Below are 66,811 nucleotides of genomic sequence, written 5' to 3' on the forward strand. Positions count from 1 at the left end.
GAATACACAGGTTTCCAATTAAAGACAATAAATATCGCGTACGGATTACACACAACTTATTGCCTGTTCTCGGTTTTTAAAGTTTTCAAATTACTCTGTTGCTTCTAGCGCAATACTTCTTGACACTTTATTAATTTGATACCCTACATAAAATAATCGTAAGAATTAAATAAATATTTTTATGAAATAATAGTGTCTCTGTAAATTGTTGAAAATATGGACCAATAAACTCTTTAACTTTATCATAATAGTCATGTTAAACTTCGCGATTGCAAAATAACCCGTAACATTTCAGGCTTTGAAAGAGACAACACGAGCTGTCTGAACTTTTTCCGATAAGTCTGCTAGAGGGCGTGGACGGTAGCATGCATTTCCACTACCGTCCATGAACGGGCTCAATCAAACCGAGCCTGCAACATTTTCGTTTTTGCCGTGTTGAGCGACCTGTGACTTTTGACTATTGACTTTTGAATGATGCCACTGTGATAACAAATCCTTCAATTCTGCGATCTGTTTGGCTTATCATTTTGCATTACAAATAGGCTTCATTAAATGTATAGAATACAAACCTTCCAAGCTGAAACCGGATCCTCTTTTAATGCCAGATTACAGATAAGCATGTTCGAGGAAACGAGCAGCTTCTTTTTGTGCATACAGTAATTCAAACAAAAGGTTGGACTTCAATACGTGTAACTCGTTGGATGGCTATTCCCCTTCAGGCTGAAATGTGAATAAAATCGCATAGATTGAGAATTGTTAATCGTTCAAGCGTTATTTTTTTACATTTTCTCAAACGGTTTTAAGTTTATCCAATGAAGTTATTTTAAGAATTTCCTCATTGGGATTCAGACAAGGCTTGCTGTTTAGTATATGAAGCAGTCCGTCTTCTATAGCAATGACTGCTTTGTAGTATAAGTTTGATTTTGTTTGCTGAGCTAGATGTTGGAAACTTAAATTTACCGCCTGTTAAATTGTTATTCATATCAGTTTTGTTGGGAACCATTGGTATGTTCTTTTGATTAACGGTAAAGATATTTCAGTGTTCATACCTGTTATCTGACTGACAACATCGACTCGAAAAGTTTTAAATATGCGTACTAAACTATTGACATATGTCATATCTGTTAGACGCGGTCATGTATTTTTTAAAACAAAATATTTAAATGCATTTTTGTCTTTAAAAACAAAACGGCGTCGTGTTGATTTCATGGATCTTATCACCAATATTCGATAACACTAGGCATAAGAGATCATGGTTATTTAGTGGATGCATCATATGTAAGAGGGTAGCCTGAATAAATCCGAATTTTGTCATGAAGTATCGGTCTCATTTAATTATGTAACCATGTAATAAACAGAAACTTTGTGATCTTCCCAAATTAGCATAAAATAAAAGAATTTGTTGTTAATCTAAATACATTTTCTCTGATAAGGGAGACAAATCTAATATTTTCACTCAGGCTCCGCCTTCGGGAAATATTGAATTGCCTCCGTTATCGGTGAAGATGTATTTCGATATTATACTATCCTCTATGTGCTGAACATTACTTTGAAATAAGCTGAAGCTATATAATTTTTAAAATGAGTTCTAAGTATTGGAAATGATCAAATCTAGATACATGCCAATAATTAAATGAATTCTGGTTACGTAAGTTCACATATAAAATCACAGTTCGGTTTTTCAGGAATTTTATTTATTTGTTTCTCTGTTCAACGTCTTTAGATATATAATATATTGGTGAAATACTAATCACAAAGTATTTTATTCTAGTTTCCAAGCATTTTAGTGTCGCTTTTAGATGCAATGTACAAATTAAGCTTGGACAGTGATTCGGATAACACAATTTCGCGAACCCCTATACGTTGAATGGACTCCACCATCCAAAAAATACTAGAAAGTATAACAAAACTGAGCTACCATAAAAATTTGCAGGGAAAAAATTAATGAAACATACAAACAAAGTTAGAAGCAATCAGTGTACGAGTAGAAGAGAGTATATTTATAATTGTTTACGTATTTCAACATATTAACCGATAAACAGTTGAAAATACAAATTTATTTGTTTCGAAATTCCACTACCTGCAACTATTTCTTCCATCTTAACGCCTCAGGAAATCGCTTATGCGTCTGATCTCGCGCAGGACCTAACTCAAAGTAGACGAACACGAGAAAAAATTGATCTCAGTGCTACTGATTTAAACAATCAATATTTAAAGGTAAGTAACCAGACTGATCAGCAGTAATATTAAATAAAACATTGAAAATGTATGTTGATACGAATAATATATTCAAAAAGGACACAAAATAGCTATTCTTCACAAAAAATCATTCGGTATCTGTAAATTCATATAATCGTACAATTACTATGAAAAGCTTTGTTTTAATATGTGGCTGCCGCAATGTTTTTGCTACGGACAAAAATATGTCTGTTTCTTTTTAAATCCTATTTTAGACAATTAATTTCTCAAATATTTACAAAGGGTTTGCATACTTATTAATAATCTTAACAGAAATTATTATTCAATCCATTATTCACGATTACCTCCCTTTTGGCGTTAATCGATGCCTTCATGTGAAACATTAAAAGTAGTGCTTTACTAACAAAGAAGTTATGCATAACATTTAAACGGACATCTGCTTATTATGCCCCCCTTCGAAGAAGGATGGGTATATTGTTTTGCAGATGTCGGCCGGTCGGTCTGTCGGTCGGTCGGAATGTAGACCAATCCGTTTCCGTATGATAACTCAAGAACGCTTGGGCCTAGGATCATGAAAGTTAATAGGGAGGTTGGTCATCATCAGCAGATGACCCCTATTGATTTTGAGGTCTGTATGTCAAAATTCAAGGTCACAGTGACCCTGAATAGTAAAATGGTTTCCGGATGATAATTCAAGAACACTTGGGCCTAGGATCATGAAAGTTGATAGGGAGGTTGGTCATTACCAGCAGATGACTCCTATTGATTTTGAGGTCTGTATGTCAAAGGTCAAGGTCACAGTGTCCCTGAATAGTAAAACGGTTTCCGGATGATAACTCAAGAACACTTGAGCCTAGGATCATGAAAGTTAAAAGGGAGGTTGATCATTACCAGCAGATGATCCCTATTGATTTTGAGGTCAGTATGTTAAAGGTCAAGGTCACAGTGACCCTGAACAGTAAAATGGTTTCCAGGCAAAAACTCAAGACCGTTTGGACTTAGTGTCAGGAAAATTGACAGTTAAGTTGGCCATGACCAGCAGATGACCCCTATTGATTTTGAGGTCATTAGGTCAAAGGTCAAGGTCACATTGGCCAGGAACAGTTAAACGGTTTCTGATCTTCTTGTCCAAAACCATAGGGCCTAGGGCTTTGATATTTGGCATGTAGCAAAATCTAGTGGTCCTCTACCAAGATTGTTCAGATTATTTCCCTGGGGTCAAATATGGCCCCACCCCGGGGGTCACATGGTTTATATAGACTTATGTAGGAAAAAACTTTGAAAAACGTCTTTTCCAAAACCACAGGGCCTAGGGCTTTGATATTTTGTGTATGACATCATCTAGTTGTCCTCTACTAAGATTCTTCAAACTATTACCCTAGGGTCACATGGTTTACATAGACGTATATAGGGAAAAACTTTGAAAATCTTCTTGTCCAAACCACAAAGACTATGGCTTTGATATTTTGTAATGTAGCACCATTTAGTGATTCTCTACCAAGTTTGTTCAAATTATCCCTCTAGGGTCAAATATGGCCCCACCCCAGGGGCTATATGGTTCATATAGACTTATATTATTATATGATCTGGTATTTCGTCACAAATGTTAGAGCCTTGCTCAGCGGGGATCAATTTTATTTACACTATATTGTCTGACTTGTTGACATTAGGGTAAGTGCGAGGTTGGCATGCCCTAAACGCGTTTAAGTTTCATTTTTACAGGTTACTTACCGTTCCAAGGCGGTGCCCCTATTTCCAACTTGATTTCCGTCCGTCTCGTACTTTGTGTTATGTATACTGTCTTGTTTGTTGTTTGCGTTTCTTTCCTCTTTCTCCTCATTACCCTTATTACCCCCATCGCCCCATCCCATCCCTTTCCCTTGCATTTACGCTTCCTTGCATTTGCTGTCTGTCTCCTTTTACCATGAGTTAGTTATCGTGCCCACTTTAAATTTTGTCCACCGGCCGTCCTTAGGCAGTGCCCGGCTGTTTTTTTCCCTGCTTATGTGTGTGTGTTTTTTTTTATCTGCTTGTGTATATGTGTATGTGTACCTGTGCGTGTTTGTCATGTGCGGTGCCCCAGAGTGCTGTTTTTTCTTACTTGTCTGTTTATATGTGTATGTAAGTTGTGTGTGTGTGCGTGCGTGCGTGCGCGTTTGCGTGCGCGCGCGCGTGTGTGTATGTGTGAGTGCGTGCGTGCGTGCGTGCGTGCATATGTGCGTTTGTATGTGTGTCTTGGGCAGTGCTGTTTTATCTTACTTGTCTGTTTGTTTATCTGTATGTTGGTTTTACGTGGGCGTCTGCATTGCTGTGGTTTACGTTGTAGGGATGCGTTTAAGGAATGTGGCTTTCCCTTTCGAATATTCCTTGCTTCACTTTCCCCCAACACCCGACACCTTTTTTCTACCCCTTCCCCGCTTTTTCCTGTATTTTGCATATAATTAAAATGTACTTGTTGGGTTTTTGAAGCAACCCGTCTACAATATTTTTTCCGTTACAGCTTCTTTTGGTGGGGGGCCTACTTTGCGATGCATGACTCTATGGCTCTGTGCTTCCGGGAAATCTACCATTACCTTATATTTCCGATTAGAGTGCCGATATTTGGAGTGGGTAGGAAAGAGAACAGCAATAGGGTATATCCCTCTTTTGCCGACCGTACTGTTTCAAGACCGATCTTGATGCAGTTGAACTATTCATCAGCTTTTTGGAGCGGCATGCAGACTGCAGCCCAGAATTGTAGAAGTTTTACAGTTGATGTTGAGAGGTTATAGATATATTATGAGTTAATGATCGGGTACAGGGCTCGGGTCAGCCATCTTGGAGTTTCAAAAACGAATCATGTACTGCTTTGTTTAAACCACTGGAAATGATGAAGACCTGTGATCAGAAAATAAAATTAAATTTCTTGTGAATTAAGACTGCCTATTAAATACAACTTATAAGACTTTTTTATTTCGTCACTTGACAGATTCATAATCTGCATTATTGCAGCGTCTGGGTTTATTCACCCTATAGTTGGCGTAATCGACTAACATTTCCCTGAAACCGAGTTTATAAATGCATCAAGTATTATACGCATACAGTTAAGTAGTGATTTGTGTCTATCAAATATGATCAGATTGGTTTGTCCTTCAGCAATATTAACGCATTTAATGAAGTGGTTTTGAAAAGTGACCATCCAGTCTCACTCATTTCACCATCTGCACCTGTGCATGTGTTCTTCAGCATGTCATCACATGGTAGAATTTATGAGCCAGCTGCATTTCCAGGACAAATAAGTGTAACATTCTGCCTCTTTGTAATGTGACTGATTGAGTTGTAGATCCTTTTGGATACAAAACCTTTGGTGTAGAATGCTCCGTCAAAATACCAGATTCACCTGCATTACAAATTCTTTCTGGATGTTGTTCAAGCTCAAGACGCTTGCATATATCAGCTAAAATGTTTGTTAAGGGACTCCTGTGATGTTGTATTGGCTCTTACAATTGCTAGTTTCTCAGGTTTTAGCGAGATGAATATCAGGTTACCTTTCCTTGAATCCTTGAAACCAAGAATCCTTCAAAGTAGGGTCATCTGCAGATTTCTTCTCTTAGACTAGAATAATTGCATATACAAAAGCCATGTCCAAGAATGCTTGTCTTGGATACTCATAACCAATGTTAAACGTGCATTCATATGGTCTATCAAGCTTTCCTCCTCTTCCCTTGTAAAAAGGGGGTCAGGTCCATGACTGGGAAGGGTTTACGCAGGTTGCAAATATGAACAAAAACCCTAGCTGCTTTATATACAGACATGCCATCTTCCTTTACTGCTTTAAATGCAAGACCAGTTTGAGATGGATAATATTTTCCCCTTTTTCGGAAGATGACAATTGTTGGAAACTGAAAAGAAACAAAAGAAAAACATGTTTCTGGATCTTTTATGACTAGAAAATAGTAACCATGAAAATGTTTGCAAATGACAAATTTGAAGGGGTGATTTTTACCGTAGCACCGTTATTTTACGCAGCGTTGCAGAATTATGGTTGAGGTAATATCCAGTTGGAAATTATTGTTTACCGGAATGATAAAGATAGCCTACAATAATGAAAAGGTCATACCTTGAAAAGCTCCTGTTGTTACTTTTGATAGATTTTGAAAACTTCTTTTATACAAATGACAAGATGTTATAGATATTTTGATATGTTGGATTACGCCGGTGTATGGTATACTTTGGAAATAGGGTCACAGAGCATAGCTAAATTACATGTTTTATATTCCAGAAGACCTTGAACAATCAAGATTTAAGCACTTTCTATTACCTTTCTTGAAAAGACACAGTAAAACCGAGTCTGCCATTATTTTGCTTGGTTGCATTCTATGCCTCCAAGGGATCTTTTTTACAGATTTTTATTCACAATCACAACAGCAATCATTAAGTGCCGCATGGCGGCCATGAAAAGTCTACTCTTACTTGGATTCAGTATTGTTATATTTTCTGGTCCGTTGGGATCATGGAGTCCATTCAATATCTATGTAATAGAATTCCGCTTAAGTCGGTGCTAGAGGGAACGAGAGGGGTTGCACTTCAATACCTCACATGAACAGACTCAGTCAAACCGAGTCTGCTATTATTTTGATCGTTTGCTTTCTATGCTTGTAAAGGATATTTTTATAGATTTTATTTGTATGTAGTTGAGATATGTCAATAATCCTAGTATGTATACAATTATTAATTGATTCTAAATTGATGATACAATGTCTTCATACACACCATCGCTTTTTTAATATTAAGATAAAATTTCAAACTTTATACTTTTTAGATTTTGTACAGCACATATTATAACTGTATTTTATGATTTGGATCTATAACTTGTTTACCAAATACGCCATATAGAAAGTCATTTAGGGTGAATGTTTTTACAGCCAATAGACTTTTGAAAACCCTGAGTAATAATGTGGGGGAAATGACGACGTGCACGGAACAATGGCTGACACTTTCTCTTGCTTCAACAGGAAAATCAAGATATTTTGTATTGATAAACATTGCGTGAAATACTGTTACATACACTATCACATGCATCTTACCTTCCGATTTATCTGGAAACCCGTATTGTGCGCCATGTGTTGATAGTTTAATAGAACACCCTGGAAGTTTAAAAGCATTTGTTATTTTTTGAAGACGCTCTCCACGGACCGACTATATTTTTGAAAGAAAATGCATTTTTGGAACAAGAGGGCCAAGATGGCCCTAGGTCGCTCACCTGAGTAACACACCATAATAGTGTAAACATGTTTGACCTAGTGACCCAGTTTTTGACACCACATGACACAGTTTCAAACTATTCCGAGAATTCAAGGAGATAAACATTCTGACCAAGTTTTATAAAGATTGGAGCAAAAATGTGGACTCTAGAGTGTAAACAATATTTTTCTTCGATTTTGCCTAGTGACCTAGTATTTAAACCAACCTGACCTTTTTTTTTACACTTTTCTGAGAGTTCATGGAGACAAATATTCTGACCAATTTTCATTAAGGGTGGACCAAAAATGTGGCTTTTTGAGTGTAAACAAGCATTATATTTTATTTGGCCTAGTTTTTGACCTTACATGTCCCAAATTAAAAACTGTCCAAGATGTTATAGAGACAAACATCCTGATTAAGTTTTGTGAAGATTGAAGGCCACTTTAAAAAAGTGGCCTCTAGTGTGTAAACAAGCTTTTCCTTTTATTTGACCTAGTGACCTAGTTTTTGACCCCCGGTAACCCAGATTCGAAATCCTATAAGACTTTGTAATAACAAACATTCTGACTAAGATTTATGAAGAGTGAATAAAACATGTGGCTCCTAGTGTGTAAACAAGCGTTTTCTTTGATTTGACCTGGTTACCTTGTTTTTTACCCCACATGACCTAAATATAAATTCTTCCGAGATTTCATGAAGATAAACATTCTAACCAAGTCTCATGCACGTCAGATGAAAAATGCAGCCCCTAATGCATACACAAAGTTTTTCTTTGATTTGACAGAGTGACCCAGTTTTTGACCCCAGATGTCCTATATTCAAAAAATTATTTAATTTAACCCCTATTGCATACATAATGTTTTTCTTTGATTTGACCTGGTTACACCGCTTTTTACCCTACCCCAGATGACCCATATTCAAACTTGATTTAGATTTAATCAAAGGGGGTGGGGGTCCCAATTAGGTGTCTGTGCAAAATGTTTTTTGATTTTCTTTATACTTTATGACAATATACCTACACGTATAAAGTTTCATTCACAAGTGTTACTATTATCAGTTTTGACTTACTTTTATAGAAATTCACATTTAAAGTGGGTGGGGTAATTTGACATGTAACCAGGCAGGAACACAATCTCCGCCGCGTTTTTAAAAATGGTTCAAACTTTTTACCTGGAACTTTCGTGATAAAATAACTATGCAATGGACATTTACACAACATGTTGCGTTTTAAATTGTCTTGAATACTTTTTTCAACACAGAGCCACAAATTGGCCTAATCAAATTTACTGATTTTCAATGGACGAACTTCACCAAAAATCTAAAACATTTTTTATTAGTTGAGATATTCAGGTGTTATTTCCAGCAGATATTATAAGCTAAATAAACATTAAAATGACAATATATCAGTACACTCTGATCAATATTGGAAGAGTGGTACACTCTCAAACTATGGAAAAGTGTGTGGGGTAAATAAACATTCGAAGCTAAACATTCGAAGCAACACAACTATAGGAATAATAATTTTGCAGTTCAAGAAATGGCCTCAGATTATCTACTACTATCTTAATTATGCCCCTATGAGTGGTAGGGGCATATAGATTTGGTCTTTTCCGTGCATCCGTGCGTCTGAGCGTCCGTCCGTCGCACGAAGTTCTTGACGCACCTAGCGCAAAAAGTATTTGATATAAATTGATGAAACCTTGCATGAATCATAAGTGATATGAACTTGAGCAACTCTTATTTTTCGCCTGACTCCGACCCCTATTTCTAGAGTTATGGCCCCTGAAATAGTCAAAAATGCACATTTTCACCTTTTTGTGCGCCTAGCTCGGAAAGTATTCATATAAATTGATGAAACCATGCATGAGTCTTTATCATGATATGAACTTGTGCACCTCCTATTTGACGTCTGGTTCTGTCCCCTATTTCCAGAGTTATGGCCCCTGAAATGTTTCGAAATGCACATTTTCACCTAATGACGTGCCAAGCTCAGAAAATTTGATGTAAATCCATGAAGCACTGCATGAGTCTTGATTATGATGTGACCTTGCACACTTGGCATTCTTCTTGAGAACCTTAGCGCTTATTGCAGAGTTATGGCCCTTAAAATAGCCAAAATAGTGGATGTTTTGTTTGTGATGCTCATAGTTCAAGAAATATATGGCCTAGAATAATGAATCCTTTGTATAAAATGTTTGTTGAGGCTATATCCCCTTAAAACTGCAAACATGAATCATTGAATTATTGCCCCTTATTTGTGACAAATGTACCAGTGAAGGCACACCATGTGTCCTACAGATACAGATAGTTTTATTAAATACAGCCTTGGGTGATACACTTTCTGGAACTTATAGTGGCTTATTGAGTGCAACTGGTATATGTCCCTACCTGGAACTAACACTACCTAGATTGCTGTATGTTCCTGCTTTGGAACAAGTGTAGATAATGTGTTTGTTCCTTCCTTGAACTTACTTGATAGGTTCCTTCTTAAAGCTAACAGTGTCAAAGTACATTTAATGCAATAACATATATAAGTATTTGTTCCTTCGTATAACATAAGTACTTGAAGCTTGGTGCAGATTTATGTTTCTGTCTAGAAACTAACGATCAATGTGTTATGTACATTCAGGTAAATGACCACTGACAGCAGTGCCTGTACTGTATATTATATGCTGCTATTGACAAACCAGATAGAATATTAAAACTACCAGCACTAAGGCTACCTAATAGAGACTGTCAAAGCTACCAGTTAGAAGACCTATATTCATGTTTATTCTAAACTACATTGAAATTACAAAATTAATGCAGAAAAAATTAAATCTCAACTTCAACAATACCATTCCTAATAATATACTGTCTCAGGCAAAACTTTTTGTTAAATATCTTGAGCTTTCAGGGTTAATTTTGTTTGTGTACATTTCATGTTCAAGGTCTATGCTTTTTTCCATGACACACATGTATATAGTGGACAAATTTGTGTTTAAGTTTATCACCCATGGCTGTATTTAATACAATTAAGAGGGTAGTAGACAATCTGAGGTCATTTCTTAACAACTGCAGAATTTTTGTTCCAATAATAGTGTTGTTTCGAATGTTTATTTACCCCACACACTTTTTCCCTGTTTGAGAATGTACCACTCTTTCAGTATTAATAAGAGTGTACTGATATATTGTCATTTTAATGTTTATTTAGCTTATAATATCTGCTGAAAATAACACATGAATATCTCAACTAATAAAAAATGTTTTAGATTTTTGGTGAAGTTTGTCCATTGAAAATCAGTAAATTTGATTAGGCCACTTTGTGGCTCTGTGTTGAAAAAAGGTATTCAAGACAATTTAAAACGCAACATGTTGTGTAAATGTCCATTGCATAGTTATTTTATTATGAAAGTTCCAGGTTAAAAGTTTGAACGATTTTTTAAAAAAAACGACGGAAATTGTGTTCCTTGCTGGTTACATGTCAAATTACCCCACCCACTTTAAATGTGAATTTCGATAAAAGTAGGTCAAAACTGATAACAGTAACACTTGTGAATGAGACTAAATACATGTAGGTATATTGTCATAAAATATAGAGAAAATCAAAAGACATTTTGCGCAGACACCTAACTGGGACCCCTCCTTTCATGAAGTTCCAGTGTAAAATGCAGCCCCTATTGCATACACAAGGTTTTCTTTTGAGTTTTGATCGGGTGACCTAGTTTTTGACTCCATATGACCCAGTTTCAAACTTGGCATAATGATCATCAAGATAAACATTCTGACCAAGTTTAATGAAGATAGGGTCATAAATGTGGCCTCTATGATGTTAACTAGTGATGTTCCGATTGCCGCCGACAATCGATTGTCGATCATTTAATGAGCCAAAGTCGCCGACATCGATTATGAACTTGCATAATCGATTATTTGACGCTAAAGCGAGTTTAAAGCCTATTCGGGAGTTACGCGTGTTTTTGGTGGTACAGAAAAGTCAGGAAAGTACCCAGAATCACATGTTGCAACTAAGTGTTTATCGAAGGTCGTATAGGACGACTTCCAACTTTATATTATGTCATATATACGAAATTCTCTCCTGTGCATTATTTTGGGCATGTGCGAACTGGGTTAATTCATTCTATGATATTTTGAATTCATTTTAGATCGTTAATTCATCTATGGATATCACAAGTTAATTTAATGATATCATAAGTTTTATATCATTACATTTTTCAATCTTATTTGTATTTTTTGAGTGACAACGTCCGTTCCTTTGTTTGTAATTATGAGAAACGAAAAGGACGTTATGAAGTGAACGTCTGCGAAGACATGCATTGTCACACACTCTGCGGATATAGCTCCCCTGCGAGCTATATTCAGAGCACGTTTTCGTATATAGCTCCTTGCTATAGAGGAGCTGTATACAAATGCAAACGTGTGCAAATCCGAATGTGGCTCCCTAAACATAGATTAAAATGCTATAACAGTAACTATAGTTTTAGAAACATACAATAATAACTGCCTTACACTGTAGAAACAAAGTGTGGTGTAAACTCGTTTTAATACATCAAGTACTTGCATACTTATACATTAATTACAAATTATATTTAGACATTAAACACATTGTCTTGGCCTTATATATGTCACTGTCAATTTGTAACTCGGCATAAAACACCAAAATAATTGTGGTTCTACCGATGATTATTCTTGAGCGTTGTTGAAGCCATTCAAACTGTACCCAGTGTTCGTGCTATTTTTTTGTGGTTTGTTATGATATATAAAAAGTGTCTTCAGTCAATATATACGATTTTGCTACTTTGTATACCACTTTACCACATAATTTAATAAATGAAAAACTAACTGCCCTAATTCAAAAGACTTTGGTCAGGGAAAATCCGGTTTTTGCTCAGTTGGTTGATACTATTTATCCCCGGGAGCTCCAGTTAAATAAAATTAACAATTTGGATACTACTCTTCATTTCTAGATTTACATCTCTATATTTACGACAATTTTATACATACCAAAAGTTATGTTAAGAAGGATGACTTTAATTTTAGTATTGTAAATTTCCACCATTTGGATGGGGATGTACCCAGGCAACATCTTATGAGAAATATATTTCTCAATTAATTCGTTTGGCAAGAGCGTGTAATCATGTTGAAGATTTCAATGAACGTAATCAATATATTATAAATAAGCTACCGTTATTATAAATTGCTTTGCTATATTTTACTATCGTCATTCAGATTTGGTTTTAAAATATAACAGTAATTTATAGACACATCTGCGAGAAGATATATCAAAGATAAAAGGTAAGCAGAGATTTTTGTGGGGTTGTGGTTTACAAACTTCCTAAGATTTTGGGTCATGGCAATTTTCCAATTGTATTTAGTAAATTTATTAAACGTTTCGTCAAAAGAGGTTATGACCCAACTGATTTAAGACACATCGCGTGTTTGGTGTTCAGCTTTTTACAGTTGGACGTTACGCTTTCCTATTTGATTGTGTCTGACGGAACAGGTGGAGTACTCTATGATAGGTAGTTCTTAAATCCGACAGGGACTATTTGATTTCTGTCTTCAGGCCTGTTTCATCGGGCCCTTACGGGTGTTTCCCTTGTTCCTCTGCCTTCTACAAAGGTATTGAGTACACGCGTTTGAGGTTCTTAAGTTGCCATTGCATATGTTAGGGTTTCACCTGGCGGGGATAACTTTTATTTATACTATCCTATAACTATGGAATATGGTGGGGGTAAGAGTGAGGTTACCTACCTACCTATTTCTGTTATCCCGTGGAGGGGCATAGGGCCTCCACAACAGTCCTCCATCTGTCCCTATTTTGGGCTGATCTCTTTGCCTCTCCCCATGTTATTTGACACGACCTGAACTCAGCATCTAGAGTTCGTTTCCATGTGGTTGTCGGCCGCCCCCTGTTCCTCTTTTCCAGTCCACTGCTTGTTTTGTGATGTTTTTAGATGGTCGTCGTAGGATGTACCCAATCCACCACCATTTTCGCTTCTTGATGGTGTCAGCTATTGCAGTCTGGCCAGTACACTCCCATAGTTCTATGTTTCAGACTTTTTCTGGCTATGTGATATAAATAATCTGACGTAGGCATTTGTTAAGGAAGACCTGTAGATCGTGTTCTGTTTTCTTTGTCTGTTTCCAGGTCTCTGATCCATAAAGAAGGACTGATTTTACATTAGTTTCAAATATTCTTAGTTTGGTTTTGAGGCTGATTTTTCTACTCCTCCAGATAGGTCTAAGAGTCACAAAAACATGTCGTGCCTTCCCTAATCTCGCCTTGATATCCTCATCAGCGCCCCCGCTCTTAGAGACAATACTACCCAAGTAGGTGAAGCTACTGACAACTTCGATGGATTTGCCATCAAGGATTATGTCAGAGTTATTCTGTGCATTGAGTCTGAGTGATTTGGTTTTTGCTGGTGTTGATTTCAAGGCCAGCTGATTTTGCTGTCTCGTGCAAGGCTACCGTTTTCTGTTGTATGTGCTGGAATTGGTGTGATAGTAAGCTCACATCATCTGCAAAGTCAATGTCTCCTAGCTTGGCAGAGAGTGTCCACTGAATACCTCTAGGTGGTGTCATTGAGGTTTTCATAATCCAGTCAATAAATACCGAGAAAATTAATGGCGACAGTAGACAACCTCGACGCACCCCTGTTTGCACACTGAAAGATGGTGAAAGTGCAGAGTTGTGGATGACCTGGCATTTGGTGATCTTGTAGAGCCCTTGTATGACCCTCACTATCTTGTCAGGAATACCATAGTGTCGAAGAACTTTCCAAAGTGTCTGTCTATCAGCCATATCAAATGCTTTCTTAAAATCGACAAAGTTTATGTAAAAAGGTGACTGCCATCCTTTATTGACTGCTCAGTGATAATCCGCAGAGTAGCTATCTGATCTGTGCATGATCGGCCACATCGGAATCCTGCTGGCTCATCTCTGAGGCTTGCATCAATTGCTCCTCTAATTCGTTCCAGGATGATTCATGCTAGGACTTTGCGTGGCAAGGAGAGTAGTTGGATTCCACTCCAGTTCTGACAATTACTCAAGTCCCCCTTCTTTGGAAGTTTAATAATGTGTCCTAAGGTCCATTCTTCTGGTATCTCCACTAATTCCCAGATTTTTTCCAGCAGATCTTGTATAATATCAGCTGTGAGTTGCTGGTTAATCTTCAAAACCTCTGGAGGAATGTGGTCTGGTCCTGGAGGTTTTCCATTTCTGATTTTGTGCAAAGCTTTTATGATCTCATTTTTGTGATAGGGCCAGTTTCAACATCAAGGTGAGGTTAGGTGCACTATAAACCGGTTTAAGCTCACAAATGGTGGTTTTACCACTGACCGTCCGAAGGCGGTGCCCCACTGTGTTTCTTTATTTGTTCTTTTTGTCCTTGTTTGCAGTGTGTGTTGTTCGTGTGTGCGTCCGCGTGCTGGGTTAACGTTTGGGGAGGCTGTGTTTTCAGAACGTGTCTTTCCCTGTTGGGTATTTATCCTTGGTTTTTTTTGGCGGAGAATGCTCCATCAAAGTACTAAATTATCTACATTCTTTCTTATGTTGTTCAGATGAAGACGCTTGCATGTATCAGCCAGGACCTTAAAATGTTTGTTTAGAGACTCGTGTAATGTTGCCATGGTTCTTAAAATTGCTAGTTTATCAGGTTTTGCCAGTTCAATATCAGGCCACCCTTTCTTGAATTCTTGGAACAAAGAACCTTTGAAAGTAGGATCACCTGCAGATTTCTTCCCTAGAATAACTGCATGTTCAAAAACCATGTTCAAGAATGCTTGTCTCGAATATTCATAATCAATGTTGGACATGCATGTCATATAGTCTATCAAGCTTTTCTCTTCTTCCCTTTTGAATAGGGGATCAGGTCCATGACTGTGAAGTTTCAACAGGTTGCAAATATAAATATCTGTCTCTTAGAGTACTTTCTGGTACACCACAAAACCTAGCTGCTTTATATACAGACATGCCATCTTCCTTTACTGCCTTAAATGCTAAACCAATTTGAGGTGGATCTTAATTTCTTCACTATTTTCTGAAGATGACCATTTTACTGAAGATGACCAGTTGTTGGAAGCTGAAAAGAAACGAAAGATAAACATGTTTCATGAAAAAAGTAACCATGAAACTGTTTTCATAGGACCAATATGACAGGGTGACTTATTATAACACCATTATTTTATGCAGCGTTGCAAAAGACTTGACATTTTTTAGAGAATTTTAGATAAAATGAGATAATTTTCAGTTGGAAATGATTTATTCTGGAACTTTTAATTATAAAGATGGCCTGCAATAATGAGAAGGTCAAATCTTAAAAAGCTCGTTGTTGTCACTTATGAAAGATTTGACAGGTTGCGGGAAATTTTGACAGCGCACAATGAAAACTTCCGGTACACAAATGTCAAGACGTAATAGATATTTGGATTTGTCGGTTATTGACATCCACTGGTAATAGAGCATAACAAAATTAAATGTATAATATTGCAGAAGACCTTATGCAGCATTCTTAAATCAAGATTTCAGTTTTAAACTGGATTTTAGTTGTGAGATATATCAACAATCACGGTATGTATTAGAAATTATTTTATGATTCGAAATTGTTGATACAATATCTTCATTAACACTATCGCTTTTTAACCTTAAGTATGTGTATTTATTTTAGGACTTCTCAAGGCAATAACTAACAACAGCATACAAGCAATAGCACTTTATTCCAGGCCAACACTTCAACATACAAACAAGTTACACCAAAGGGTATCGAACAAAATTGTATATCAATAGTATACATAAGTAGCAGAAAAGGCCGCATGATATCAGGGCCACTGACTGACGAGCAAGCAAGAGCATGTTTTCATCAATAAATTGACTAAAATAGTAACTGCAAACTGCGGACTTGTGAAACTAGGAATTACGCTACGTAGTAATGGGCAAAACCTAGTTCACGCTGTAAATGGACCCACCGTTAACCGAAATAGCGGTAACACACTGAAAACTGACCTAGCTGTTAACAGACGACCTAGCGGTTAACAGACTTTAAATCGACATAGCGGTTAACACACTATAACCGACTTAGCAGTTAACATACTTTAACCGACCTAGCGGTTAACACACTTTAACCGACCTAGCGGTTAACACACTTTAACCGACCTAGTTGTTAACACACTTTAAACCGACCTAGCGGTTAACACACTTTAACCGACCTAGTGGTTAACACAATTTAACTGACCTAGCGGTTAACACACTAAAGTGTTGACAGAGCTAGCTGTTAGCATCACTTTAACATCAGACAAGCAACCAATAGTTCGATATACTGTCAACAGACCTAGCGGAATGCATCACTATAACAACAACATACAACCATCGAAAGATTGTAACATTAAATCTGACTTATATAATACAAGAACATGCGCCTGCCTGCTCGCCCAGTCATAGAATTTTCCGCCACAATAAATTTGAAAGATTTATTCCCCCAAAATTCTAATGACTACTACTACAAGCCTAATTTAAGTTGTCTTAGAAACTTGCAGTCCTTGACGACTTATCCTCATGACTTACTAATATACAGTTTATTTCATACCACGATGACTATAACATCTTAATTTTATCTTGCATTATCAGGTTCTTGCCTTCAGGGCAAAGTCAGCTATGTTGCCCATTTGCTTGAACCTGTACTAACTGTATTTGTACTCATACCTTTTTTTTAATGATACTTATGGATGGACTGACATAATGACAAGATATAAATTGTCTACGGCAAAAATGAGACCTTGAATGACATTTATTGCGCTCTATTTCAGTTGTAATGTTTTGTTACTGCTTCTTTTTCATGCAAACGGTTAAAATTAAAGTAAAGCAATGATTCAATAATTTTTGTTAATTAAAGCCCTTTAATCACATCCATTTTATATATTTACAATTGATGGTGAAACAGTTTGTGTTAAAATTGCAAAACCATAGCGCGGGCTTCAAGATCTGACCTGTCACTACTATATATGCTATATTACAATCATTGCCCTATTTATTTTATTTTTGAACACAACTGAAGCATGGAAGATCTGTTGTTTTTTTGTTGTTGTTTTTTTAATTATAAAAATTATGGACTCAAAGAATAAAAGACAAATTGAAAATATCAAAAACATAAACAGAATTTGTCATGCAAATTCACATGATTGCCACACTTTAAACATTCACATTTCGAGCCTTACTCTTAGCATAATACTTTTGTTTAGTTACTAACATATATTATTATTTCTACACTAGAATATTTGTTATTGCCGACCTAAATATGTATATTAAATGCTAAAATTGGTTTGCCAAACTATAATGTTTCGGGACTATTTGCCCCTGTCAAGAATATGATTTTAATCATAGTTCGAATATTTAAATTGGTAAACTGACTGACATTTTATATGTTTGCAACGCCTTAAAGCTTACCTTTTTTCAAAAATTATATATTATTTAAGCTGCGAGCAGTTCTTTGCGCAATCAACCCCATTAAATGTGAATCAAGCTTAAAATGTTTGCACATGAAAGGCACTTAAAACTGATTTTGCAAGTTATAGTACCCATCTTCCGATATATAACTTTGATGTTGGTACCATGTTAAATACAGTTGTAATACCTTAGTAGTTGAGCATCTTTGCACTGTAATAAAAATTGAACCGACTTATTCCCATATAAGGTTTATTACCTTAATGCAACTGTTTTGAAGCTAAGCATAGTTTGTCAATTTTACATGCATTTCTGAACGAAAACTTTTAAAACTATTTCAGCTGAAATATATGCAACCATAATAAATGTTATCCTACTTTTCCATCCAATCAAGTGCAACCCATTTCCATTGTTTTAAGATATGCGGTCATGCAGAGTGTATTTCCTTAATAAGCAAATTTGTCAATGTTCAATTATCCTGTTTATATAAAGTGCAGATAAATTAAGCTAATTTGTAACATGACAAACAATAGGAAATAAAATCTGAAAAGTAGATCCCTCGAGAGCACCGAGAACAAGGCCTTCCCAAACTCCACTGTGAAAAATATTTCGGCTTCTTCCTGCTTTTATCTATTAATATAAAAACTGAACTGGGCGACTGCTTTATCAAACCATGCCATCCAACTTGGCAGTCATAATATTATATGCTCTGTAGCTCTAAAAATATCTACAAAGAAACATTAGCACCAAGTGATCATGATAAATATTTAAGAGAATTGGCTTAATAACTGCTGACAAAATTAGTGCCTGTACGCAGTTACAATGCCTTCTTCCTTAAAACCAATTGCAACGACTGAAGTGTACAAATACTGACCTCAAATAAAATTTATCTATAATTATATTCAATTAATATACACAAAAATTAAATTATTCAACCATAAAATACATTGAATTACTTTCAAGGCAGGTACTTATCTGCCAGATTATTGTAGAAGATAAATTAAATCATGTCTGAATGCTATTCTCATTTATAACAAAGTAAGTTGTTGTGTAATTGATAATAATGTTGTTATATGATATAGTATTTGTAACTTTCCCGTGTGAAATTGTATTTGTATAAGCCGCCAAATTCTCACTATCACATTGATTTTGCTAAAGGCCTAGGACATGCAGGATGTCTATTAAATTAAAATGAAAGACAGTAAATTAAAAACTTCAATGTTGACATTTACATCATTATACTATCATTTAATGAAAAGTTGGTTCCATATAAAGACGAAACGGTTCCATATATTGCATTTTCCAATTTATATAATGAGCGAATGAACCTATATATTGCAGACGAGATTAAATCAACCGTCACGCGTCGCAATTTTTGTGTATAAAGGGTCGACTTTCTTCTATTAAGGTAACGTTTACGGCGCAAAACGACTGTAAACTGTATGTACGTCTTCGTAGACGTTCACTTTATAACGTCCTTTTCGCTTTTCATATTACAAACAAAGGAAAGGACAATGTCACAAAAAAACAAAACAAACAAGACTGAAACAAGACTGAAAAAATAGTAATAAAAAACTTATTCTGTCATTAAATGAACTTATATCAATGAATTAATGATCTCAAATGAATTCATAATAATTATCATAAAATGAATTTAACCCGGTCCGTAAATGCGTGAAATAATGCCCAGGGGAGAATTTCGTGTCTTGATATAATATGAAGCAAGCTCGAATGTCGTCCTATATGACCTTCCTTAAACACTTAGTTCCAACACGTGACTCTGGGTACTTCCCCGACCTTTCTGTACTAGACAATATTTACTTGGTAGTGAACGCAATGAGGAAATACGAAACAGAAATAACAAGAGCTGTCACTAGTGGTGACAAATGCCCCCGCAGCGCCTTGACTTTTGACCTGGTGACCTTGCCCTTTGACGTGGTGACCCCAAAGTCAATAGGGATCGTGTACTCAATAAGTACTATTAGCATGTGAAGTTTGAAGGTCCTGGGTGCGTGCAGTGGTTCGCGAGTAAAGTGCCTTCATGCAAAAAGTTAACATTGCCCCCTGTGACCTTGACCTTTGCCGTGGTGACCCCAAAGTTAATAGGAGTCGTGTACTCAATAAGTACTATTAGCACGTGAAGATTGAAGGCCCTTGGTGCAGTGGTTCGCGAGTAAAGTTTCATGCAAAAATTTAACGTTGGCCCCTGTGACCTTGACCTTTGACCAGGTGACCCCAAAGTTAGTAGGAGTCGTGTACTTAATAAGTACTATCAGCACGTGAAGATTAAAGGTCCTGGGTGCAGTGGTTCGCGAGTAAAGTGCCTTCATGCAAAAAGTTTATGTTGGCCCCTGTGACCTTGACCTTTGACCTGGTGACCCCGAAGTCAGTAGAGATTGTGTACTCAATGAGTACTATTAGCAAGTGAAGATTGAAGGTCCTGGGTGCAGTGGTTTGCGAGTAAAATGCCTTCATGCAAAAAGATGACATTGGCCCCTGTGACCTTGACCTTTGACCTGGTAACCCCAAAGTAAGTAGGGGTCGTATACTCAATGAGTACTATCAGCATATGACGTTTGAAAGTCCTGGATGAAGTGGTTTGCGAGTAAAGTGCCTTCATGCAAAAAGTTAACGTTGTGACTAACAAACGAACGAACGAACGGACGGACAGTTGAAAACTAATATGCCTCCCTTCGGGGGCATAAAAAGATAAAAAGTAAGGGTAGATTATAAAGTGAAGAAACAATATTCATTGAAATAGCGGAACTTACGTAAGTCTGCACGCGCCATTTCATAAAACATAAAAATGGTGAATATTTAAGTTAGTTACGTTATCTGTCACACTTTAGAGTCACTTAAAATTTCGTTTGTTTGTGTGTGTGTTTTTTTAAGCTCACCTGAGCCAAAGGCTCATGGTGAGCTTTTGTGACCGCTCAATGTCCGTCGTCCGTCGTGCGTCGTCAGTCGTGCGTCCGTCAACATTTTCTAAAAAAATCCTCTTCTTGAAAACCACTGTGCAGAATTACACCAAACTTCACAGGAATGATGCTAGGGTGGCCCCTTACAAAACTGTTCAAAGAACTGAATTCCATTCAGACCTCTGGTTGCCGTGGCAACCGAAAGCAAAAGCTTTAAAAATATTCTTGTCCAAAACCGCAAGGCATACATACGACCTTGATATTTGGCATGTGAAATCATCTAACAGTCCTGTATGAACTTTGTTCAAACTGTGCCCCTGGGTTGAAAAGAGGCCCCGCCCCGGGGTTCCCAAGTTTTAATAGACTTACATAGGAAATAATTTTAAAAATCTTCTTGTCTGAAACCAGAAGACCTAAGCCTTTGATATTTGGTATGTAGCATTGCCTTGTGGTCCTCTACCAAGATTGTTCAAATTGTGCCCCTGGGATGAAAAGAAGCCCCGCCCCGGGGGTCCCAAGTTTTACATAGACTTATATAGGAAAAAACTTTAAAAATCTTCTTGTCTGAAACCACAAGACATATGCCTTTGATATTTGGTATGCAGCATTGCCTTGTGGTTCTCTACCAAGATTGTTCAAATTGTGCCCCTGGAATGAAAAGAGGCACCGCCCCGGGGGTCCCAAGTTTTACATAGACTTATATAGGAAAATACTTTAAAAATCTTCTTGTCTGAAACCACAAGACATATGCCTTTGATATTTGGTATGCAGCATTGCCTTGTGGTTCTCTACCAAGATTGTTCAAATTGTGCCCCTGGAATGAAAAGAGCACCGCCCCGGGGGTCCCAAGTTTTACATAGACTTATATAGGATAAAACTTTAAAACTCTTCTTGCCTGAAACTAAAGCTGACTTTCAGTGACCACGAATGTGACCTACTGACTACTGACCTACTTTCTTAATATTTTAGCATCTGTTTGACATTTGAAACATGTAGCTCATGTTACTCAGTTGAGCGATCCAGGGTCATCATGACCCTCCTGTCTTTTTTTTTTTTAGATTTTGTTGTTTAAGCTTTCTGATTTTACAATTAATGCTCAGCCACTGTAATACGTGTATATGCCAAGTGATCAAGTTTCCTTTATACAATAAATATATTAAATTCATGGTTAAACTAAGATTATGCGGCCTATATGATAACATTTATAAATCAGATATGGATTAGTGAAAAAGAATCATCGGTTACTACAAAATAATGAAATAAGAAATAAGAAAAATGTTACAAGGTTTGATTCACAAGCTTTTGTCAGACATGTACTCGTTTATAAATATTTGCTGTTGACACACTCGCAGAATCATCACCGCATTAATTTGATCACACATGTAAATTCTGTTCCGGTTAGATTATAGGTTAGTCGTACATGGGTTAATCACAAAAAAAAACGTGATATCTTTAACGGCAAACTGGGACGCCAGTCTCTCGTCATGTTACTAGGCCCTAGTATCAAATTTAACGATGCATTAAAGGCAGCTCTTTGTTACAGTTTAAGTACTTCTGTGTTGCATCATGTTTCTATGTATCATAACATAAATGGCCCTGCCACCAGTAAACGTTCAGGGGCGTTTAGTTTTGTGTTAGAAGGCAGGTTTGTTCTAAGTGTCTGAATTTATATCAGTCATATTTATAATGACTTTACATAAATAGAATAACATAAATGGCCATAAATATATATATATATGGTCCTGGACTAATATTCAACACTAAGCACAATATATATTATAGAGAAAATACTGAGAAAAATCATGTTTATTAATAAAATCCAGTAAAAACAAACACAATGAATAAGCAAGGACGAGGAAAAATCGACCGTCACGCGTTGCAATTTTGTGCATGAGGTGTCGATGGCGCCGAGCGGCTCGCCTTAACGGACGTTCACTTGATAATGTTCTTTCTGCTTTTCATATTACAATGGGACGGCTGGTGTCACCTAAAAAGATACAAATAAGATTGAAAAAATAATGTCACAAAGGTATTCCAAACATAAGGATGAGTATACTTATAGTTGTGTGACGTTCTGAAATATTTGTCGATATATTTGAGAAAAAAATGTCTTAAAAGTATGTAAATGAGATATTTACTGAAAATATGTTCATTTATGGTAATTAAAACATATAACTCTTTAACCGAATTTTTGTCACAAGTCTTCAGCTATCGCGTTATTATTACAAAAGTAAAAATGGAAGTTATTGTTTATTAAATAATACTCGCTAATGTATGTGCAATACCATTTTCCTTTACTTTATCTGTTTCAAAGAATATTATAAATTTTACAATTGTCTAATGATGTCAGATTAAATGTCTTGAAAATATCTTTTGATGTCTATAAAGTAACATATATATATATATATATATATATATATATATATATATATATATATATATATATATATATATATATATATATACTGATGTGTGGCCTTAAGGACCGACTTTAATTAAACTCTGTATTGTATAGTATTTTCAACTCTGTCCAATGATCAAATAATTGGAACGCTTTTCGGCACGGGTATCATTGAAATTAGTATCACCAGACCTGATGTTATTCAAACGAATATCATCCGGGTGTTATTCAACTGAAAATTCCCCGGCAGAGTATCACTCAAATGAATATCATCTGGCATGATGATATTAAAAAAACATCATACCTTAATATTGTTTGAAATGTACTATTCAAAAATAGGCTCCGTTTGTCTATGGCTTTTTACATTGTTTACTTGAGGGATAATAAAAATGAATATCAACCGGTAGGGTGTTGTTTAAACCGAGTGTTATTTATGAACAAAATTACATTGTATTCAAAATCAACCTCTCTGTGGAAAAATAAATGATAATGTATTTACATGTAATAAATTGTTTTGTGAGAAAATATTGTTTAATCAGCTCTTATATTTCAAGCCATGAAACGTTAAAAGTATATATTGTCAGCTTAAAATAATAAAAATATACACTCTTGTATAAATTTTGCTTATAAAGCTTTTGGGTAAATTTTATACAAGAGTTAATAAGGTTTAGAATACAGTTGTTTGTTTCCTCTTACCCGAGCGACCCTGTCTTTTTGTCCACTGACACTAAAGTTTTAATTGAAGAACAATGTAGATTTATGATAAACAAGATAATTAGTAAGTATGAAGCGCGAAGGTATGATGGTGAAGCGCGACAGTACGATGGTGATACTAAGATGGTGAAGCGCGACAGTGCGATGGCGAAGTGTGACAGTACGTTGGTGAAGCGCGACAGTACGATGGCGAAGCGCGACAGTACGATGGTGACACTACGATGGTGAAGCGCGACAATACGATGGTGAAGCGCAGCAGTACGATGGTGAAGCGCGACAGTACGATGGCGAAGCGCGACAGTACGATGGTGAAACTACGATGGTGAAGCGCGACAGTGTAATGGCGAAGCGCGATACTACGATGGCGAAGCGCGTCAGTAGGACGGACTGTCACCATCGTACTGTCGCGCTTTGTCGCGTTTCGCCACCGTACTGTCGCGCGTTATCGAGTAGTCTGATTTGCAAACTGAAATCACGTGGCATGGTCACGAATTCGTTCTTAATACGGCATTCGCCGAAAAAATATACATCGAATTAAAGCTCGCCTGGTTCACTGCCCTGGACGCTAACGTCTCCGTACCCGGCCTCGCCTATTTGGTGAAGCCTACCTACGCACCTGGATAGAGTCCATTATCTTCAAGGTGTCTGGTACCGTCCTACCTTCGCGTTTCGCGTTCACAGGGAGCAGGCGCTGGCCCTAACGGAACACCGTAAATACCTCATGTCAACATGGCACTATCAACCGTCTGTATGTGGCGACACAACAACTTAACATTGGAGCTCGCCATCCTTTGCAGTAAGTTAAAATAAACTTCAATTGGGTTCATCAAATTCTCTTTTTTTACAAAACAAAATGTATATGCATCATCCAAACAAACAAAAAGTCATAATTGGCGAAAAAACATCTGACCGACTGAGTTTTGCTATTGTTTGTTTAATTTTTAAATTTGAGTAGTTTAAGTCTGTAATTTCCTTCGAAGAATTTTAATTGGAAATTCGTTTCGCTACCTTTTGTCTTATAAAAGAGCTAGATTTATGCGTCTCCCATTTCTACAAGACGCTGTTTTCCGGCAATCTTTTGAATTTCATATCTGAAAAGTTAAACTTCTTTTAATTCATTACATTTACAGTATTAGGCTACTGTCTGTTTTTATTATTCGAACGGAGTTATCAAGTGTTTTTATCCCCATTTCATTTTATAAATTCAATGACACTGCAATTTATGCCCATATTACCAAAGCAACTAAAGACTTATTTTGCGGTGTTCATTACGCTTTATATATTTTAAGATCATTTTCCCATGTAGTATTACAGATATTTTCACATTTATCAGTGTTTAGATTACGATTTAATGAGTAACATTTTTTTAATCAAAAAACTTGATACAGTATTATATCTGGTAAATCTTTTGAAGATTACTAAAATTTCTTTTTACCTGCGTGTCTGAACATGAAATGATATCAAAATATGTTAACTGACATCCGTTTATTGTAATAGTGGTAAAAACATTTGTTGATAATTAACGATGATATAATTTGCTTGGTGAATATTCATAGTGAAATAAAAATCGCATCTGCAAAAACTGTTATTATATGAATGGCAACTGGCAAATGTCAAATCCATATTCATGTACATAAATTTTGACCATATCCTAGAGTTTCTAATATGCGTATGCAACAGAAATGTTTTATCGCTCACTATACTAATAAGCTTCATTAAATAATGGGGATGGGGAGTAGGGTGGAAGGTAGCCTTCAGTGCTATAAACGAATTTTCAATTTTAAGTACAGTCAAACTTGCTTGAGAGACCACGTCTATCAAGAGGTCACTTGCATTAAGAGATCTGAAATGCGTACACCAACTGAAGTAGGATACTGTAAAATAAATTTCTTAATATTAAGAAAATATACATGTTAAGTTAATGCAAATGAAATTTATCTATGCGTCATAGAAATACTATTTACTTATGAAATATGTTACTTTCTCTCGCAATACGAAACACTAAATTGTCATTTTAATTCACTTCTAACGGATACAGTTTTGTGATAGGTCTGTTAGACAGTTTGTTTCCAACACGAATTTTTGCTGATCTAATGAGTCCATCTTTGCCCTTGACAACTTCCTCAACAACAGCTAGTCTCCAGGTACTACGCGGTGTACCGTCATGGACCTGAACCACACTGCCGAATGAAATGTACTGTTTGTTACTTCCGCTGGTAGTGTGATGTTCTCGTAATGCTGTAAGGTATTCATTCCTCCAACGATCCCGGAAGTGGTCAATAATCGTCTGCTGCACCTTTGCACGTTTTCGAATGTCTATTTGGGTGGTACTGGTCATCTCCAGGTTACTGCTAGTAATATCATGATAGGGTAGAGTCGTTACTCGTCTTCCGTATAATAGATGCGCAGGTGTAATAACCTCCGCCAACCCGAACTCTGAACCTACGTATGTAAGGGGTCTATCGTTAAGTGTTGCCTCGATTTCAGTAACGATCGTCTGCAGCATTTCAAATGTGATGTAAGAACGCCCAAGTACTTTCTTTAAGGCAGATTTTGTGAGGCCTATCAACCGTTCCCAGAAGCCTCCAAACCACGGCGCTCTTTCGGGGATGAATTCCCATATCGTTCCTCTGCTTAAAAGTTCATCTTGGATCATCGTGGAGAGTTGTTGTAGATGGGTAGATGCTGATAAAAAAGTGGTAGCATTATCAGACACCATAAGATATGGCAAGGACTTACGGCTCACGAATCTTCGGAACGCTTGAATGAATGCATCTCCTGTCAAATCAGGCACAACCTCTAAATGTACCGCACGTGTGCTTGCGCATGTGAACAAGCATATGTAGGCTTTGCTTTCACATCCTGTGGCGTTCTTCACATACAAAGCTCCTGTATAGTCAACTTCTGTCACAGAAAATGATGCGGAATCGTGTACTCTATACTTCATCAACGGTGGCGGGTCTGGAGCAGAAAACGGCTTGCCTTGAACTTTTCTGCAGGTCACGCATCTCCGAATAACGGACTTCACGCACTGCCTAATCGTTGGTATCCAGTATCTTTGCCGTATTAAAGTAATTGTCGCACTGACACCAGAATGCTGTATTTCACGGTTAGCATCTAACACTATAACTATAGTCAAAGGATGTTTGGCTGGTAACAAAACTGGAAATTTTGTCATCTCGCTAAGCGGCGCATTATAAATACGTCCACCACACCTCAAAATCTCATCTGCGTCTAAAAAGAGTCGTAGCTGCCTTACTAACGTGAGTCGTCTGCTGGTGCCAGTTCTGAGGTTGTTGATCTCAATGGAATATGATGCTTGCTGGCAATGCTGTAACCACAGGCGTTCGGCGCTCTGGATCTCGTCAATCCCCAGACTCCTGTGGCAACGTTGTACTCGTACTGCTGGTTTTCTGCATCTCTGGACGAAACTCAAAACGTATGCAGTTACTCGTAGCAACTTTTTGTAGTAGCTATATCTCTGAATGTCGATAATTTTGTGTATTCCGGTCTCACATCCTGTACTACTGCTTACTTGTTCCCGTAGTATTTCCTGGTTGTCGGTCGCAGTCACTAATGCAGGTGTGGGATGTTCAAGGTTTAAGCTCCTTTTCGGCCACTGGGTTTTATCAGTTATCCAGGTAGGTCCGTGCCACCATAAATTGTTTTCCTTGTGCTGTTTCGCTGTAATTCCACGTGTGAGTAGTAAATCAGTAGGGTTCTGTTGCGTAGGACAGTAGCTCCACCGGAAACATCCGGACAGTTCATATATTTCATTGATGCGGTTCTGCACGAATCTTTGTAACGGCTTGGACCTGTTTGCTTGTAACCAGTGTAATACAATCTGGCTATCCGACCACATGAACACGTCCTTACAGTTAAGAGGAGTTTGAAGATGTCTGTCTAATCTTGCACCCACCACGGCGGCCATAAGTTCGAGCTTCGGCAAGGTAATCGATTTCAACGGTGTAACTCTGTTTTTCGCCATTACCAGACTAGATTGTCTCCCTTTCACTATATACGCTGCTGCACCATATGACTTCATACTGGAATCTACGAAGACGTGGAGGGTGGTATTGTCGTTAACGTTGGAATTGTCGTCTGATGTAAATTTCCGGAAATAGTATCTTTCGACGCGCGTTTTCATAGCGTCGTTTAGATCTTTAATCAAACTGTTTCAAACAATCTGTGTCTCATCTGGTAAATTGTGTCCCACGTGAAATCATGTTTCCATGTATCTTGGATCAGTATCTTAGCTCGAACAGTCACGGGTGTGAGTAGACCTAGAGGGTCGTAGATTCTGGAGGTCTGGCGCAGTATTTCTCGTTTGGTAGCACTTTGTGACGTCATTGTTATGGGGTTTGAGAGAAATCCTATGTCGTCTGCCGGAGTATTCCAAGCCATCCCAAGTACCTTTGTAGTCTGTTTTGGATCAAGGACATTCTCGGATCCTGCTAAAATTTTCAGTTTCTCGCTGTTTGTCGTCCACGCTCTTAAATTAAATCCCGCGCTCAACATGAGATCTCGTTCATGTAGGAAGTACTTCAACAAGTCATCCTCTTCCGGAAAGCTGGATATAATGTTGTCTACATATAAATCGTTTTTCGTTGTTTTGCTTGCCCAGTTTTGGCTGTTTTCTTGTAGATGTTTCTGCAAAGTGGCGTTTAGAATAAAAGGCGAGCACGTTGCTCCAAACAGAACTGCTTTAAACCTGTATGTCTGCAGGGGACTGTGTACATCAGATGGATCAAGTAACCACAGGAACCTGGTTACATCTCTGTCGCTTCCATGGAGGCCCACGTGAAGGAACGCCTTCTCGATGTCTGTGGAAACCGCAAATTTATGTAGTCTAAACCTCACAAGTAAGGTAGTCAAGTCATTCAAAGCTGTCGGGGTTAATTGCAAACAATCATTCAGACTTGGAACTTCTTTGGACTGGTGGGAACTACAGTCATAGACTATTCGTACGGGTGTTGTGTCTGAGTCCTTCTTCACGGGATGATGGGGTATGTAATGGATCTGTCTATCATCTCTCTGTAGTTCTACTTCCGGTACCTTTTCAATAAAACTTCTCTTCTCTTGGTCTGCTATAATTTCACTTTACATTTTAAGTATCTTCCTATCTTTGCTCAAGCGTCGTATTGTACTCTCTGTGCGTCTCTTTGTTACTTCATAATTTGTTGGTAGGGGGTCGTGATCATGTTTCCATGGTAACCGTGCTTCGTATTTACCATTATTAAAAAAAATGTGACTGTTGATACTCTCTCATTGCGTTGGCTTCAGCTTTGTCATTTGCGTCTGCCGATATGCCTAAACTCTCAAGTTTCCAGAACCGGTCGATGTCGTCTGCTGTAGGTGGCGCTGTTACAACATTCATGATATAGTTTGCATGTGTTGGGGTAGAATGATGGTTCATGGGACCTGATAACAAATATCCTATCTTGGATTTTACGGCTGTGGGACCATTTCCACGAATCACCCTGTCTTGTACAATCTGCCAATAATAATCCGCACCTATTAAGAAGGAAATTTCAAATACGTCATCAGTCGTAACCGGATGTGCAAGTCTGAGCCCCTGTAGGTAAGGTAACGTTGCTGCTTCTTTCTGGATTCTATTTTGAAACGGAACGGCAATGTTAGGCACTATAAGCACATGCATTTTTATCTTTTTACCATAGTCTGTTTTCAAATAGATATCAGCCTTGTCCATATGTCGTATATCTTGGTATTGGTTCCCAAACGATGCTACACGAATAACGTCAGTGCCAGTACGAGGTAAGTGTAAATCGTTCGCAAGTTTCTCAGTAATAAAGGTTCTCTGCGCTCCTTCATCAAATAAAATATTTGCGGATGTCGTAAACTGGTCAAATCCAACCTCGGCCACAGCAGTTTTTAACAACACATCGGGCCTGGTGTCACTTGCTTCTGTGTAAAATACGGCTGCTTCAGAACTGTTCGGCGGATCCCTGCGGAATGCTGTATTTTTAGACCAAATATCCGAATGGTGTCTTTTGTTACAGAAACGGCAAGTTTTTCTCGATTTACAGTGTGAAATTTGATGTTTACCCAGACAATTAAAACAAAGCTGTTTCTGCTTTACAACAGTTAATCTCGTACCCATGTCGGGAAAAGTTCTACACTCGTTGCTATGGTGACCTTTTTGGCAAAACGCACATTTGCCAGACTGTTTATATTGTTCATTTGAATTTGATGCGCTAAAATTTGAAGCGTTCTTACCTCTAGCTCCGGCATAGAACAGCGCAGTTGGTCTGTGTGCATCGACATCCGGTCTGTGATTCGAACTTCCGGTCTCAAGAATGTTGATCTCCTTGCTGATCGCACGTCTCAGGTCTTGAATTATCCAGTCGTTATTCTCATTCACACGGGCGAGATTTTTTCTCAAGTCTGTGGGTAATTTGTCTATAACTATGGGAACGAGAAGGCTGCCGTACATGTCTTGACTCTGACCCAATGATCCAAGCCTCGGATGTAAGTTTCCATTTTATCATAAAATGTCTATAACTGCTGATTGTAGATGAAGGTGCTGGTAGATTTAGTAGCGCTTGCATCGTGGCATGAACTATTTTGTTCTGTTGACCATATCTTTCACGTAATAACCCCACTGCTCGGACGTAATTTGCATTGGTTAGCGCGAAACCTTCGACCGTCATGGCGGCTGTACCTTCTAATTGGGCTTTAAGGTATCCAAATTTCTGCACATCACTTAGATTCATGTTGCTGTGAACTGACGACTCAAATGAGTCCCAGAAAGATTGCCACTGTAATAGGTCCCCATCAAACTTAGGCAATGTGAGCTTAGGTAGTCTACTGAATTGCGATGCGTTCGATGTACTCATGCACGGAAAAGACGGCGGTAATGACGGCGGTTGCTCACTGTGGTTTGACGAATTTTCATCTATGCGGTGCGTATCTCGGGGCTGTATCTCGATTTCCTGTGTTTCTTTATCTTTATGACTAGATCTTTCTGCAATATATCGTTTGAATTTGCGTAATCTGATTTCTAGGTTGAGTGTATATTCTTCGGATTCTACCATCTCGTTCTCTGTGGTATCTACGTCGGTTTGTGCAAGAATTTTCTCGTTCAGGCTCTGGAGAATGTCGACTTTATTCTGAACAGTCTCTAGGGAAGCATCGCACTCTATCATGTCATCTTCTTCACTCGCCTCTGCTAATTTCTCGATAAATCGCTCGATGATTTTCTTAATACCATTTCTCTGGCTCTGTAACTTCTGTAAATTCATTGTCTTTTTTTGTCACGGCACCAAAATATGGTTGTTATTTGCGTTGTGTTGGACGAATTATACAACAAGAGCGAAACCCAAGTTCAACCTTTTACTATCGTTCTGATAATAAACAAAATACAATACGGACGTGACGTCAAAGCGGCACAGCGCTCAACAACGTCACCATCTTTAGAAGGTTACATTAAATTATGTCTGTCTTAGATTACGGTTAGGCGTGTTTAAAATAGTTCAACACGTGGCGTAAATATAATCAAGTACGTAAAAGTCAGTAAAGTACCCAGAGTAACTAGCTTGACCTATGTCTTTACTGAAGCTCATATAGGACGACATTCCAGTTTTATATTACATAAAGACACGAAATTCTTTCCTGTGCATTATTTTAGGCATGTGCGGACTAGGTTAAATTCATTTTATGATATTTTGGATTTATTTTATATCATTAATTCATTTACGGATATCACAAATTCATTTAATAATATCATAAGTGTTTATATCATTACAATTTTTAATCTTATTTGTATTTCTTTACAACCTCCGTTCCTTTGTTTGTTATATAAGAAGCAGAGAGGACGGTATAGAGTGAACATTTGCGAAGACGTGTATGCAGTTTACAGTCCTTTGTCGCCGTAAACACTACCAGAAACAGAAGAAAATAGACATCTTATGTACAAAAATAACAACGCGTGACGGTTGATTTCCTCTATTATAGTATTTTTTACCATTTTAAAAGGTGGCAATGTGTGAGATATGCTGGAAAATGAAATCGTCACAGTTTAGGCTTTAAATTTATATGCGCATTAAGGGCTTTCGATTTTATACCAATATAAATAACAAACAAACTAAAGCGTATGAGCGAGATGTTTATATTGCTGACCACACACACAAGGCCTCATGACCGCATTTCGTAAGGATATGATAAAAAGCCGCTACATTAATTATCAGCATTGTTAACACTTGCAACCTATGGACACTGTAAAAAAAAGAAATCGCAAAACATGCATGTTATACGCGGAATACATGTTTCTAGATGTTTTTTTTCGAGATTCATTAAGCTATTGTTAAAGGCACTGACCTCCAAATTTGGCTAAAAATAATCTTTCTTTCAAATTGAAGTTTGGTCATATTATGAACATTAGAATATAGGTTTTTATTTCTAAAATATTTAAAAAATTCCAAATCAAGAAAAAAAGACGACCACGTCGGAAATGGAACCCCTACCGCCGCGGCAATAGACATTTTCCCGTCGTCGTAGCCGATAGCGCTATAGCGGAATTAGCGAATTATGACTTCAAAATATAGATATTTATAATCGTGACAGTTTACCTGGAGTAAAGCGTTACAAACGCTTTTCAATTTTCATCGTAAAAAGTAGTAAAAACAGCAACTTCTCATGTGTTTCCTAACATACAGTTTGTCAGTAATTAAGTTTAAAAGCCTTTCAGATATCTAAAAAAACATTTGTTTGTTGTCGAACGATCTGGAGGCCAGTCCCTTTAATGATTACCGACATTAAATAAACATGCACTGAATTGTAGATAACCATAAACATACGATCTCTTCTTTTACTAAATAAGATGCAAGTAGAGCAATAGGTTAATATTTTGGATAAATACCGAAAATTGTCATATTCCATGTAAAATTGCAAGATAGTACTTGCCGCCTGTAATAGTATAATGGTTTAAACATTCCGCATGCTTTTCTCTTAGTTGCTGAAATAGGTTAAAACTAACTCATTAAGATTTAAACATTTCTATATTTTTCGTAAGATTTTGTAATTTCAAACTTTTATGTAAGTCTGCCAAGAGGCTAATATACGAAACTATCTTGATCGCACTGTAGTTTTAAGACACAATGTATGTAATTAAAAGTGAAATCGACAAACTGAAAAGCCTTGTTTCGTAGTCCGATTTTTAAACGGAAAACTTAAAAATACACTTGGAAAGAGGGAATGCCAGTTTTATAAGCCAGGAATATGTACTATAAAAGAAGTGACCTTAAGAGATGTTGAAAAATTTTGTTCGTTCGTTTTATGGAGAGAGAGAAGGAACATGACATGAATCAAGAACATGTAAGAATGAATATTTGCCATGAACATTGCGAAAACAAGAAGTAAGTTTTAAGAATTTACAGTGAATATTCACTCTCAAGAATAGCTTTCTTATCAGCACAGGATATAATTGGACTTATAATACTTGAATAGTTTGAAAGTGTAAATGCTTTGGGTTCTTCAAATTCATTTTTTTCACAATAAGTAAACGATTTGAATTTATTTCTTCTACTGGTCTTGTAACGGTTCTGGCAAGTGATGATAAACACTTTCGAACGTACATTAACAAATAAGCAAAATATTTAGAGTAAAAATGACCTTGGCATAAGGTTGACTGAGGCATGCAAGAAGTATAAAAAGACATTTGGCTGTTTTCAACAGAGTTGCTTTTGCATAATATATCCATGACAAACAGTACTGTATTTCTTCAAAGCTTCAAGAGTAAAGACCATTTCACATATACTCCAAACCGAAACATATCAGAAAAAATTGAATGCATTATGATCAAAGGGCCATTTCACATACGCCGAAACTGAACAGAAACGTAAAACGAAACATACCCAAAACCATGTACAAATTTAAATCCTACTTTTGTATGGCCCCAGCTTATTTTTGCAAGGAATGTATGTCTTCCTTGCTGATATTGTTCCAGCACAAGTTGGTCAATTTACACATTTTCTTCAAAGATTCGGATCAAAATTATAAGAAAGCCCTAGCCGATTCGAAAACGAAAAATACTTCATAGTTTCGAAACTAGTTTGTATTTTTATAATTAAATACAGCTGGAAAGGCTTATATATATATTCAGTGAAAGTTACAGACATACATAATTTACATTAAGAAGTGAAAATTTGTAATGTACAGGCTATTGGGAAAAATGCACACTTGCATTTCTTGTTAGTCAGTGATTGCTGACATAATATACATACATATTATTCTCCAGATTATTCCGATACAATTTGCCCTATTCAAGGCACAGGTTTTGAAACATGCTAATTTATTAAGTGTGTTCATTTGAACTTGACAGCAACTGATTTTTAACATACTTGGTCTTTTGATTTAGCAATATATCGTTTTCTCATTATTCGGTCGGCAGGGCTTAATAAAATCATATGAAGTACTTCTATGTACTTCAGAAATTCTCTACCCTTCTATCTAGTCTATTCTCACCATAATGTCCTGTCTCAATTCTTAAATAGTGTGCTGAAATTCTACATTTAGTACTAATCTCTCTGCACAGCTTGTTATTAATAATACTAATTATTAATTGATTTTATGCATGCAACACGTGACTGTCACGTATATAATTCCTCCAATTTTGCAAGAATGTGCCGAGGATCTGAAGGAAAAAGCCAAAGCTTAGCTAAATTGGTTAACTAAAGACAGAAACACTTGTCTTTCTTGCATACCAGACGGGGATTTCCGGTATTTTACCGGTGCTGGAAAAATCCACCTTACACCCCGGGGTGTAAGATGACTCTCGTGCTTTAAATGACGTAATACGAACTACATATATGTAGAAGATTTATGTAGTTATTTATATTCTATTTCGAAAAACGGAATAAGAATCCAATACCTTGACAGTTCCTCTTTGTTCCTGATAGTATATTTCTCGATTCAAACCACGTTATTTTATCAAAAATTCATAACGTTATACGCTGGAACTGATAAAACAAAACCGGAACTAAACATTGTTATTTGTCTTTGAAACCTCATGACGTCTTTCCTGTTTACGGACCTTGATTTCCCGCGCTTTGTTTAAATACGCTGCTATAAGAAATAGTTCTAAAATAAAAGGCGTTCGACTGATTTTATTTTTATAATTATATCTTGATATCGGTATGCAAGAAAAAGAATCTGTCACTGGTGGTGCAGATGGGAATATTCGGCTCTCGGATAACTGTTTAGGCGGTAACTCGGTAGGAACCTCGTTACCGCCTAAACAGTTACCCTCGAGGCCGGAAATTCCCATTTGCACCTATAACCAGTGAAAGAATCTTATAATCTTTGCAAATTTTCGTTGAAACATTTTTTTCACTTAACAATCAATGCAAGAATTCAATTTATTCTTTCTGATGAAATACCGAGATACATACATTAAGTATATATACTCATGTTTATTTATTTATTTTTCTTATTTTTTTTTTAGTGTAAATTGAATTTTAATGTAATGGAACATATTTCTCTATCTGAGAAGGATTTCCGCACTTATCTTCGCATTTTCGGGCAGTGCCGTCGGTACAATTTAAAAACAAAAATACATATGGACTTTACAAATTATCAAACCGCCAAAACTACCTGTCTTGTGTTCTTTTTTGTCAATGCAAATTTTGTTTAAATATCTTCTTTTTTGTGCTCTGTGATATGTAAATAAACTGAATAATGTACCTTTGTTATACATGTTTGTTGTGAATGTGAATTTCATGTTTAACCAGTCGTTATCATGGACCGTCGAGTTCAAATAAAGTGGTTTGCAGAATTTGTGAAATATACTGTGACAATTTCTATCTTTTCCCTCATTGTTTCAGGCACTGTATCAGGGTGTTACATAAACATAGAAGTCAACACTTGCAAGACCTCTAACATTAACACTGTCAGTTAAAGTGGACATATCAGTCATAATTAACAACACAAAAAATGAAGTTTAACGCACTTCTCATCCTCATGTTTGTATTTGTCGTGGTAACTGCCGCACCCAAGGCTGTCAACAAGAGGGAGGCGAAGTATCCTGAAAGCAAGCCTTATTTCGGCAATGGTAAAAAATTGTGATTATGTTCATGTAGTTTCTGAAACAAATCCAGTAGATCTGTTTTAAGGGTCGTTCTTGTGTTTCTTATTTAATGTAAAACATTTCAGTTCGCGCAAAGTTTATTTCTCGAATTTGCTCTGATATGTCCTTTTTCATTTATTCGCAAGATGTTAAATTCGCGACGTTGTAAAAAAGAGAAAGCAGAAAAATATCTGGAGATACAGTATTTCTTCCACACCGGACTGGCATTTCCGGTGATTTACCCATGCTAGCATAATCCATCTGGCGACCCCATGCTAGATGACTCTCGTGCTAATGACAACTAGCGATTCATGCATTGATTATAAAGTTTCTTTCCGTTTCTAACAGTATATTTCTAAATACGTTATTTTACGGTAAGAACATACCATTACGCTAAAAACGACAAATTTAAAGTGGAACTTTGTTATTGTGCGTCACGGAAACGTCATGACGTCACTTCTCCTTACGGACGTTAATTTCCTGCGCTTTATTTACATACTCTACTATTAGAAATAGTACTAAAAAGAAAGTATTTCTTTTTGCTTTATTTATTCTATTATTTGTAAATTACGGTATGCAAGAAAAATAATCGGTCATAATAAAAAGCTTATATGTATACGATATGCAATAAAATTATCAGTCATGTGTTTACGTATCGGATAGAAGCCCCGTTACCGCCCAATGTGCAGGTGCCCTCAGGACAGATATTTGTATCCGATTCGTAAACAGAGAAATAATACTGCAGTAAACTGATTTGAACTTGCTATTTTTCACGAAAAACTTCGCGAGAGCTGGAACACACGAACAAAAAGAAAATTTAATCTTCACAACATATTTTTCGACAATAAAAGTGTAAATGGTTGTGGATTTTTTTTGCATTTGAAATATAATTGTTTAAACTTTATAATTTACAGTCACAAGTTTACGCTCCTCACACCGTTCAGTCCGATCTAGTGAATGCCGTTGGTCTGCCGACGACAGTTCCGTGTGTACATGTACGGTTTTTGGTAAAAGTAAGTAACAACAAATATACAACAAAATGTGCAAGGTGCACATTACAAACCCTCTGCCAAATCACGCTGCAATAAAAGCAAGCATTAAATTATGTATTTAAGACTGGTAGTAATCGTTGTAGAGACAAATGAGTTTTTCACTTGACTGTCGTTCACATTATCCAATCCACTGATCTAACTGCATTCATCTGTACCAATATTTCAATAGTAACGGCCGTTGCCTTTACCCAAATAATCAAGACGTACAAGCTTCAAAAGTAAATATTATTATTATTATTATACCAGATTTATATAGAGCCCTTTTCATGATCAATTTCACGTTCAAAGGCGCTTTACATAGTTCAAATGCAGCCACACAGGGCGCATAATTCATCCTCTACTAGTACAGACACTAGTACAGACACAGAGCGATCTGACCAGAGGGACAGAGTGAGACAAAGCCCCCACAGAGAGATCAGAAATCAGATACAGGTTTGTCCGGCTAACTTAGCCAAGCTCGTTGCGAATAGACAGCCTGGTTCTTTAACGTGCCCAGTGTATAGCACTGATACACGTAATATCTTTGTAGATGAAGCGAATCGGAAGCTGTGGTTTCGAATAATTACAGAGAAATAATTAAACTTTATCATGGAATATTTCAAGTATTTCAGGTTTGCGAATAAAAAACAATATTTGCGGCCGATTCATCAAATGACTCATTTTGTCGGAATTTTGCACACTCTTTCTGCAATTTCTCGATGAATAATATCCTGTTTACGCCATGATTTCGTCGGTAGATTCCTTTTCAAACAGGAAATCAATCTGTATTATTCGTTTTGCTAAGACATTGCGGAAAAATGTAAAAATCAGGCCAATACTTACTTTTACCAAAAACAGTACATGTACACACGGAACTGTCGTCGGCAGACCAACGGCATTCACTAGATCGGGTTGAACGGTGTGCTCCTGAAGTACACATTTGGGAAGTACTGGTAAAAATGCGACGCAGGATTTTATACGATGCATGTTTAAACACCTCTCTGCCTCTATAATAAATTTGTTTCATACGACGGGATTTTCTTATGCTATGCGCACATATTTAGATGCGGTATTTAGTGCTAATATCAATTAACGTCTGTGCAATTGTCATCAGGGATTGATTACAGCTAGAAAGAAAAAAAAGAAAAGGCTTTTGCACCTATAGTATGTGAATATAAAGTTTACGGCTGTAGCTATAAAGCGAACACATGCCATGCATTCGATCGACTGTATCTAGTTATATCTAAAGCATTTTCTTCATTGTTTTGTAACGGGTTATATGAATGAATAGACCAAAATAGACATAATAAAATCTGTAAGAAGATCATTTGGAAGCAACCAAGCAAAATAATAGTATACTCTGTTTTATTGAGTTTGTTCATGAGAGAAAATGAAAAGTGAAAACACCTCAAACCTCACGCTCTCTAGCACCGGCTTAAGCCCAATTCTGTTATTTAGATATCGAATGGAGTCCATGATCTCAAAGGACAAGAATATGTAACAACACTGAATCCCACACGGCACTTAATGATTGCTGTTGCGATAGTCGACGGTAATGTGTCGCACAGTAATTTACAACTTGACATAGAAACCTTGAATTGTTTCATTCATTCTGGGTACACAATAATTATGGTAACTGCCATAATCCCCTGGTATGATGGTTCATACAAAGGTAAAAATATTAAAATTGTCTAACTTCTTACTGAAATATATATACCATATTCACTTAAACAAAATATTCTCTTTTTATGATATTTGTTTTTGTTGATACTGATGTTGGTGTTGCTGATGTATTTGTTGGTGGTAAAGATAGTGTTCAAACACTGCTACACATGTAAACGATCAGGTTATTCAGGCTTCCCTCCCAGGTAGAATGAGGTTAAGCATTCTATTAAAGGGACAGACCCTTTCTTTTTTGCTTTCCAATTTTTAAATTCCTACTTAAAGACTTACTATTTTTTGTGGAATTTTGAGTCGCTTTATTTTCGAGTTCTACATCTATCTTTCTTGACGGTGAATCAAACAAAATCTAGTTTTCAAGTTTTTCATTTTTTCTTTGGACTGTTGGATGCATACTGTTCTATATAAAATGCAATTTATTCATACGGTGTGTGTGTGTGTTAATTTACTTATGAAAGTAGATAGTGTATGTCTGAGAAAAGAGTTGTGAAAAATGGTTATAAATTTGTACTGCATACAAGTGGTCGGAAAATATATTTGAAATAAAAAATGTCGAAACAATTGGGCACAACCTCTGTTTATCGAAAATGCATTTCTCATATATTCTTGATATTCTGATATATTCCTTCTTGATTCAGAACTATATAACTTTTAATCTTAATTATATATAAAACAGATGTATACCAATATCATATGATTCAGAAATCATTACAATGACAAATTGTCTAAAATAGGAAATATTTTCCGACTATAAAATACCGACTATCAATAATGGGCCATAACATGCAGACTCGTATCTATTTTCAGATGGGATAAACGGATTCGGTTCATATCATGTAGATCTTCCAGATGGACGTCGGCAGCACGTTACTTACACCGCCGACGTTTAGTCGAGTGTTGGCTGAAATTGCATATATTGTCTTTTTTTTTCGCTTCAACCTTGTAAAGAAAAAGAATCAGTCACATAAATCAAAGACACACCCATAGTTAACAAATTTCACTACACTTCACTTCTCTATACCGAAATTCAGAAATAATTAATGATAAATAATGACAGTCATTTATTAACGAATAAACTGTTCCGATAAATTGTCTAAAATATATCGGACATCTTTTATTTATTTACGGTTCGATAAAGGACCATAACATTCAGTCTCGAATGTATTTTCAAATACTACAACTGATGGAACTGTATTCGGCTCATATATTATAGATCTTCCAGATATGGAACCGTTCCGTCTTTATATGGAACCAACTTCTCATTATATTTATTCCTTCGTGTTAACTATATATAGGGTCATTCGCTCATTATATAAATTGGAAAATGCAATATATAGAACCGTTCTTTCTTTATATGGAACCAACTTTTCATTATATGATAGCAAAACATTATTATATAGATTCGATTTCCCTTTATATGCATTCAAAATGTAATATATGGAACCGTTCTGTCTTTATATGGAACCAACTTTTCATTATATGATAGCAAAATATTATCATATAGATTCGATTTCCCTTTATATGCATTCAAAATGTAATATATGGACCTGTTCTATCGTTATATGAAACCAACTTTTCATTATATTTATTCCTTCGTGTTAACTATATATAGGATCATTCGCTCATTATATAAATTGGAAAATGCAATATATAGAACCGTTCTTTCTTTATATGGAACCAACTTTTCATTATATGATATCATACATTATTATATAGATTTCCTTTTATATGCATTCAAAATGTAATATATGGAACCGTTCTGTCTTTATATGGAACCAGCTTTTCATTATATGATAGCAAAACATTATTATATAGACTCTATTTCCAAAATGTAACATATGGAACCGTTCTGTCTTTATATGGAACCAACTTTAATTTCATTATATGATAGCAAAACATTATTATATAGATTCGATTTCCCTTTATATGCATTCATAATGTAATCATTCTGTCTTTAATAGTTAATTGGTTATTGATTGATTGTTTTTGCTCATTCACAAAGTAGAAAGAAAAACAGCTTTATTTTTAGTAATTTTCACAACGTTTATGACGGATTTTATTTTCTGAAATCTTGATGTTAAAGTTGTTCATGAAAGTTATTAAAAGTGAGACAGGTTGATACTGTTACTTGTTTTGTTTTCGTTTCTCAGCTCACATGAGCCTATCACAGGATCGCCTTTCGTCCGACCATTGTCCGTCCGTTGTAGACATTTCATTCAAAGAACATCTTCTAAACCAGTGGGCTTACTGTAACATTACTGTAAAATAGTTTCAGCCCAATCCCTCGAAAAGCACTGGCTTGATTTAAATGAGACTTTCATACCAAGAGATGTGCATATTGTCTGGGACTATAGGTAGGATCAAGGTCAAGGTCACAGCATGTTAGTGCTTATGATTTAAAGCTTTTTGCAGAGTAACTTCTACGCAAAGATGCAACATTTAAATGACTGATCAGTACTGGGAGACGTACTTTTCAAAAGCAGTTTCTTACTAGATGTAGTATGTAATATCATCTGGTGACCCTCTACAAGATTGCTTCAAATTATTCCCTTAGGGTCAAAATTTAATTGAATTGATTGTTCCTAAACTGTAACATTGCACCAAATCAACTTTCCATTTTTTTTCTCTGTTCAGCGACTACTTATCTTGGCCCTGTTGGTGTTAGCTCACCTGATTAAAGGTCAGGTTTCGGTCAGATGCAACTTTTAGTATGTTTTTTTTGTTCGTCGGATGTCGCTGTCAACAATTGCTTTAAATGACATCTCCTCAGAAACCATCGAATCAAATTGTTAAAAATTACACAGGAATTGCAATTTGAGTAGTAGATGTTTTAGCCATGGTAAAAATAGTATCTTCTGAATCTGAATATGATTCTTCTTCAAATCTATTTTTGAAAATAACACCTGAACCAGAAAATTTGGATTCTTGCTCATTACCCTGGGGAAAATTGTTCTGCATGCAAATTGAATTGATGAGATCAATATATCAATTGTATTGCTCATTTATGTGTGTTCAGCTACAGGGAGTGTACATTTTGTCTTTTTTAACCCACTATCTAAACAGATAGTAGGCAAGTCAAATCGCTTTTCGTCCATGGTCCGTCCGTCCGTCCGTAAGCAATTCTTGTTATCGCTACTAGTAAAAATATATGGGGCAGATTTCAATGAAACTTGGCCAGATTGATCCCCTAGTACCCTAGTTGGTCCGAAGTGTGAATGGTTCCGGTATGACAATTACATCAAGAGTTACTGTCTTTGATATGAAATTTAAGAAATTTATGTTATCACTACTTGTCAGAAACTACTGGAAGAATTCACTGAAACTTAGCCAGATTAATCCCATAGTACCCTAGTTGGTTCTTAGTGTGAATGGTTCCAGTATAATGATTACATCAAGAGTTACTGCCTTTGGTGTGAAATTCAAGAAACTTTTGTTATCGCTACTTGTGAGAACCTACTGGGAGATTTCAATAAAACTTGGCCAGAATGATCTATAGTACGGTAGTTGATCCTAAGTGAGAATGGGGTCACTGGATATAAGGCCAAGGTCACAGTGACCTGAACATAAAACTGGAGAACCATTTTACCGCAGACCTTGACACTTCATATGTTTATTGGTCTTGATGTGTAGATGACTCCTTTTGACTTTGGGGTCACTGGATTAAAGTTCAAGGTCACATGGACCTGAACATCGAAAACAGTTTCTGTTCAATAGCTAGAGATTCACCTAAGACCTTTAAACTTCATAGGTTTATTGAACATGATATGTAGATGAACCCTATTCATTTTTGGGTCAAAGGTCAAGGTCACAGGGACCTGAACATTGAAAATGGTTTCCGCTCAATAACTGGAGAACCATTTCACCTAGCACCTTGAATAGATCTATTGGTCTTCATGTGTAGATGGCCTACATTGATTTGTGGGTCACCGGGTCAATGTCAAAGGGACCTGAACACTGAAAACGGTTTCCACTCAATAATTGGAGAACCATTTAACCTAGAATATTGAAACTTCATAGGTTCATTGGTCTTGATATGTGGATGACTCCTATTGATTTTGGGGTCACTGTGTCAAAGGTCATAGCGACCTTAATTTCACCTAAGACCTTAAAACTTATAAGCTTATTAGTCTTGATGTATAGAGGATCTCCATTGATTTTGGGATCACTGGGTCAAAGGCACAGGATCCTAAATATTGAAAACGATTTCAACTTCGTTTCACTTAGGACCGTAAAACTTCATAACTGCATTGGTCTTGATGTGTACACGACCCATTCTGAGTTTTGGGTCACCGGGTCAAAGATCAAGGTCACGTGGACCTGAACATTGAAAATATTTACTGCTTAATAACTGGAGACCCATTTGACTGAGGACCTTGAAACTACATACATTAGTTTACCGGTCTTGATGTGTAGATGACCCCTATTGATTCTGGGATGATTTGGTCAAGGTCATAGGGACCAGAACAAAACTCCTAATGAAGTGCCCTACTTATACCTGTATTCAGATACATTACGCAGAAAATTTTCCATCAGAAAGATCATTCGATGGTGGGCGCCAAGATCCCTCTGCGATCTCTTGTTTTACAAATACAAAGGGACTTGTAGCAAGTCTCTTGTTTGGGACTTGTAGCAAGTCTGCTTGTATGGGAACAACTCAACTTGTTCCCAAATGGCCCTCGTCTTCATGCAATGAAGACCGGTTTCCCTGTAGTTATTCTTGATTTGTTCTCTACCAAAGTTGTTAAAAAACTCCAATGCAGAACTCTGGTTGCCATGGCAACGGGAAATCTTTTTTTCAGGAACCATAAGACTTAGAGCTTAGATATTTGGTATGTAGTATCGTTAAGTGGGTCGTTGTCAAGATTGTTCACATAATGCCCCTGGGATCAAAATCGGCCCCGGACTGGGGTTGCTTGTTTTTACTCAGTAATACATACGAAAAACTTTTTAAAAAACATCTTGTCAGAAACAGTAAGACATAGAGCTTACTTTGCTATGTAGTGTCATTTAGTTGATTTCTACTAAGTTTGTTCAAATTCTGGCCCAAGGTCAATAATTGCCCCACCTCAGTGGTCACCGTGTTCCTTACTATGATGGTGATTAGTAAGTAGTTTTGTTTGAAATTAACAAACCCAACTTTTGCAAAAGATACTGGACTGTATATGATTTTAGAGTAGAGTAGTAAGTTCAGGCTTCCTGTTACAATGCTTGAGATAAGAAGAAATTCGAAAGTTTAACATTTTACATTGTACGCAGTTGTATTCCTATCAAAAGTTCATGGAACGAGACAGCTTACAAATTTATTGTTGTCTTGGTATTCATTATAGACAAGAGTGCTAGTTTGCTACATCCTGAAGGCCCTATCCAAAAAAATAGTAAGGTAAACAACCCGCCTGTAAATTACTGAAATACTGTTGAATCAGACATAAATCACAAACAAACAAACAAGCTATGGTCATTGGTTCGAGTCCCACTGCCTATTTGTCTGAGAAATTTGGTTGTTCTATACTGCGGAAAAAGGTCTAATGCTGGTTATTCTCAGTAACGATCGTTCGGTAAACAACCCACCTGTAGGTAACAAATACTGTTGAAATGGGCAGCACAACCCCAAGCTACTATTTATTTAAGAAGAATTTCAGAGTCTTTCACATAAGAATACTTGGAAACTGAAATATGTAGGATTTTTAAGAGTCATATCTTTATTCAAAGAAAATGCTTTAAGACCCAAATTTTATTTGATCAGAATACTTTTATGTATATGCTCTATAAAATGAAGATGAAGCTTGAAATAAAGCTTTCAAGCTTTAAATCTATTTCACCTTGTTGCATCCTTAAAATACTTTCGTGAGCTGTCAAGGGCACTTCCTTCTTAAATTACATAGCATACTGTAAACTCAACTGAGCCAATGCTCTTTGGCTTTCAAGATTCTACGAATTATGACATTACATTTTTACACAAGGACAAAATATTTTTATTCGGAAGATATTGTAATTCTACCTAATTTTAAATTCTTCATATTGCAAGATGTTTCATAACATACGCCTAATACAAACCACGAAAATAACCTGTATTGTTCAAAGGCAATGCAGAGTAATGAGGCTTTCAGTCATAACCTATACGTTAATGGTCCATAAGTGTGAATCCCTTGCTGCGAAAATTATCTTGTTATATATCTAACGTCTTCAATATTTTTTATGTAAGATAAACAAAGAAAATTGCCCTGATTGTGCCCAGAACTTTCTTGAAATGTTAAACCGATCGTATCTTCTAGCTTCTTTGTGTTAATGTTCAAATAAACTTGCAATACAGTCGATTCATAACTTGTTGATAACAGGTTATAAAAAAACAACAAATATTTTACGAATCAAATCACAAGTTTCTAAACGGTTTGGGCATTTGGTGCATTGTACTATGAAACTTCATCAAACAACCTTTCTACAATCCGCTTTGCTTTGGAGCATATCTAAATACCATGATTGTCAGAGATCCAATTGACAGGGTATTCTTGATTGACAGACACTGTGCACTTAAATGTAGGCCTGGTAACAAAAAAAAAACAAAGACAAATATCAAACAGGGAATGCCACGTACCAAAAACGCAGCCTCCCCAAAACGAAACCCACAGTACGCAGACGCGCACAGACAGATTGTCTATAAGCCTAAAAAAGATTGTTTGTTTCCAATGACATGCTACAATAAATTAGGGTAGGTAGGTCAGTATTTATTTTTGGATTTTTATTATTATGTGGGATTTTTCCGAAATTATTTTTGTACCAAAGAAATGAATACAAATAAGGGGGTTATGCCTTTAGGGCACCAGTAAGTTGACTTCTTACATCACTGACCATGTTTAAAGCATAAAAAGTGCAGTTTTCCAACTGATTGTTAAAAAGTTCAAAAACCAATTCTCCAAGGCCATACAAACATTTAGGATCGGACCAAAAATTTAGGGTAGGTCGGGATACCGGAAACAAACAATTTTAAGGCCTAACCAGAAACATCTTTAACATCACTATCATCACTAGACAAACCGAGGTAAGTAGCATGGTCTGGCTCTGTGTGCGAATTATTTAACATTCATGCACCGAAGGTCTTTAGGGTGAATTCAAGATTACCGACTGATCTCTCCTGGTATAACTTGCAGCAAGACCTCCAAACAATGCCGCCCTAGCAAATACTGGGCCACCGACTGTTGCAACTGATAGCCCAGGTATTAACAGTCGGTCCACTAACGACTCTCTGTTCTTATATTCTTGTGTTTGAACTGCAAACAAATTATACACAAAATTCTAATGTATGGTTTAGTCTCTTTACCATAAATTGCATATGATTGAAGTTCGCAAAAGTAATATAATGTTTACAATCGTGTATTTATAATCTGAAGTCGCAAATTTGCTGTGGTAAAGGTCAAACATGTATGAGCTTATTAATATCGCTAAATTAGTATTAATAAATGCAAGTCACAACAAATTACCTTTTAAATACATTTTAAAGAGCAATTTGATGTCTTTTTTTTTTTGGTTGGGTTTAACGTCGCACCGACACATTTTAGGTCATATGGCGACTTTCCAGCTTTGATGGTGGAGGAAGACCCCAGATGCCCCTCCGTGCATTATTTCATCACGAGCGGGCACCTGGGTAGAACCACCGACCTTCCGTAAGCCAGCTAGATGGCTTCCTCACATGAAGAATTCAACGCCCCGAGTGAGGCTCGAACCCACATCGATGGGGCAAGTGATTTGAAGTCAGCGACTTTAACCACTCAGCCACGGAGGCCCCCAATTTGATGTCAGTGAGATATAGTCATAAAGATTTAATACATGATGTACATGTAAGAAAAACAAGGACAAATATCCAATATGAAATGCCAATGATCCAAGAATGCAATCACGATTTACACATACATCATCGCGAAGAAATATCACAAAATTCAATTTTCTTTGCGCAGTGTCTTATGCGAGAATTAGCATATTATTTTTTATGGTTTACTTCAGAGCAGCAAGCTACCTTGAATTCGATATAAATAGCCTTTTTTCAAATTTTGAAAAGGAGACATCAATGAAAAACACTTAATAAACATACACGTTTAAGGTATTAGATGTTTAAAAATGGCATTCGCTTGGTAATTTCGTAAATTTGACCTAGTTTGCACTGTGTTGCCATTTTTATATGCCCGTTTGAAAAACGGGACGTATTATGGGAACGCCCCTGGCGGGCGGGCGGCGTCCACAGACTTTGTCCGGAGCATATCTTCTAATTGCATGAAGGGATTTTAATGAAACTTGGCACAGTTGTTCACCATCATGAGACGGAGTGTCATGCGCAAGAACCGGGTCCCTAGGTCAAAGGTCAAATTCAAAAATGACTTTGTCCGGAGCATATCTTCTTCATGCATGGAGGGATTTTGATAAAAGTTGGCACAATTGTTCATCATCATGAGAAGGAGTGTCGTGCGCAAGAACCAGGTCCCTAGGTCTAAGGTCAAGGTCACACTTAGAGGTCAAAGGATACAAGAACGAAAACTTTGTCCGGAGCATTTCTTCTTCATGCATAGAGGGATTTTGATATAACTTGGCACAAATGTTCACCACTATGAGGCGGAGTGTCATGCGCATGAACCAGGTCTCTAGATCTAAGGTCAAGGTCACACAGAGGTCAAAGGATACAAGAATGAAAACCTTGTCCGGAGCATTTCTTCTTCATGCATAGAGGGATTTTGATATAACTTGGCACAGACGTTCACCACCACGAGACGTAGTGTCATACGCAAGAACCAGGTCCCCAGGTCTAAGGTCAAGATCACACTTAGAGGCCAAATGTCAGATACAAGAATGACTTTGTCCGAAGCATTTCTTCTGCATGCATGGAGGGATTTTGATGTAACTTGACACAATTATATACCATCATGAGACGAAGTGTCATGCGCAGTTCCCTTCTTTAGAATTACTTCTCTTTGTTGTTACTATAAATAGCTTATATTGTAACTTTTTCATTACTTGTCATAGGGAAAAATCGAGACCACTTTCCTGTTGTACAACATGCATGCTACATCCAATTTTGAGGTGTATTTTGACCAGTCTCTACATGGTAAAGATTTTTGTGTGGACTTACAATTTCTTTTTTTTGTATTTTTTTTTTTTTTTTTTTTTTTTAAGATTAACTTCCCTTAGCTGTTACTATAAATAACTTATAGTGTAACTTTTATATAACTGACCGTTGGGAAAAACCAAAACCACTTTTCTGTGGTACAACATAGATGTTACTTTCCAATTTTAGGTAAATTTTAACGTATCTCTACCTGGTAAGGAGTTTTTTGTGGACTTAGAAAAACAAACCTCTTACAGTGATTACTAAACAACCACAAAATTAAAATTCCATTTGCAAATACAGGTGCTAGAGTAAAGAAATTTGCTGTGACGGGCGTATATTGTGACAATCTTGCACTCTTGTTAAATATTATTTTTATAAATTCTGTATAATTTATACTTATTCCTCAGGCTTAAGAATAGACACTTTTCAAAGTGCTGGCTATTGTCCAAATGTCTGCAGAGAATTCATTTTATAATTAATTTTGATTTTGATGAAAGAAACGTCAAACTATTGGTAAACATTTATAAAACTCAAAATAAAACTTTCAATATTTTTTTTTTCTAGGGGCCCTCAAGTAAAAGGATTTAACGAGGCAGAATTCTATATCCAACATTGAAAAATTAAATGCACTTCATTCAAAAATAAGCTTGGGGCAGAAATAAAACCTACTACTTTTCTTCCATAACATGTAATCTAAAGAGTCAAGGCAAAACTGAAAACTTTAACGGCAAGTAACTCAGTATTTTTAAAATTGTGTAACTCTGTCCCCTTCTGTTTCAGAGATTCACTTTGAACAGCAAGAAATCGCTAATCAAAACAAAAATTTCCAATTTTATACAATAGAATTAAAAAAAAAATAAATCTTGGAAAAAGTAAAAACTTACTAGAAAGAAAGGAAATATAAAGAAAAATAATTTGGTCCCAGTGGGGCTTTAACCTATGCCCCCTTGAAAAATCGAAGTAGGAAGTAAATACTTTTTTAAAGGAGGTACACTATTAGGTATAGATACGTTAAGTTAGTTCTGCACTTCTGATTAACCGGAAGTAATGGCGTACAGTCCGGATAACGTAGAATAAAGCCCGGACTTGGCATATGGAAACGAAAATAATTTTATGATATAATGTCAACCTGTGAGTAAACTAATTAAACGGCAATGTTACTACCTTTCTTAATATACAATATTCGAAATAATGTCATGAAATTAGCTTGAAATATGCGGACCACTTTAACCATTTGCAAATATCTCAGAAACAAGCACACATACATTTTGTTTTATTTTGTTTAAATATATTATAAACGATGTAATTATTTACGACTGTGAAAAGTGTAATTAAAATCTACATTGTAGGATAAATTCTATTTGCAATAATGTCATCGATTTTGTGATTTTCCAGTCGACTGCCTTTGTGAAAACTTGTGTGAGGTCAAAATTCCTAAAGTCAGTCTAACAAGTTAATTCGATGAATTGGTATCCCTCGCCGAAAGGGTTTGGGTGAGGAATGGCAAAAATATATCCGGCAAAAAGTTAATGATGTTACTAAGAAGCAAATAATGTCATGATTGTAGTCGCATGTTTTTAAGTTATTTTCTTGAAAACGAAAGTATGTTGTATATTCTGCGGACCGTTTTCTGAAATGCGGTGATATGAGGGTACCTGACCTCAGTTGACTTTCTTTTTACAGGATACCAATAAACACCCCGTTTACTTTTCGTTTCTTAAGGCAAATGTATGGATGTCTTGTGGAAAAAAAGAATGGTCTCTGACGGAGTGAAATTAAAATCTGACATTGCTGAAGTTTATATGAAACATAGAACAATTTCTTTTATTGGTATATAACCTATAAGAAGCAAATCATTTCATTTTTTCAAAGTGGCTACACACAGAGTGGAGTTTATTAATTCTATTTCTTATCACGTATAATGAGTTGATACTTTCTCTAAAATTTTGCTGATCAACTCCTGTATTTGTATGGTTTAGAAATGAATTTGTGCTTATTTTAAGTTAAGTGCATTTAAACATTTTGCTAATATGTTGTGCAACACTCGAAAATCGCCAAAACTTGCATAGAAGGTGATATTTTTGGCCAAAAAAATACAAGTGGTGGCCTCAGTTAAAGATATATTTCTCGACCAGTATATGACTTTGAGATGGAACATAGATTGTCTTTATTGAAAGTTTTCCGAGAAATAAATATAAAATTTGCCGAAAATTAAATAAAATTGTTCTCCTTATAGGTCATATAGCAGTAATTCAGTAAAATATAGAAACCGTATCAAAATGGATATTAAGTTGCTGAACTTTATATGAAACAAAGAACAATTTCTTTTATTGGTATATAACCTGTATATAAATAAGTATGTAGTATGTCTACTGAATGAGGGATCATCATGTAGTGTTTTATTTGAACCCCTTTATCATACATATTTTTTTAAATCGTAGTTGCAAAATTTTGAATGATCTTTCAAAACCATCTAATTACTTTATTTTTACGTTTCTATTAATAACAATAAACTTTTCATTCCTAAGTAGGTGAACGCAAGAATGTATGAAATAAGTGTAATTCAAGGTCGAGGTCTAAGGTTTTACTTACCAGTAAACTTAGCAGTGCAGTGATGAAGAGATCCAGGCCATTATACACTTACCGGTCTCTTTTTCCTTGGTTTTCTCGATCATAGTATTCACATATTCCAACACTTTTACAAGAGTTTGTTGTACCAGCTGCACCTCCTGTTACCAATTTAGGAATGGAAGAAAACCCATAAAAATTAGCAGCAGAATGCAACATTTTTACAACGAAACATGCTGTTATCATAATTATATTAAAAGGAAGCGATTTGCGAACGTAAAAGCTCGTGGGAATTAATTAAAAACGACAGTCGATTCGATTACTGTTTCATTATATCAAGCATAAAACTTACGTTACAAACAAAACATTAAGTAGAAAACTTGAATATTTTGTAGAATTCAGTAAATAGTGTCTGTAGGAACTTAGGGGATATTTTGATTCTTACATTATAGTTTCATTTCATTCGGACAAATATAAACCATTCACTTTATCAATCTTGAAAACTCTCTGACAGCAAACAAGATATCGAAAACAACCAAAAACCCCAAAAAACAGTGAATAAGATATTGAATTTTAACAAAACCTCCAAAGAAAGTTCTGAACATGTACCAGATGTACATTACAGATAGGAAGTGTGTCGGGAAGGAAACCTGTGTAATAAAACCCGTGTAGACGCCGACTGGTGAATGTCTCATACACAGCTACTCATATATCAAACTGCAATAGCCGATAAAGTGTTTATATTTCTATAAGGAAACATGAAAACTTGTATACAAGTACATGTGTAACATTGTGTGACAATGATAGCCTATTTATTGTTTATGTGAAATATAAACTAGGTCATTCGTAATGAATTAAATATATATAATTCTTACGCATGTACACGTCTTTATACGATTTTCTATTTTTGTTTGGTCTATCGTTGCACCGGTACAATTATATGTCATATGGCGACATTCCAGCTTTGATGTTGGAGGAAGACCCCAGGTGTCCTTCCGTGCATTATTTAAAGATACTGTACATGTACAACCTGAACCCCTAACTCAAGTTAAAAGTCAGACCTTTATTCAAGTATGAAGTATTAACCCAAGAATAGTTATAAATAAAGCACTCTCTTTTTGTGACTATATCGTTTCAAATGAATTTGACGTAGTTGCTGTAACAGAACCTTGGCCTAGCAGTGCTGTAGATAAAACATGCTAAAGTGAACTTGTTCCAGATGGTTACAAAATCAAACACACTTCCGCTGTAATGACAGCCGTGGCGGTGGCATAGCAATCATACTTCTATAGATGTCCGCCTTTAGTGTATTCAGTACGGGGATCCTGTGCGATCGGAAAAAAGATTAAAATGTCACAAAAAGACATGTCGCCAGTCCGAGTTCCGCGACTGGACCAATCTATGACGTCATCAAAATGGCGGCAAAGTTTGAAAAAATAACTTTGCGTAATTTTTTATTTATTTATGTTAAACAGCAAAACTTCATCTCATTATCTTTAGTTTTCCATTCTAGAATATTTGTTGTCAATGTAATAACAATATTGAAGTATATAGATAATTAAATAATGTGAAATAATAAAATTATATCCCCACCCATTTTATTTCAACAGATTATTTTCTTGTTGAATATATTTGTTTGGTATATGCTATACCATCAAAATATACGAATATCATCATATTCCGGTAGTGCTATAGCTGTTCATGTGTGTTTTGTGTCTCTGCTACACATGAACACTGTACCAATTTGCTGGTCCACCATTCGTATTGCTTTGAACTCCACAATGACTTTAAACATTCGCACTTAACCAAATGCAATGATAATACTTCCTACCTTTCTTCTAACGTTTCTTTCCCGATAGATATGTTTTATTTTGATAGAAGCCTTTCAAAGGTTAGAATTAATAGTCCATAGGATCTCAAAACTTTATTGAACAATAATGGAGTCTTTAAACAATACATTTTCCATAGTCCATAGCTTGGATTGCTACTTTCATTTTAGAATATGTCGGTCATTTTAGCCGAGTTTGTGAGAAGGAAACTAATTAGAGAACGGTTGCCATATATTATTATTATTAGCTATCTGATTCTAATGGGCTAAGAGTAGTTTACATAAATATATAACCCGTATAAGAAGTATTTTAGTTGTTTAATGTATAATACACCGGTTGCAACCTGTAAATGTTATTAGTTATAACCACGAATAGTTGCAGCAGGTTTATGGAGGTATGAGTACATGTAAGGGTCGAGCACATACGATTTTGTGACGCGTTGGGAACGTGACTGTCCTTGACATGTTAACATTGTCATTCTTGCTTTCCGCGTAAGGATCCAGAATCAGCCAACGTAACATGCAATGAAATAGGTATGGACTTCCAAATAATAAGATAACTGTTACTGGTCCTGTAAGTTCCAGCATAAAGGATGAGCATCATTTTTCCCTAAAGAATTTAGCTGTAGAGGAAAGCTCTGGTATGTTAACCTTTCCGTCCAAAAACTAAATTGCCATGTATTCGTTTCATCAACAATAGCTTGGCATATTTGTGTTAATTGAAATATTATAAGACTTTTAGATTGCCGTTTGTAATTTTTCACCCACAGAGCATCGGCCTCATTCAACAATTAATATTTGCGATTGCCTGTCTTGACAGAAAACAAACAAGCTTTTTATACGCCCGATGGGGGCGTATTATATTATAACGCCGGTGTCCGTCTGTCCATCCGTCCGTAAGCAATTTCATGTCCGCACTGTAACTCTTGAACCCCTTGAAGGATTTCATAGAAACGTGACACAACTGTTCACCACATCGAGACGAAGTGCCAAACGCATGTTTTGGATAACACGCTTCAAGGTCAAGGTCAAACTTGGGGATAAAAGGTCATATGACTCCTGTTTCGTGTCCGCTCTGTAAATCTTGAACTGCTTGAAGGATTTTAAAGACACTTGTCATAAATGTTCACCACATCAAGACAACATGCAGAGCGCATGTTTCGGATGGCTGGCTTCAAGGTCAAGGTCAAACCTAGGGGCCTTTTCAGTCACATTTGACTCTATTGCTTTAGCAACAATTATCGTTTCGTATCTGATTTTAGCGCGATCTATTGTGTCCCTATTGATGTGGCTCTATCACTATCTCCTTGCCAAGCTGCAAAGTCAGTCTATGTCAGAAAATCACGATCATCATATTAAATGCATTATCGAATGGTAGAAAACACTGTTGTATAAGCGATAGGGCACATTTTTCCACCTTATGTTTAATATATCATACCCGTACTTAGTTTCCATATCGTGCAAAGTTATACTACTAGAGCTCAGTGGCATTTTGATACATATTTACAGGTATAAAACAATAATATTTAAAACAGTACAGATAAGATATTAACGAACAGATGTTAAACCATTGTCAAGAAAATGTTTGAAGCAAATTTAATTATTAATGTGTTTCATACAGCGGCTTAAACATTTTTGAAATGATTGTAAATGCTCCACAGACATCATGTCAGTTTTCACTGAATGCTGTGTATATTTTACGGAAGAGTGATATTTCATGGTTAAAGGGTTTGGTGACGACACATCAATTTGAATGGGTCAATAGAGAAGATATATGAATGTCACAACAACAGAAACCAAAAGTAGAACAAGTAACTTAAAATGTGAAAGATAAACTAAATAAAGTTATACTCTTGTATTACTTAGTTACGTCCAGCTGTGTTAAATACCAAGACAAGAGGTCACTAGAAAGAAAAAAGTTTACTCATTTATATTATAGTATATTTATGTACAATTTCGGACGGCGTCTTGAGTACTAGTCCCTGCGAGGTGATTGTGGTTATAAGTTTGTCTAACTTATTATTACTGTTTTCAATTATGTAAGATTATTATTATTAGATAATTATCAACAGGTTTCTATTTTTGATTTACATGTATGATACAGCATAGAAATTACTTCATCAAAGATTTTCCTTTATTTCACGTTCCTTTAAAGATGTACTATGCTCACCTTTTACATATTTCATCATTGCATATTGATCTAACTCTAGAAAATCCTCTTTAAACATCTTTACCTTGGCTAAATATATAAACTTACTGTGTATACTGCAACCACAATTAAATGTCTGTAAAGTAACAACCATTTGTTTCAAACAAACTTCCAGAGTTTTAGGAGCGTAATATATTCATACTGTGTTTACTTACACATTAATTAGTATGTTTACACATTAATTAGTATGTAGTATTTAAAACTTACACACTACCTTTCATACTCATAAACATGGTTATTTTATAGTTCATTAAACGATATGCGATGATTGTTCATATATACAAATATGAAATTTGGGCATAATTTATCTTTAATATTGTATAAATGACGTTCATTTTATTTAAAATAACATAATGCTAAATAATTATGTATGTGTACGATGTAAACTACAACAAACTTCACTTTCAGCAGCAAAACAAACAACTCTATCAATCATTTGAAGATGATGATATATTTATTGTTTTTAAAAATGGCCGTCATTTTGATGACGTCATAACTCGGTCCAGTCGCAGAATTCACACTGGCGACATGGCTTAGAATGAACGTCAGACATTACGGAACAGATTGGTATATGTCGCCACTAATCTTTTTTCCAATCGCACGGGACCCAAAATATGGCTCTAAGCGAATACACTACTTCTTTCATCTAAACGAGACAAAATGTTCGCAAATTGTAATACATGGACTGCAATTTGAGCATAAAAGATTTCATTTTGCGTCTAGTTGTCGTTTACAGACCACCACCATCCTGGGGAAGTGGACTTAAAACAGGAAACATTTTTGAGAATGAATGGCCCAATATCCTATCTAGATTTGCAACAACTGATAAATAAATCATCATTGTAGTAGATTTAAACTTTCATTTTGACATTCTGACTGACAGCCAACCTTGTATATATACGGAATGAGACAGCATGTGAATGAAGCCACTCACGTCGGTAGACACATCCTGTATGTTGTCATCACAAGAGATAACAATAATATCGTGTCAGACATTGAAGTCATTGATCCAGGTCTGTTTGACAACAGCAGTAAGGTCTCTCGCGATCAGTTTTCAGTGACTTTCAAAGCAAAGGCTGACAGTCCTTTCGAAAACATAGGGCAATTGTTGTCGACTCATTCAAAGGGATCTTCTGAACTCAGAGTCTTTGAAGGCAATCATGTAAACGACATATGTTGAGGAGTTAGTCAAGACATGCACGCAAGAACTTGCACCAATTATTGATAAACATGCACCATTGATCACAAAATCCATCATTCAGAGACCAACTTGTCTCTGGTATACACAAAAACTTCATAACGCTAAAGCGCAAGTTGGAACACAAATGGCGCAAATCAAGACTGACAATAGATCACATGCTGCAAAGAGAACAGCGTGCAACAGTAAATGGGTTACTAAAAAGACAAAAATGTATTTCTTTTCGGTTAAGGTAGAACCATGCCAAAACGATTCAAAGAGTCTTTTCAAAATCACAAAGTATGTTAGGTGTTACTAATGACATTACTTTGCCAACAGCTGCATCTTCAAAACAACTCGCACGGAACTTAAGTGAACAAATTAGACAAAATATGGACAGACATAATATCCTATTCTGTATTTGACATTTCAGATGATACAGAAACACGACTGCCTAAACAGTTTTACTCCAGCTACACCAGAAGAAGTGAAGAATATTATTAAGGCATCCCCTTGTAAGTCATGTAAACTAGATCCAATACCAACCTGGCTCTTAAAGACATGCCTCGATAAACTCCTTCCAGCTTTGACAAAATTATCAACACATCACTTGAAACTGCTTATGTTCAAAAGGAATTTAAAAAATGTCTCATGTTAGACCTCTGTTGATAAAACAAACAGACTCTGATTCCAATGAACTAAAGAACTACAAGCCTGTGTCAAACCTACCTTTCGTCTCCAAAGTGCTGAAAAAGTGGTACATTAACGTATTGAGTGCGACTTGACTTCGAAGAACCTACTTGAACAGCACCAGTCTGCATATAGAAAGCATCACTCAACAGAAACTGCACTTCTCAAAGTTCAAAATGGCATTCTTCAATTCCTGGACGAAATCACAATTTTGGTAAGGCTTGACTTATCAACTGCGTTTGATACTATCAACCATGAAACGTTGCTAAAGCGCTTGGAAAAGGAATTCAGGATCATTGAAAAACCACTAGAGTGGATGACTGTTTATCTGAATGACCGTTACCAAACAGTCTCAGTAAGTGGCAAATTATCTACTCCAGTCCACATGAAATACAGTGTACCACAAGGATCTGTCTGAAAAACTACCTCATGTACACAAAACCCGTCGGTTCAATCTGCAGAAGCCATGGAGTCGATCATCACTTTTATGCTGATGACTCGAAACTATACTTGTCGTTAAAGCCAAAAGAAGGCCGAAAAACTACATCATGTACACAAAACCCGTCGGTTCAATCTGCAGAAGCATGGAGTCGATCATTACTTTTATGCTGATGACTCGAAACTATACTTGTCGTTAAAGCCAAAAGATGTTTCCTACCAACATGAAGCCCTGTCTCGAATCGAGATCTGTCTCAAAGACATAGTCTCTCGAATGCATCAGAACATGCTGAAACTCAATACTGACAAGACTTAGGTCATTTTGTTTCACACAAATTACACAAAACTACCCGAAGGTATCTGCGTGAAAGTATGACCCTTTCGGATTAAGCCATCAATTTGTGTGAAGAATCTCGGTGCTAGAATGGATTCAAACATAGACATGACACATCATGTTAACTCTCTATGTAGAACTAGTTATGCATAACTTCGGCAAATAGAACACATTAGGCAGTACATCACAGCTGATGCTACCAAGTCTCTGTGAACTCTCTGGTTACATCGAAAGTAGACTACTGTAATCCGCTGTATGGAATTTCCAGAGACACTCTGCGAAAACTTAAATGTGCACAAACACAGCAGCCCGCATCATAACCAAGACTCTGCGACGCAATCAAATCACACCAGTCTTGAAGGAGTTGCCTTTGCGTCCGGTTCAGTATCGAACTGAGTTCAAATCTTGACACTTACATACAAAGCTATGCCCAGTGAATCTCCAAAGTACATTGTCGATATGCTGGAAGTGTACAAGTCTCGTAGAGACTTAAGATCGGTAAATGGCCCAGTATCTTTGACTGTTTCGGGGAGTCGAACAGTAAAGTATGGTTACAGAAGCTTCAAGCATGCAGCTCCATAGCTTTGGAATGCCCTCTCACCAAGCATCAGAGAGTCAAGCTCACTGTCCGCATTTAAAAATCTCTGAAAATACACCTCATTCACACATGTTATAAAATAAAAAAAAAGTCATGAACCTATTAAGTGTCAAGGTTTGAACTCAATGAAACTATAATATAAGAATCAAAATATCCCCTAAGTTCCTACGGACACTATTTATTGAATTCTACAAAATATTCAAGTTTTCAACTTTAGGTTTTGTTTGTAACGTAAGTTTTATGCTTTACTTGATATAATGAAACAGTAATCGAATCGACTGTCGTTTTTAATTAATTCCCACGAGCTTTTACGTTCGCAAATCGCTTCCTTTTAATATAGTTATGATAACAGCATGTTTCGTTGTAAAAATGCATTCTGCTGCTAATTTTTGTGGGTTTATTTTCCATTCCTAAATTGGTTACAGAAGGTGCAGCTGGTACAACAAACTCTTGTAAAAGTGTTGGAATATGTGAAAACTATGATCGAGAAAACCAAGGAAAAAGAGACCGGTAAGTGTATAATGGTCTGGATCTCTTCATCACTGCACTGCTAAGTTTACTGGTAATTCAAACCTTAGACCTCGACCTTGAATTACATTTATTTCATACATTCTTGCGTTCACCTACTTAGAAATGAATGATAAGTTTATTGTTATCAATAGAAACGTAAAAATAAAGTGATCAGATGGATTTGAAAGATCATTCAAAATTCAGGAGACATACTACATATTTATTTATATACAGGTTATATACCAATAAAAGAAATTGTTCTTTGTTTCATATAAAGTTCAGCAACTTAATATCCATTTTGATAAGGTTTCTATATTTCTACCAAATTACTGCTATATGACCTATAAGGAGAACAATTTAATTTAATTTTCGGCAAATTTTATATTTATTTCTGGGAAAACTTTCAATAAAGACAATTTACTTTCCATCTCAAAGTTATATACTGGTCGAGAAATATATGTTTAACTGAGGCCACCACATGTATTTCTTTGGCCAAAATTATCACCTTCTATGCAAGTTTTGGCCTTTTTCGAGTGTTGCACAACATATTAGCAAAATGTTTTAATGCACTTAAGTTAAAATAAGCACACATTCATTTCTATATCATACAAATACAGGATTTGATCAGCAAAATTTTAGAGAAAGGATCACCTCATTATACGTGATTAGATAGAGGATATTTGTTTGTTTGCAGTGTGATATCGAAATATATCTTCACCGATAAGGGAGACAATTGAATATTTTCACGGCGGCCAACAGACAGAAGTTAAGTAAGCATATTTAAAACTTTTCGGTCAATGCCGTCAGTTCGTTTGATAACCGGAAGTTTGCCTTGTTTACAAACGCTGAAGGTCAGATTCAACAACTCGAAAAACGTAAACAGCTGGGGATTATCCGAAAGTCCTTGGAAAATGAACCTGCAGAATTAAATATCAACATGGATTTAATGGAAATATTGGTCTAGGAGCTGTATATATAGCATAACGAACAGGGATGGAATTTGGAACACAACTAGTTGGGTGGGGAAGGATTTCGACGAAAATGCTGGCATATTACGTAAGGTTGAGTTGATGTCTTGTGATAATAAACTAAGACAACAATCAACTAAATGTGCTGTCGCCAGTAAACCCTACAATACGATAGTGAGGAACCGATGAAAAGTGGAGGAAAGACGTATGAGGCATATAGCCAAGCAACCAAGCCTTGGTCCAAGGTAACATTTCAAGAGCATTAGATCTAAGTAGTACTGTTATTTCTTTTGCAAAGATTATTATAGCTAACTTGTCCTATATAGGATTATCTAGTTGACATATCTCCTGTATGGCTTGAATACCATGATAATAATAGGATACCAACAATTATCATGGCAACAAAGGGAGTTAATTATAGAATATATTTCAAGGGAGATAATTTGATCTGAAAAAAGAAGTTCGGCACTGTGAGTGATATAGAGAAATATCTCACTGATATTTTTCAGTATTTCACCAGTTAGCACAAAATAAAAATAGAATTAATAAACTCCACTCTGTGTGTAGCCACTTTGAAAAAAATGAAATGATTTGCTTCTTATAGGTTATATACCAATAAAAGAAATTGTTCTATGTTTCATATAAACTTCAGCAATGTCAGATTTTAATTTACTCCGTCAGAGACCATTCTTTTTTCCACAAGACATCCGTACATTTGCCTTAAGAAAAAGAAAAGTAAACAGGGTGTTTAATGGCATCCTGTAAAATGAACGTTAACTGAAGTCAGGTACCCTCATATCACCGCATTTCAGAAAACGGTCCGCAGAATATACACCATACTTTCGTTTTCAAGAAAATAACTTAAAACATGCGACTACAATCATGAAATGTCTTACTGACTGAGAAATACATGAGCTAAAAATACAACAAAAAACAGCAACAACAAAAAGCATTCTCAACTTATTTTAGTTTAATCATATTGTCATATTTTATTGCAATTATCACACAAGACACGATAGTAAATGCACATCAAGACAATGATATATGCAAATGTATATATATGTACCACAGCAATCCAAAATTACATCAAGACATACAATACTACAGTATATTACGGCCCATTCGGAAACTTTGCAAAGGTGTGATAATACAAAAGGGTTGGACCAAAAGTTTTACCAACATTAGAAATCGGTCCGTCCCTGGATGTCAAATTAATACTAGATTAAATTAAGTGGCTTATTAATACACTCAACAAAATTCCTAATTGGTCAGTTTATATTGTATTATTATTTTGTTAATAATGCATGTATTCACATGAAATTTCACATACCGACATTTGAATAGGTACTGCAGCTAATTATTGATTTATTTTTGGCAACTCACAGCCAAAGTAACCGCATTAGGCGTTTTGACAAACATTACATATTTTGCACGTGCAGGGCATGTGCACCAACATGCACGTGTTCGTTTACACTTTTGGCATTACTGACGAAAGTCCTACTAGAAAAACACATATAATGGTGAAATTGACACAAAAGCAACGCAATCGAGCAATGTTGCTAGCCGGAACACATTTACGACACGTGTGTAATTATTTTTGCAAATTCAAAGGAATTTTGATATAATTTGTTTGTAGCTGTTACTTTGATGGTTATTTCCATTTTTAACCTTATTTCCGTTTACAAGAACATTCAGTCGTTGGTTATGTACCATCCGTGCTCTTTTGGCAAAATTTAACCCAAGGACAATTCATTGAAGTGACCGATTTTGAGTTTTGTTGTAAAATTCCGAGAGCCCGGGCGCGTTGCTCTTGTGTCAATTTCACAATGACATGTGTTTTTCTAGTAGGACTTTCGTCAGTAATGCCAGAAATGTTCACTAACAAGTGCATATTGGTGCGCATGCCCTGCACGTGCAAAATATGCAATATTGGTCAAAACGCCTAACGCGGTTACGCTGGCCGTGAGTCGGCCAAAAATAAATCAATAATTAGCTGCAGTACATATTCAAATATTGGTATGTGAAATTTTATGTAAATACATGCATTATTAACAAAATAGTAATACAATATAAACTGACCAATTAGGAATTTTGTTAAGTGTACTTATTAGGGACCTTATTTAACTGCAGGGCATGATATAAATGATTTTGGACATGGTATCAATGGACAGATTACAGAATCAACAATATATCCATGCACTCATTTACCACCTGAGGGACGCCAGAGAGACGCCACTCGAAATGTTCCCTCTTTATCTGAGTTACATTCATTTACTTGAACATTTTGCTTTCTTTCAGTCAGGTATGAACGACTTAACAATAGTTGTTTCTTTTTCCTTTTTTCATGAAATAGAATGCTCCGCAGTATCAAATCCTTTGTAGGTCAAGTTTGATCATACCGTTGTATTGAATCAGTTTTCAGAATTTTGATAACGTCTGTTTGGAGGAAAAGGCACACTTGTTTAGGGAAATTTGTTAGAAAACCTGGCTGCAACTCTAACAGTATTTTATCTTTATAACAAAAAACTGTTTTGATAATAAACCGCTTTTTCTTAAATCTTCAACACCATGTAAAGTATACTATCAGTAATACTGTTGTCTACCTTAATTTGACAAGTTTTCCTAAAACAACTGCTGATTTCAATTTGATAGGGACTTCTTTCTCCCTTGTTTATTATTAATGATATAGGTTATGTTAGGAAATCTGCATCATTTTGATAAGTCTAGCTGGAATGCTATCTGCACAAATACTTCTGGCAGGATTTAAAGAGCTGTAAAAATTGTAAAAATACATAAATGCATAAGTAAATTAATAAACAATGTAATGGGTTGATCATCATACTAATTTCGTGAAAATTACGCACCAACAGCAACAAAATAAACGATTATGCTATGTTCACAATGTACGTATAGACGGATACTAGTAGTCCGGCATCCACCGTCCGTCGTCAGTCTGTTATCGTCAACACCTAGGGCGTTAGCACTCTAGAGGTCACAATTTTGACTCAGTCTTATTGAAACTTTGCCAGAATATTTGTCTTCTTAAAGTTGTGGAAGTTGTTGAAACTAGATTATTTTGGATTCAAAGCTAGGTCAGTATATCAAATCATAGAAAAAAAAAACTGTTAACACTCTGGCGGTTATATTTTCTACTTGATCTTTATGAGAGCTGCTCTGGTTGTCTTTCTTTATAAAATCTAGGTCAAATTTGAAAACAGCTTACCTCGGATCAAAGTTTACAGAAAACCCTTCTTTCCTTTCTAGAGATCATATTTCATCCTTATGAAACATTTTTCTTGACCGAGATTAGTTCTGTGTCATCTATATCATTAGACAGAATCATAACGAAAACTCTCTAAAGCTGATCTGTGTGAGACCTGGTCTCAATGTTTGTCTTATTTTTGAAACGAGGTCATCCGAGATAATAGATCATTAAGAAAAATTTCTGCTTAAGCCGGTACTAATGGGTGTGAGAGGTTTTGCACATTTCATAACCTCTTATGAACGGACTTAATCAAATCGAGTCTGCTATTATTCTTCTTTGTTACATTCTTTGCTTCCAAAGGATCTTTTTACAAATTGTTTGAAAGATACTCTAGATGCTATATTTCCTTCCGACCTATAAGAAACCTGTTCAGAAATGTTTGTATTAATATCATCCCTGCCAAGACTAAACCTTGTTTATTTGGGGCAAAATACAGCACGTAGGTCACTACGTCACCTCTTCATATTTCATATATTTTATCTATTCTGTATAGAACCTTTTAGGCCTAGAGCTGGAAAGTGAAACCCTCGCCCCCCACTCTAGGGATTTTTGTAGACCCCATTAGTTTTGAAGCCCCTTGTATGTAGATCATATTTCTGAATTCTGCCATCTGGCAAGCGGGTTCTCTATGAGTTACAACCTGTTATTTACGTTACCTTAACAATTATTTAATAAATGATAAAACTGGAATGTGGTGATCTAAATGGTAGAAACAACCAAAATCATTAGAAAGTGGGTTTAGTAATATGCAGAATATGCTGTTGCCAATGTTCCCGTTTAGTTTTGTTCTCTCAATCGGTCAATTCATTTTGTAATTTACGTTACCATATGTTTTATAAAAATTCTCATATCAGTAAATTCAGTAGGTTTAATTGTCAGAAAATATCAGATATGTCTAAATTATAGTATTTTCAGATACATATTACATTAGTATTTAAGTATTCATCGTTCAGCCGTTTTAAGAACAAGTACGTTACCATTATATACGTTACTAAAATTCACGATATAATATTTTCATTTCTCAGTCAATAGATTGTTTATGCAATCCTTATAATGATGTTCAAACTTAAATAATGCGAGTATCTTATCAAGTTCGAACTAGTTTGATATAAAAATGCATACAGCACAGCAGTGACATTGTAACCTACGTTACGATACGTTACTGAATGTTTATTTTAGTAAATGATACAACCGCTTATCTGTTAAACCAAATAAATTCACACAAATCTAAATTGAGAAACAATTAAGTTGCGGGGTTCAGTCACCTAAGTCATCATAATCACTGTCTGTTTCGTATATGGTGTCAATTATATTGGTCATCTCTACTTCTTCATAGTCATCATCAGAGTCATAAGAGTCACATGTTGCTGGTGTGTCACAAATAATTTCAGCTAGTTCGCTAGTTCTTGAAGCACTATATTATCGGAACACCAGTCATATTCAAATAGATTTTCTGATCCAAATTTCTATACTCTTTCATCTACTTTTGGTATAATTGGGTAAATTGATATTTCGCACGTGTTATGTGCATTCTAAGTAACAATTGGCACAGTGGAAATAGACTCATGCCCATGCCTTTATATTTGCTCGGGACATTGCCAGCACGAACTCGATACTTTGCAAGAAACCTGTCATAATATAAGTTAGTTGATGTTATTGTATTCTTCAGTCCATAGATTGCACAGACAATATTTTCGATGCCATTAAGAGGTCATCTGATCAGCGATGTAAACTACTTCTGCTAATGTTGCAACATACACCTGTTTTTTCTCTACTAATTTGAGCGGTGTTACTTTCGCTGTGCGAAAAAAAGCAATGGTTGTTTCAACCAGTCAGACAGTGTATTGCAGGAAAATTGAGCAGATTCTTTCTCCTTTGCTTATAAAGATGATGTCAGCATTTAAATGGTTCTCTTATTGCCTGTTCCAGTGTAAAAAAACCAACAACAAAAAACAACAGTATTTCGTATTTTTGAAGATATCACCAATAACACAAACGCGTCTGTATCTGGGGATCTAACTTGGATTTTCGCCTTTCTTGTAGTGCTAGTAGTACTGATATCCATGCAGTGAATATTATTCTTGTGTCTGCTTCTTCCTTTGTATAGAAACAGTGGTATAAAAGGTCGAGCTTGAACTTTGTTCCCATCTTCACTTGTGAGTAAATAACACCTTTCACCATTGACAAAATACAGTTGTCTTCTTCTTCATCTTTGGTGCATTGGAATCACATTTTCATTGTTCGAAAATTAGATTGATCAACTGTGTTTTGTTTTCACTTTTTGACATGAATGCTTTTCAGTCACATGGTACTTTGGTTTTCACTCCTGACAAGTAAGAATTTTGGAGAAGATCTACGTCTTCCACGCTGATATGATTTGATCGACTATGGACTGTAAGTGTCAGTTACAAAATCGACACGAGCTGTCTTAGGTAGTTGACTTCGGCTACGTCTTGGAATGTTGCAGGGATGGTTACTTACTAAGCTCTGCAGCAGGGCTTTACTGTCAATCAACAAAATAATGTCTTTTTGGATGGCTGCAGCCTTTACATAGTGAAGTAGTTTTTGACTTGTCTGTTTTCATTGGCATTCCAGTCGCAGTGGCTATAACGGCCAGGGGATAGGTCCTAGAGGAAAAGAAAGTGTCAATTCTAGATCTATGTTGTGCTGAACAGCCAAAAGTACCAACTGTCCATACACGTTACGTTTTGCTCTTATCTGTAGTATTTTGTTTTGAGTATTTTAACTTCAGCTGTGGCAAATGTTTTGAGTTTTCTTCTCTTAATAGGGTTTGGAAAAGGAACTGATTTTTCAGTCAATCTTCTTTTGGTAATTCATCCGTTGTCTTTTCACCTATTTCAGTTGCCTCAAGGTCATGAGTGACTTCTGATTTCACAGGAATACCAAACAACACACAGTAATTTTCATTTTTGTTGGTTTTTTCAGCCTGGAATGGGTTCGTGAAGGATTTTATGCCATCATAACCCCGTTAACTTCTTCACTCCTGCGTATTTGAGTAGGTTATACTTCTTTGTGTTGGGACATGTCCACTCTGTGTATTTCTGCATTCTGAAATGTTGCTTCAACATACTGGTTCTGTAATGACGTGACCACTGGACATATGCAGCATAGTTTCTACTGAACCAAGTATGCCAACCTCAGACTTTGCATGTCTGTTACTTGTCTGCTCTGTAGTGATATCTACAGCATTTCTCAATGCTGGTACAGAAGACCTAGGTACACTAAAATCATTACTTTGGAGTAGCTCTTCTGCATCTGGATCAATATTCATCAATGTCAACAGGTAAACGAGGAGGTAGCCAGGAGTCATCATTATTGCGATCAAATGCGAAGAACAAAGAGCACAGTTTTTTTACACAGATGCTGTATGTAAAACAAAAGCATTAATCTGTGTTGCTTTGATGAGCAACAACATCAAGTGAATTATGTCTACATACATTAACCAAAACTGAGCAGTTTATGCCACTTTCACCCTTTCTGATTTCTGATTTGAACTGCCCATGTCTATTGAAATATTCTTTAAAGTCAGGAGAGTTATTAGTTCAAACACCTTTGCATGGACTTTCAGTCCGTTTCTGTAATATTAGTTTCTTCTAAAATGCTTTCTTTGTGGGGTTTTGTCTCTTCAAACTTGCATAGAAGCAAACGCTCAAGAGCTTCCATTACAGTCCCGTGTACATTTAGGGTATGGTTGTAGCGTTTACCTGGTAATACTTTATCAAGTGAACCACTAGAACAATTCCTGATTCTATTTCAAGTTCTGCAAGACCATTGCCCTTCGTTTATTTTCCTTCAGACCAAAATATAGAGCAGATTGTGTGAAACACACCCATTCTAACAATTATGTTACCAAGTCCATCTCTAGACTGCAGAACCAAAGAATATGCCTTCTTAGCAACAGCCGAGTCACATGTCACTATTATATATTTCTGGCAAACTTCATTACTTGCATCTACTGACGTTTTTATCATATGCTGGACTGTAGTATTATCATTGATTGAATAATTCGAAGGTGCCATATATATGAAGCAAGTTTGAGCACTCACTCTCTGCAAATCATTTCACACATTTGTAATTTATTTATTTATTTATTATTTATTTATTTCATTTCATTTTCCACTCAATGAAATCAGTTTCATTTCACATAAAAAATGATTTTTGTTAATCTTGATTGTAAATTCAGTTTGAAGAAAACTATATATGATTTATGTAATAAGTAATTTTCTTTACATAGATTTATATTTTGTAATATATTTATATGTTTTAAAATATATAGTACACATTTATGGAATTTGTACGTGTTACATATCTGTTTAAACAAAATATTTTACAATATCCCAAATTTTTTTCGACTTTTTAAAAAAAAAAAAAATATTATAAATTTGAAACTCATATTGTCAACATTATATTATTTCATCTTCTTTACTA

General features: G+C 36.0%; 4 protein-coding genes across 4 annotated transcripts; all 4 read right to left on the minus strand.

The window, feature by feature from the left end:
- Positions 1–5,882: 5,882 nt before the first annotated feature.
- On the minus strand, positions 5,883–14,227 carry LOC128555937 (uncharacterized). The gene is made up of 2 exons (XM_053539775.1): positions 13,940–14,227; positions 5,883–6,080 (listed from the first exon to the last, which is right to left on the minus strand). Exons 1-2 carry the CDS (start codon positions 14,225–14,227, stop codon positions 5,883–5,885), a joined length of 486 nt encoding a protein of 161 aa, XP_053395750.1.
- An 11,680-nt stretch (positions 14,228–25,907) lies between these two features.
- Positions 25,908–27,938, minus strand: LOC123560095 (uncharacterized). Its single transcript, XM_045352356.2, has one exon. The coding sequence runs from the start codon at positions 27,936–27,938 to the stop codon at positions 25,908–25,910; it is 2,031 nt and encodes a 676-aa protein (XP_045208291.2).
- Positions 27,939–28,060: 122 nt separating this feature from the next.
- LOC128555938 (uncharacterized) lies at positions 28,061–30,014 on the minus strand. Its single transcript, XM_053539776.1, has 2 exons — positions 29,155–30,014; positions 28,061–28,991 (listed from the first exon to the last, which is right to left on the minus strand). Exons 1-2 carry the CDS (start codon positions 30,012–30,014, stop codon positions 28,061–28,063), a joined length of 1,791 nt encoding a protein of 596 aa, XP_053395751.1.
- A 253-nt stretch (positions 30,015–30,267) lies between these two features.
- Positions 30,268–31,155, minus strand: LOC128555939 (uncharacterized). The gene has a single exon (XM_053539777.1). It carries the CDS (start codon positions 31,153–31,155, stop codon positions 30,268–30,270), a length of 888 nt encoding a protein of 295 aa, XP_053395752.1.
- Positions 31,156–66,811: the final 35,656 nt, after the last annotated feature.

Source organism: Mercenaria mercenaria, chromosome 3 (genome assembly GCF_021730395.1).
Source record: "Mercenaria mercenaria strain notata chromosome 3, MADL_Memer_1, whole genome shotgun sequence".
NCBI classification, from domain to species: domain Eukaryota; kingdom Metazoa; phylum Mollusca; class Bivalvia; order Venerida; family Veneridae; genus Mercenaria; species Mercenaria mercenaria.

Coding starts and splice junctions, on each gene's coding strand:
- LOC123560095 (XM_045352356.2), bottom strand. CDS start 27,938: ATGAAGTCATATGGTGCAGCAGCGTATATAGTGAAAGGGAGACAATCT.
- LOC128555939 (XM_053539777.1), bottom strand. CDS start 31,155: ATGAATTTACAGAAGTTACAGAGCCAGAGAAATGGTATTAAGAAAATC.
- LOC128555938 (XM_053539776.1), bottom strand. CDS start 30,014: ATGGGTACGAGATTAACTGTTGTAAAGCAGAAACAGCTTTGTTTTAAT. Junction 28,992..29,154: donor GAAGCCAACGCAATGAGAGA/GTATCAACAGTC, acceptor TAAAATGTAAAG/TGAAATTATAGCAGACCAAG.
- LOC128555937 (XM_053539775.1), bottom strand. CDS start 14,227: ATGGCTGATAGACAGACACTTTGGAAAGTTCTTCGACACTATGGTATT. Junction 6,081..13,939: donor ACATTGACTTTGCAGATGAT/GTGAGCTTACTA, acceptor GTTTCTTTTCAG/TTTCCAACAATTGTCATCTT.